The sequence below is a fragment of the Zosterops lateralis genome (assembly GCF_965231275.1).
Source record: "Zosterops lateralis genome assembly, chromosome: 21".
Taxonomy (NCBI): domain Eukaryota; kingdom Metazoa; phylum Chordata; class Aves; order Passeriformes; family Zosteropidae; genus Zosterops; species Zosterops lateralis.
The window spans coordinates 8,258,556-8,329,958 of record NC_139781.1 but is presented as its reverse complement, the minus strand read 5'-3'; the positions used below and the strand labels follow the sequence as shown (position 1 = coordinate 8,329,958).

General features: G+C 43.1%; 2 protein-coding genes across 3 annotated transcripts; one reads left to right on the top strand and one right to left on the bottom strand.

Annotated features, from left to right (window-relative positions):
* Positions 1 to 12,175: 12,175 nt before the first annotated feature.
* Positions 12,176 to 38,283, bottom strand: LOC310917815 (ubiquitin carboxyl-terminal hydrolase 12-like). 2 transcript variants are annotated; one of them, XM_083876369.1, is made up of 9 exons: positions 38,194 to 38,283; positions 29,928 to 30,008; positions 26,784 to 26,997; positions 25,763 to 25,989; positions 24,439 to 24,515; positions 22,963 to 23,046; positions 20,967 to 21,164; positions 17,748 to 17,826; positions 12,176 to 14,031 (listed from the first exon to the last, which is right to left on the bottom strand). In XM_083876369.1, exons 1-9 carry the CDS (start codon positions 38,239 to 38,241, stop codon positions 13,930 to 13,932), a joined length of 1,110 nt encoding a protein of 369 aa, XP_083732495.1. In that variant the 5' UTR covers positions 38,242 to 38,283; the 3' UTR covers positions 12,176 to 13,929. The 2 variants fall into 2 exon arrangements, with proteins under 2 accessions (XP_083732495.1, XP_083732496.1); XM_083876370.1 differs by having other exon boundaries at positions 26,784 to 26,961.
* A 5,906-nt stretch (positions 38,284 to 44,189) lies between these two features.
* LOC310917916 (ras-like protein family member 11A-like) lies at positions 44,190 to 55,730 on the top strand. Its single transcript, XM_083876534.1, has 4 exons — positions 44,190 to 44,637; positions 47,216 to 47,272; positions 49,428 to 49,510; positions 53,615 to 55,730. The coding sequence occupies exons 1-4, from the start codon at positions 44,262 to 44,264 to the stop codon at positions 54,080 to 54,082; spliced, it is 984 nt and encodes a 327-aa protein (XP_083732660.1). The 5' UTR covers positions 44,190 to 44,261; the 3' UTR covers positions 54,083 to 55,730.
* The last annotated feature ends 15,673 nt before the right edge of the window (positions 55,731 to 71,403 follow it).

The window sequence follows — 71,403 nt, the reverse complement described above, 5'->3', positions numbered from 1 at the left end:
ACCCAGTCTGGCCCTTGTCACCCAGTGACCCAGTCTGGCCCTGGTCACCCACAGTGACCCCGTCTGGTCCTTGTCACCCGCTGACCCAGTCTGGCCCTTGTCACCCAGTGACCCAGTCTGGTCCTTGTCACCCGCTGACCCAGTCTGGCCCTTGTCACCCAGTGACCCAGTCTGGTCCTTGTCACCCGCTGACCCAGTCTGGCCCTTGTCATCCCGCCTGACCCAGTCTGGCCCTTGTCACCCGGAGCTGCCCCTTGCAGGGACACACACAAACGCTCCCAGGTGATCCCAAAGCCCCTGGGAGTTGCTTGACTCTCCTGCTCCATCCAACATCTCCTCCCCTGCCCTGTCCCTGCAGAGACCCATCCCAGCACAATTCCCGGGATGTTTTTCCTGTGTCCTGCAGAAGCACCAGTCCCTGGTGGGTGTTATCCCACTGCTCCAGCAGTGCCCCATCTCCATCCATAAACACATTCCAGTGGATTTCAGCCACTGATGGGAGCTACTTGTCCTCCTGCCCAGGGAAAATCAGCCCCATGTCCCTAGTTTTTTGGGTTTTTTTTTTTAGTGTTTCACCTGTGCAAGGAGGTGCAGTGGGTTGGTAAAGCATCCAAGAATGCTGAGATTTTCTGGTCACAAAAAATGACCTTTTAAACCAGAGCTTGCTGCCCCCCTGTTGCACATGAGAGGTTGAGCCACTGGACACCCTGTTTTCAGTGCTTGAAAATTTACTTTTTGAAGTTGTATTCACTGTTCTGAGCTCCCTGAGCAGCTGCAAGGCCATTCTGGCGATATTCAGCTATTAGATATCTGTATTTAAATTTATTATCTACATTTAAATCACAGACCCAACAGAGAGGAGCAAAGATCGAAGCTGAGCAAAGGACAAGAGGCTGATTGTAATTACAGAGCAAGAGGCCACCAGCCTCACCTGGCAATGCTGCTCAGCATGGAAAAAAAATCTCCCAACCTTCATCCCTCATCATCCTCCTTGGATTTTGGCCCTTGGGGGAAAACTCAGTGGTGAACAAGGCAGGATTTTGCAGTGAACAAGGCAGGATTTTGCAGTGAACAAGGGCAGGATTTTGCAGTGAATAAAGCAGTGATTTTGCAGTGAATAAAGCAGTGATTTTGCAGGGAACAAGGCAGGATTTTGCAGTGAACAAGGGCAGGATTTTGCAGTGAATAAAGCAGTGATTTTGCAGTGAATAAAGCAGTGATTTTGCAGTGAATAAAGCAATGATTTTGCAGTGAACAAGGCAGGATTTTGGTGAACAAGGGCAGGATTTTGCAGTGAACAAGGCAGTGATTTTGCAGTGAACAAGGGCAGGATTTTGCAGTGAAAAAGGCAGTGATTTTGCAGTGAACAAGGCAGTGATTTTGCAGTGAACAAGGCAGTGATTTTGCAGTGAAAAAGGCAGTGATTTTGCAGTGAACAAGGCAGTGATTTTGCAGTGAAAAAGGCAGTGATTTTGCAGTGAACAAGGGCAGGATTTTGCAGTGAAAAAGGCAGTGATTTTGCAGTGAACAAGGCAGGATTTTGCAGTGAATAAAGCAGTGATTTTGCAGTGAACAAGGCAGGATTTTGCAGTGAATAAAGCAGTGATTTTGCAGTGAACAAGGCAGTGATTTTGCACTCCACTGCCCTGTGGTGATGCCAGGTGCTCCCAGCACCCAGCAGGGCTCGACCTGCCTTAAATTCTGTGCTTTTTTGTGTTGAAACGAGTGGGTGGCAAGTTAAAAGCAGGGTGGCAATCACTAATGACGTGGCTGTCCCAGGCCCAGCCCACTGGGAACCAAAGCTGCTGTTTGAGGGCACAGTTGGTGCTACAGAGGAATAACCACAATCCCAAATCCTTACCTCCAGAAGTATTAAAATCAGCTTTACATCTTTTCTTTGGAGGGAAACGTCATCACTTCAGCTTTCCCCGCCCCAGGAGTGGGAACATCCTGTGGCTGAGCTGACAAATCCATGAGCTCAGTGCCTTGTGACCCCTGAGTGAGGCTCCAGCTCTGCTGGAACGTTCCCCCACATTTCATTTATCCCACATTTTATTTATCCTACATTTCTTTTATTCCACATTTCATTTATCCCACATTTCATTTATCCTACATTTCTTTTATTCCACATTTCATTTATCCCACATTTCATTTATCCCACATTTCATTTATCCCACATTTCATTTATCCCACATTTCATTTATCCTACATTTCATTTATCCTACATTTCTTTTATTCCATATTTCATTTACCCCACATCTCATTTACCCCACATCTCATTTATCCAACATTTCATTTATCCCACATTTCATTTATCCCACATTTCTTTTATTCCATATTTCATTTACCCCACATTTTATTTATCCCAGCCTCATCCCAGCACCTCCTGTTGTTCCCTGCTACTCCACCAGTGCTTGAGGAGCTCTGAGGAGGAAAAGCACAGTTATAATTAGCAGTGCTGACTAATCAGGGTGGCAAACAAGAGCTCAGAGCCCTCCCAGCCTCCCCAAAAACGGGGCCGTGGGGGCTGAGCGAGTGGAGCCCTACATTTCAAAGGCTTTGCATAATTCCTGGTGGAAATGAGGCCATTTCCTCACTGCTGCCACTGGAAAAATGGGAATTCTCTGCCTGCAGCATCCCCAGCCTGGTGGGAAGTCTCGGGTTTAATTGGTTCTTTCTCACCCGAGATTCCAAGGCTGGTGGTTCGAGTGATTTTCCCTCTTGACCTCTGAAGGATTTGGGTCTGCTGTCTGACTCTGTGTCTCTGTGTCTGTGCTGAGCTCGGTGTGAGAAGGATGAGGAGTCTCAAGGTCTTGGTTTTCTTGGTTTCTCACGTTGTTTATTAATTCTGATCTTACAATTCTCTGTGTCCAGCCAAGGTGTTCACAGCAGCTCGGACACGATGGGACTGTCCTGTGATGGGAGGTCACTCTGCCTTTATACAGATAATTATGTGGTTATTATTGACCATTCCATACCAATGTCCATCACCTGCACTAACAGGGTCATCTCTACTCTGCCCCAACCCACTGAAACTCCCCTGTGCCCACGTCACTGCAGACAATGGAGGCCAAGGGAGAAGGAGAAGAACCCAGGGCACCACCCTGAAATCTCCACTTTGTCCCTTTGCATCTACATTCTAAAAACCCAAAACTACAAAATCTTCTGCACAGTGATAAACTACACCACTGTCTATTACACATTTATGACTTGCAATTCTTCTCTCTGATGGAAGTTTTTCTCATGGACCAAAATCAAAGCCTGTGTCCTCCTGGGCTCTGTGCCAGGCAAACCCCCCTGCACAGACCCCAGACCCTCTTTTTGGGTCCCAGGCCTCTCTACTGAGGTCTGTGACCTTCCAGGGTGCCCAGAGGGATGCCCTGGACTCCAACAGGAAGAGCTCCAGGGTGGGTTAGGGTGGTTGAGGTGCTGATGCCAAAGCTGGGCACTGGAGGAGCTGGAGTTTGGCTGATAAAATCATCCACCTCTGTGGAAAAAGATCTGATTGTCCTGAAAAGCCTCTCTCCAGGTGGCTGGAATGGGGCCCTTCCAGGTTGTGGCTCACAGGGGTGAGCCCTGCACTGCTGCAGCCCTGATTTGACCTCTTGGAGAGCCAGGGGCAGATCCTTGGCTCCTCCAGCACCAGGGAACTCCATCCTGCCCCCAGGTGAGCTCTGTCTGGGGTGTCCAGCCTGGGGACAGTGGGGACACTGTCTCTCAGTGCTCTGCTGCTGTTCCACACCCAGGGAACATTCCCCATGGACGGGGACAATGTGCCAGGAGGGAAAGAGCCATTCCAAGACTTCTCCTCCCCATTCCCACCAAACACTCAGGGCAAACCAGGGGAAGGATTTTTTTGCTCCTTCCATCAGTGATATCATCCCCACACTGATGGTTTTGCTCCAAGTCCTTTCCTGAGCCAGAGGGACACGTTTTGGAGCACCTTTGCTGGCACATGCAGTGTCACCATATGTCACTGAGCAGGGCTTCTGGGAAAAGGTTGGTTTTGTTTGTTTTTGTGTTTTGTGGGGTTTTTTTTTTTTTTTTTTTTTTTTTTTTTTTTTCCCCAAAATAAAGGATTTTGCACTGTTTTACTCCTTCTCCCAAGCTGTGTGTGCTGCTCTGGCTGGGTGCCTCACCAGGAGTGACTGTGCTTCCCTAAACTGCCATTCAGCCACAGGGAACATGCAGAATAGGAGGCAAAATACAAATATTTTGTATATGAGCGTGATAATTAATAATTAACAATACCCCCAATTTACCTGACGCGGCACTGAGGTAAGGAAGGTTTTCTAGGGGTTAAGATTGGAAAAAAATAGGAAAGAATCTTAAAAATAAATTAGAAAATCTGGAGTTTTTTGCACCCCAGTGCTGGGGCAGCTGTCCCTCCCTGCTGTGCCCCTGGAATGTGGCTTTTCCAAAACCAGGCTTGGAGTGAGCTGCTCCAGAGCCTGGAGCTGCAGGAGAGAAACAGCTCTGAGCACCAGGGTGGGGCTGGGGCTGGGTGGGAAAACCCTTGGCCAGGAAAAAGCAGCACCAACAGGAATCCACAAGTGCTGGGAGAAATGGATTTGTTGCTTTATTCAATCCCTGAACCCCCCAGTGATCCCTCCTGCCACAGCTGCTTGCTGGGAGTGAAATAATTTGTATAAAGCAAGTGTTTGGCTTGGAAAAAAAATCTGTTTACTCCAAGAGAGCCACGAGTGGGGCTTGCCAGCAACGTGGTCACATCCCCAACCCTCAGCCTGAGTTTGATTTTGGGGATGTGGAAGTATTTTTTCCCTCTCTGAGCATTGAAATTTCTCTTTCAGCATCACTGTCCAGAGCTGTGTGAGCACTCAGGGATAAAAGGAGCATTTCCAGGGGTGTGAACACCCAGCTGGAGTGGAGAGCTGCTGAATATCCTGGGAATTTGATTTCTCCATCCTCCTGGATGGGGGTTAAAGCAGGGAGGTTCTCTGGCCCCACAGGAATTGGGGATTTTTCTGGACCTCCCCCCCTGGTGATGCTTGGCTGACAAACATCCTCCCCCTGAGATCCCCAAGATGAATTCATGGCAAAAAGGCGCTTGGAGGAGGGAATGGGCAAAGCAGCAAACAGGGAAAACCCTCCAAATACTTTAAAACTGCCAAATTTGAAGGTTTTGGGGGGAGATTCAGGCAGCAGGATGGATGGGGAGAATGAGACCCAGAGCTGCACTTTCCCACCCAATTTTGAGCTCTTTCCCTGGGGGATTTTTTCTGAATTTTTTTTTTTTTTATCCTCCTGAAAGGTCATCTCTCTTGTCAGAGCTCGAAGTCACAAGCAGCATCCGTGATAAGAGTGTAATCGTGTTTGATGAGTCACTTGTTTAACAGGAAGAGGCTGCTGGTTGCTATAGGGATGGCAGCAGAGGGGAGAGGATCCCTCCCTTACTCTGCTCAAACAGAAAACGCAGCAATTCCAGGCCAAACCCTCCCTCTGCTGTGACTTTTTGACCCAGTTTGGTGTCCTGGCTGCAGGGATGGACAGGCAGGTCCTTGAGCCTGGGACATCCTGGGGTTTGGGGACATCACAGGGATGGGAAAGGACAGGGAGGGGTCTGGATGTGTTGGGGAAGATGAATCAGGGAAACCTCATAAATATGATTGCTTAGCAAAAGATTCTGAAAATGTGAAACCTGTAATGGAAATAGAAATGGAAGCTCAATTTGAGTTGTAGGATACCAAGTCTTAGTTACTCTATAACCTGAAAACAACACCCTGGGCAGCTGGAGGAGAATCCCTTTGGATTGAACAATTCCTGAGGGATCCAAAGGTCAATGGAGCAAAACAGAAAAGTCTAAAGAGGAGTTTTTAGAGTTTAAAATATAACACATGGTAATGTAGTAGTTCCTATAGGCTGTGTGGAGATTCTATAGGATTTTGTGTCTTGTGTTGGTTGGTCACTGTAAATTAGAATATTCATATATATATCTATATATCTATATAGATATAGATATATATTCAGATAGATATATAATATATCAGAAAAGGAGATATAATGGATTGTAACCAGGACCTCACTCTCTTTTCCCTGCACTCTGACCCTGTCCCTTGCTCTCTCTCTCCCTTCTCTCTCAGCTCTCACCCTCTTCCTCTTTCTCCCTCTCTCTTTGGGGTTCCCTCCAGCCCAGGCTGGTGGCTGAAGGCAAAGCCCTTTTACCCACAAGCCCTGCAATAAACCCACATATTCTAGAATATCTCAGCTCTGCAGAGTTCCTTGTCCCTGTAAGTCACACAACCACCCAACTAAATTATCACAACCCCGTGCTTAATTAAATCCTACCCCAAAATCAGCCACCTTGGGATCATCTGAGCCCAGCTGCCTCTTTCACTGAAGGGGCAAAAAATAAAATAAAATAATAATCTCGTTGTTTCCCGTCAGGTGTTTGTCACAGAGGTTCTGTAAATAGCTCAGCACAGGAGGCAGCTCCGGGCTGGGGCTGCTGGAGTAAAGGTCGGCCCCGCACTGGGATTCACACTGGGATGAGCCACAGAGAGAGAGAACGTGGCTATTTTTAGCCACGATGGCTTTTTAAGAAAACAAAACCCCATCCAGGAAAAAAAAACCAAAACAAACAAATATGGCAGGGTGTAGTATTTTCCGTGGATGGCAGGGACAAGGAACTCTGCAGAGCTGAGATGTTCTAGAAACACGTGGGTTTATTGCAGGGTTGTGGGTAAAAAGGGCTTTGCCTTCAGCCACCAGCCTGGGCTGGAGGGAACCCCAAAGAGAGAGGGAGAGAGAGATAGAAGAGAACTAAGGGGTAGAAATGGGGTAAGAGCAGGGGAAAAGCGTGGGGAGAAAACAGGAGCAGGAGAGAGAGAGGGGAAGAGAGGGGAGAAGCAAGAGAGTGATCACCTTGTTCCAATCCATTCCATCTCTTTTTGTGTTGAATATTCTAATTTACTGTGACCAACCCGTGCAAGATACAAAACCTACAGACTTTGCACGCAGCCTATAAGAACTACTACACTACCATGTCATTTTATATTCTAAACTCTATAGACTACTTTTCTTATCTGTTTTCTCCCTGATACCTTTGGCAGGGTGGAAAGGCAACATCCCTGAGTCTTTCGATTTCCTGTCTTTCAACCCATCTCCAGCTCATCCCCGTCTTCCTGCCTGCCATGATCACATCTCAAAACCGGCTTTCATTTCTATTTCACTCACAGCTTTTACATCTCCAGTATTTCTTACCAGACAATCATATCCATAAATCCTTCCTGTCCCATCTTTCCCCAACAGCAGGGATATCGGGAAAGATCAACCAAGCCTGAATTCCTGGAGCTGGTTGGAGCATCCCCGAGTTCTCCAGTGCTGGTGGTGGGGATCTGACCCTCGCTGCAGATTCAGGGAAATACGAGAGATTTTACTCCAAAGCTCGGGGTGCTGGCATTTCCTGACTCTGTTAAGCTGGAAACACAGAGATCAGAGCATCCTCTCAGCGCACAGCTGGGCGCTGCGGCGTTAATTAGTGTCTCAGCTCAATTAGCGGTGGGGAAGGGAGGCAGCGGGGTTGGTTTGGAGAGAACCTGGGGCAGGAGGGGTCAAGGCTGTCCCCAGGCCCAGGGCACGGCCAGAACCCCCCAGCACCCGGCCCGGCCCTTGGGGGCTGCTTTGGGTTTGGGGCATCCCCATGGACTGGGCTCTGGACCTCAGAGTTTGGGTTTGGAGCATCCCCACGGGCTAGGCTTCATCCCTTGGGGGAAGGTTTGGGTTTGGAGCATCCCCATGGTCTGGGCTTCATCCCTTGGGGGAAGGATTGGGTTTGGAGCATCCCCATGGTCTGGGCTTCATCCCTTGGGGGAAGGTTTGGGTTTGGAGCATCCCCATGGTCTGGGCTCCATCCCTTGGGGACCGTTTTGGGGTCGGGGAATCCCCATGGGCTGGGCTCCATCCCTCAAGAGCTGTTCTGGGTTTGGGGCATCCCCACAGGCTGGGCTCCATCCCTTGGGGACTATTTTGGGGTTGGGGCATCCCCATGGGCTGGGCTTCATCCCTCGGGGCTGTTTTGGGTTTGGAGCATCCCCATGGGCTGGGCTCCATCCCTTGGGCACTGGTTTGGGTTATTCCCATGGGCTGGGCTCCATCCCTTGGGGCCTGATTTGGGGTTGGGCTCCATCCCTCGCGGTTCTCAGCCCTCCCAGGAATCCTTCTGTCCCCAAGTCGTTTTGGCTCAAACTGGGTGGGAACAGCTCAGAGAAAATTGGTTTTACCAAAATCCAGCAAACTCCTCCCAGTGGGGGAGGAACAGGAGACTTTAATAAAACCCAAGATTGGCTTTTCTGTTGGGTCTGAGGTTCAAAAAATCTCATTTAAACCTGGGTTTAGGTTCAGTTTTACACCATCCATGAGAAACCAGGAAAAAAAAAAAAAAGTGTAAAATCCCCATTCATTTTTTTCACTTTACTACTCCCTAGGGGTGAGTTAATAAAAAATAATTCCATTTTGCTCTGTGTCTGCTGCCTTCAGACATCCCTTAATGGCCTTTCCTGATCCTCACCAACCCACACTTGTCCCCAATCCAGGGAGGAGAATTTGGGAGGAGATGAGCACCCTGAGCACCCTGGAGGTGTTGGGGTTGTCCCTCCATCCCCACCAGCAGCAGCTCCCAGCTCTGCTTTGGTGCTGAAATGATGGCAGAGGATTCTGAAAGAATAAACTGGATTTTTTCCAGACTCGTGGCCTTTTTGCTTGGAGAAATATTGTGACTCAAAATCTGAAAATGAACAGTTTAATGTTGAAAAAAACCACAAAAATTAAAAAAAAAAAAGAGGATTTGGGGAGGATGGCCAAGAATAACCCTTTTCCCTGATCACCCCCACATGCTGCCTTGGGAATTGGCTGAGGGTGGGAGCAAAGGGACATGGAGCAGTTTCCAAATGGAACAAAATATTGAAGTATTTCACTTCAGCTTGTGCAGGTGATGGGAAAGGGAGGATTTTTACAGGTGTGGGTTGGACCTACATGGATTTCACCATCCAGGGATTCTCTGGGATGGAACTTCCCCATGACCTGCCAGGACACTGCTGTGCAGCTGATGCCTCCAAACACCCAAAAAGAACCCCCAGACCCAAACTGGGGGGGATGCAAAGGGGTCTCACCAGCTCTGGAATCTGAGTTTTCATCAGGGTGAAATTCCTGGTTAAACACATTTTCCTGCTGGCTTTGAGTGGGGTTTATCACATAAAGATCTCCAAGGTACCAACTCTGTGGTCCTGAGTGGCTCTGGACACAGCTGGGGCTGTGATGGATGGGATTTCTCTTCCTTTGGGGCATCCCATCCCAATCCCAATCCCAATCCCATCCCATCCCAATCACATCCCAGCTCCTGCTCCATTCTATCTCATCCCCATCCCATCCCCATCCCTGTTTTCTGCCCAGCAATGATTTGCTGCAGTAGCTGCTGCTGTTCCTCAGGGAAGGAAATAAAAGCAGTTAATCAAGTGCTAATTAGGGCACTTAATTACTACCAAACTCAGCTCCTGCTGAACTCCACCTGCAATCCCAGGGACTCACAAACTCCAGCTGCATTTGCCCTCAGCAGCAGCAGCCCCAGGTTCAGTCCAGCTCTTGGCTTGTCCCTTCTAATTCCAGGCCTTAAATCCACATAAATGTCTCTTTTCTACATCAAAATTCCTCACACAACACGTCCTGCTAAAGCAGCTCTCTCCAGTTAAAAACCACCTGCGAAACAAAATTAACTGGGATATTCCTGACTCCAAACCCCATCCTGGCCCTTCTGCCCTTCCTTCACACTGCCTGGGACCTGGAAATCACCAGGGAACACCCAGCTGGGACCATCTGAATGTTTTAAATTGATTTTACACGAGCTGAAGTGTTGCAACCACCGCAGTGTTTTCTTTTTGTGTTTGTTATTTGTATTTAGGAGCTTTTAAAACAACTGACAACCACTAAATGCACTCATTATTAGCAACTCCAATATTTAACAGGCTGCTGCTGCTGTGTAATTAATTCATCCTTCCCTTCCCAGCTTTCTCTTCCTCCTGGGGGTGCAGGAACATCCCCCACACTCCAGCACATCCAAAAAAGCACCAGCAGGGAGGGGAGGGATTGGAAGGGACTTCAAGGATCATCCCAATCCATCCTTCCACTGTCCCAGGCTGCTCCAAGCCCCAATATCCAACCTGACCTTGGATATTCCAGGGATCCAGGGCCTGCCCACCCTCCCAGGGAGGAATTCCCACCCCAAATCCCATCTGAACTGCCCCAGAGTCACTTAGAGACCATTAATTCTGACACAAATGATGTGTAAAGATCAAAGCATTTCCCTTTGCAGGACAAAAGGACAGGATGACCCTGCACCACCCCACTGCCACAGATCCTTTTCTAACCTTCCCCACCCTGAGCTCTCCCATCCCACCTGGATCCTGCTCTGGGGACCACACAAACTCCTGGGTTTGCAGATCAGAAACAGCCCCGAGATTAATTAGTGCACTGAGAGCAAACCCCAGCAAGACTTTACATGTCGAGAGTTAATTAATCACCTTTCAGGGATTGTTTCCTCTTGCTTAATGCCCAGGCCCACAATGGGAAGGTCTGACTTGTCTCAGGGGGCTTTGTCAGTCCATTTCCTGTCTTGTACCAATGCAAATGGGATTTATTTTAAATATCTCCTAAACCAAACTGGCATGAGGTGTTTAAAACCTCCCTGCTGGTAACCAGAACATGCTGAGCACCACCAGCAGGTCAGAAAACACCTCTGTGCTGCAGAGCTGAGGGCACAGCCTCTCCACAAACACTGCAGGATGGGTGGAATTTGAAGCAAAATATTATTTCATAAAAATATTATTTCATAAAAATATTATTTCATAGAGAAATAACAACCATGGGATGGTCTCCACCCTGGCTCCAGCAGAGGTTCTGGAGAAGCCAATCCAGGTCCCAAATCCCAGCAGCAATCCTGCCCTCAAAGCTTTCAGCCCTTCTGGGTTTGGTTGTTTCCTCCCAATTTCCAGGCACCGCTCCTCCTCCAAGCCCAACTCACGTTCACCAGAGTTAAAATGAGCTCGATTTAATAATTTCCTGTTAAGGTGTGGCCCAGCAGGACAAGGAGCAGCCAGCATTTGGGATTTACAGAGCAGCTGCCATCTTCCAATCTCCCTCGCTCCTACTGCTTTGGATTCCCATAAATTCCTTCTCACAGGAGCACAACTGATCCCATTTTCCCAGTGCAAAGGTGAACTGCAGTGAACCACAAAGAAATGAAAAAACCTGTCCTGCAATGAACCTCAGCAGCTCCAAGCACGGCCTCTTTTTGTTTGCTTTTAAACGTCTCTGCTCCAGATCAGTCAGATGGTATTTGCAATAAAGGCTCAGGGAATCCACCACAGGGGAAAAGGGGGAGAAGAAATGCCAGGGAGAGGCAGAGCAGAGCTCCAGGGGTGAGGGAGGAGCAGAGCCCCTGGGTAACCTCTCCCTGCTGTACCAGCACTGCAGTTACAATCTCTGACACTGAATTATTGAGTTCTCCTGCTCTGATTTATTTCATCCCAGGTTATAGGGATGCACAGACAGCAGGATCAGGATTCTCAACCAGCCAGCAAAATTCAGGAGTGAAATTCAAGGAAAAGCTTCTGTGGGTTTGATCATAATGACCTTTATTGGAGACAGGTGGGGTCATTTATTATACAGAAGTAACATCTCGCCATTCTCTTCCCATTTAATTCCTTTTAGTCTCCTTATAAATCTGTAGCAAAAGTGCACTTTGAACAGTTTTTAATCTATAGTATATATCTTTCAATATTATCTCTCAGTCAGGTATTTCATTTGTAAAAAGGTATCACCAGATATACAAAATACATGTCTAGTGTACTACATTACTTTTTTTGTATTTACTGTTTAGATTATTTTTAACTCAGTGCTCTCTCTTTTTTTTTTTTTTTTTTTAAATTTCTTTTTTTTTTTTGCAAGACTCAGTGATGACAGTTTTCTGGTGGCATCACCAGGAGAGGACTCACAGCTTGTGTGTGGAGAAGGGGAGAAGACTCTTAGCCAGGAAACAATTGTCACACAACAGGAACAAGATGAAACAAGAACATTTTGCTGCTGTCGAATGTGTCTCGTAAAATGACAGTACTCTGTATAATAAAAAAAAAAGGAATTAAAAAACCCTAATGTCCATATTTGATCTTGTGGAAGAGATGTGCCAGGAGAATGGAAGCTGTAACCCAGCTGGAATACAAAGACAATGGTTCATTTGCATTTTTTTTTTGAAGGCAGGAGTTAATTGCTAAACATCACCTTTGTGGTCGTGAGAGGAAGGAACAGACACAAGGCAGCACGAGGAACTGGGGAATGCTGCTTTCCTGAGGACAGTGTTTTGGTAAAATATTGAATATCCTGCACAAGCCACAGAATTGCATAAGTTAAAGATCCTCAAGAAGGACAAGCACTGGGGGACAGAGGAGGAGGGGCTGTGCTGGGGACAGCCACACTGAGGACACACAGCTCAGGGACACTCAGCATTCCCACTGGGAGGTTGGAACCACAGAACTTCTCCAAAAGAAACTTGCACGAGATTTTTCTGAGATTTCTCACCCACTTCTTTAAGTCTTTTCTTCCTAGTCATCCTTGAGATTAGAATATATACACACACATAATAATTGCTTCATTTCAGTCTTCAACAGACCAATGATTTCCCTCCTGGGAAGCAAGGCCTAGAGAGGTGAAACAATCAGAATCATTTTAGGGGTGTTAAAATTCCCAGATGGAGACAAACATCACCAGCAATGACTGCAACACTGAGCAGGGAATGCCTGGTGGGTTGGATGGTTTTCCTTCTCACCTGGTCATTACCCTGAAGACTCAGAACTCCTGGATTAGTTCCCTAAAAACCCCTTTTCCCTTGGTTAACCCCAATTAGTGCTGTTCCTGTGGATTAGCATAGATTCAAAACACAAACTTGCATCAGTTTGCTGGGAACTGAGTGAAATGTGGAACAGATCCTGCTTCAGAATGAGGGCACTTTTGGTTTATGCAACAAGCTGGAATTCCCAACTTTTTTTTTTTTTCTACAGCAGAGATGGTCTTTTGACAGGTCAGGGCTGCTCTGCTCCCAGGGAACCTGCAGCAAAGGGGGCTGGAGGCAAAATTCCAAAACTCCAAAGGAAAATGCACAGCAGGACAGGCTGGATGTGGAGACAGTTCTCTGCCTGCTGCAGGAGAAAACAGAACAGCACAAAGAGAAGTACAAAAAAAAAAAAAAAAAAAAGCAGTGCTGTTAGTGTTCTCTAAACCCAAGAGGATGCAGAATGGGGAGGGTTTACAATGCTGCAGAGAGAGAGAGAGAGAGAGGGGTCTGTCTGCTTTTTTTTTTTTTTTTTCTTTATAAAAATTACAGACTTGACATTTCCAATATGTCTTAGCTTTTGTACTGCTTCTCAAGTCTGAGTCACCAAAAATATCCAGCAACCAGCTGCTGCTCATATCCTAAAATATGCCTTCAGCTGACACTGAATATCGAAATCGTTCTGCTAAAATACAGAAAAACCATGGCAGGAACACCAAGGTAGAGCCTCAGGCCAAGTTTCAATGGTAAAAATCCTACAAATGCTACTTTGAAATCTCTTCTCGAGTTCATGAACAAAGAAGCAGCCGGGTTTCAAGTAGAGGTAACACAGATTTTGGAAGATAGCACGTTAAAAAATTAAAAAAAAAAAACAAAAAAAACAAAAAAACAACAAAACCCAAAGCCCAGAAAGAAAACTGGAACAAAAAGCTCTTCTTGTTAGGGCAGTCGAGCACTAATCCTCCAAAAAGGGCAGGAGGGAGTTCTCTCCTCCCCCTGGGTCTGTCCTGGTCCTACAGCAACACCGAGGAGCTGCTCTGCTGGCACAAAGCTTGATCCCTTTTTCCTTGTGTCCATTGCTTGTGTCTCTTGTCTCAGTCCCTGGACTGGTAGAAGAGGATATATCCAGACTCAGAGTTTTTGGAAATGTCTGATGTTAACCCATAGAATTCTTCGATGGCCTGGGCGTCAATTTTCTGAAAAATTAATGGGAGTTTGAATTAGCTTTGATCACAACAACACCCCTAAAAGCCTTTTCCCACATAAACCATTATTCCCATTTATTGGGGGTGATCTGGAAAGCCAAGCAGTGACACTTTGAAATCATTCAATCTAACAAAACATTTTTTTCCCCACTTAATAACCTTACTGACTTTTGAAAAAAACAAACAGGAAATCAGGATGAAATAATAAAATTAAATTAGAAGGGGTGCAGTCCTAAGCTGGATCACAAGTGATCCATGGAAATGTGTCCTTAAAGGACTAAATGGCATTTTTATATTTGCTTTTCCCACTCTGGTGGTACCTTGTCTGAGTATCTAATAATTAAATTATTTTGTAATTAAAACCACCCACACACTAATTAAAAATTATTATTATATTATATTTTATTATATATTATTATTATTATTATTTTAAAAGCCATTAATCAGGCAAGAAGGGTTTTGTACAGCTGCAAATAGAGTGAAAATTCAGCTAAAATAACTCCAGATTTCAAAGACATTGTGAACCTTTTAAGGAGAAAATTCTTGCAAGTGCTTCATGAGTTCTGTGGGTCTCATCTAATTCTGATCTTTGGTCAGAAGATCTTTCCTACCAGGCAAAGCCTTCTGGAATATTAGCACAGCCTTTGTGTCTTGAGAAAAAATATGATTTGCTGAACTAATAGAATTAAAATCTGCTTATATTTCAAGTGGTGACCTATGTGCAGAAAAGCTGCTTTGCTCTCACACTCCAAAAGCAGCAACTGGAGGGAATTTTAAAGGGTTTTTTAAAGATGCAGATTCCACATGTCCTGATCCTGATCTGGCTCCCCATTAGTGAGTTGGATCCTGGAGCCCAGATTGGAATAAAACATTCCCAGGAATAAAACAATGCCAGACTGGAATAAAACAATGCCAGACTGGAATAATACATTCCCAGGAATAAAACAATACCAGACTGGAATAAAACATTCCCTGGAATAAAACAATGCCAGACTGGAATAAAACAATGCCAGACTGGAATAATACATTCCCAGGAATAAAACAATACCAGACTGGAATAAAACATTCCCAGGAATAAAACAATACCAGACTGGAATTAAACAATACCAGTGCTGCTCAACACTCCACTGGGATGGAGGTTTTTAATCCCTTTAAGGACTCTGCATCCACAGAATTGAGAGCCTGAGGAGGAGATGAGCCTCAAATTTCCTTTTATTCCCAAAGAATAAAGTTGAGGAAGTAAAGAAATGATTCAAAATGGGTTGAGCACTTGGCTCTGCTCAGGAGGAGCAAAGACCAACCTGGGATTGCACCTTAAAAGAAAGAAACCCTGCTCTGCCTGCAGCAGGAGTCTCTTCAGCTGAAAAATCCATTTGGAGAATGTGAAATCTCTGCTCCCTGAGCAGATTTTGGCATCACCACAAGCTCAGTGGCACTGCCAAACAGCAGTGGGTTGGGAGCATCATCAAGGGAAAAACCGGAGTTTTTAGAAGATGCAACAACTGCAGGAATTCTCTCTTGAAGAGCTTTTTGTTGAACACCTTCTCTTAAAAAAAAACAAAAAAAAAATTGAGAGAAAGGGGGGAAAAAAAATCCCCCAAATAGATGTTTTGTCTTTTCTCCATTCAAGGAGGGAGGGGAAGTTGAAATCCTCTGCTGAGGCTGGTGCATTTTCACACCATTTATTAACATAACGTTACTACAGACTGTCAGAGGCGCATTTGAACAGAAATATACTGCAAGAACACTCCTCAGCTCCTGCAGTATATTTAGCAGACAAGTCAAACATGTTTTATTTTAAGTGCCAACTGACTTGCCATGCAATCAAAGCCTATTTCCACTACTCATTCTGAATGCAACTCAAACATTTGAGCCATATTAATTCATGCCTCGGATATTTTTAGTTTCAGCGCAGCAGAACTGACTTCCTCCTTTAATTTCACAGAAAACAGAGTGGAACTGAAAGGGGATTATATAGATTTTATTCTTCCCATTCTCATTGATCAGATATAGATTAACCCAGTTGTAACTTTGGATTATATAGATTCTATTCTTCCCATTCTCATTGATCAGATATAGTTGAACCCAGTTGTAACTTTGGATTAACAACTAGGGGATGGTTGTTAATTTAAAGCTACAAAATTTAGGATTCTGCATTAAAAATGTTGTTTCTGCCATTCTGTGCCTTCCCTGAGTGTGGAGAACCCCAGGGATGGATGTTCCCAGGTGAACATTGGCACTGGGATTGCATCCCCTCCCTGCTCTGGTGACAAATGTCAAATTCAAATCAGCCACAGATTATTTGTTTCTCAGGTTTCATGTTTTTGCTTGGCTCAGGATCCCCTCCTTGGGCTGATTTGCCCCCTGGATTTGCAGTTTTCCCCCATTTGCTGGAGGATGTTTGGGGATCATTAATCTCTAATTTAATTGAGAGTTTGCCCTCCAATGAAATCCCAACAGAGAAATAAATCTGCCTCTCCCACTGCTGGCATTTAGTGGGTAATGAGGACAAACTCCTTCCTATTTTCAGTTTGGAGCTGTTCATTCCCATCACTTGCCAAAAATGCAAAAAAAAAAAAGCTTTTTGTGTTTTGGGGGAAAAGCCTTTTATTGGGTTTTCAGCTGAAATATCTGTGAACAAGAGCTTTGCACCCACATTTTCAAGCCTGTTTTGTTAGGTGGCCACATCTAGAATGTAAACCCTCTAAAGAGCTTGGTTTTAAATTAATTCTATAAATATAATTCTAGCATTTTTAATTAAATCTATAAAAGAAGATGATCTTAAAAAAAAAAAAAAAAAGGCAAGACACAATCAAAGAAAGAAAAGCAACATAAAGGAAAAAAAAAGAAGAATTATATGACAGCTCCTTGGATTTACTGCCCAATAACAGACAGCACACATTTAAAAGCCATTTTTGGCACATCTATAAAAGTGTCAACGGGGTTTGCGGATAAACAGAAATTTGGTTTTGCCCTAAAGGTGAAGATACAACATAGAAGTGACTGATGGAAAGCAAATACAGAATAAGAGGATGGTTATTTTATATCTTTTAAAATGTGAAGTTCATCTCCTGGATGGGAAAGGCAGAGAATATTTGTATTTTAAAATATTGAGGTGAACACTATTTCCAAATGAGGTGACACAATTCTGTGCTTGGCCCGTGACAGAAACAGAGGAAAATGACCCCAAAAATATAAAAATAGAAGAAAGGGAACTGTGTTGGCAGCCACACATATTGGGAAGCCACCCCTGATGCTCAAAGATTGAAAAAAAAATTAAAACCGGGGAATGTCCGACATTTTTATTTCAACACAAAAAGGGATTTTGCTATTTAGACACTTAATCAGGCCTTGACCATGAGATTTCTGAGAAAAACAAAACATTTTCACCTTTACCAAAAGCAGTTCTGCTGTGCCATTCGTTCTACTCTTTGATATTTGCTTAATAATTATGTGAAATCCACGACTGTATAAATATTGTGGATATCACCATTCACAGACGTGTTGGCAGAAAAATCACAAATTTGCTTGAGCTGTTTCAACATCATCACTAAAAAATAATTTTTTTTCAACAATTTGTTGGTGAAAATTGACCCCAAAATAAAAAATAAAAAAAAAAATAGTGAGAAGTGCAGGAATTAAATAAAAAGAGGCTGAAAATGGGTTGAAATCAGAATTATTTTGGTGTTTTATTGTTCTTTACCCACCTCTACAATGTCATCATCAAAGAGCAGCCAGAAGCCGTGGCTCTTCACGATGGTGATGTAATGCCCACGGTTTGGGCCACTGCAGGAAAAAGGATAGAAAATTTATTTACAATAAAATAAATAATAGTAATTTCCTCCCCAAAATCACCCCTGGCTGCCCCAGCTCCACTGGTGAGGATTTGTACATTTTTTGCCAAATTGCTGCAATTAAAATGTTGCTGTTGGCTCCTTGAAAATACAAAATATTCAGAAATATTTCATATCATCATTCAGAGATTTTAAAAACCAAAATTAAAAATACTTCAGTCTCTGTTTTGTTACATTCACCACTGCTGAGTATTTTGACCGTTGTGAAGTTTTGAATTAAATCTGGGATATTTCATTAATTAATTTAATGAATTAAACTCTGGAATATTTTATTTCACAGCAGGAATTTTCTTTATTTCTCAGTGAGGTTTAACCTGAGCACAGCCAGACTTTCTGTGAGAGCTTTTCCCACTTTTCTGGTGGAAATTTCCAATCCACAAATGGAATTCCTTTGGTTGGAGCAACTAAATAAATCTGAATTTAAACTGAAGTAAAACCCAACATGCAAAATATTTTAAACAAGTTCTGAGAAGTCAAAAATATTTAGGAAATCTCATTTATCTCAAGTGTTTGGTAAATTCCCAGTAAGAATTCAGAGCAGGTGAGTTATAGGAATTTTAAAAGCCCCCAAAAAAGGATAAAAGGTTTGAGGAAAAAAAGGAAAATAATTTAATAATCTGAATTATTAATCACCACTATCAAAATAAGTGTAGGCACAGATATGGCAAATAAAAAACACACAAAAAATGTATTTTATGAGATCCTAAAATGATAAAAACTGAATAAACACTACAACAAAAATCTTCTAGAATTACATGAAGTTTGTTTATACTAAATCTACGCGTTATTAGCATTTTCCTCCTCAGAAAAATATTTTAAAACATTTATGTGCTGTAATAACCTTTATTATTTTAAAATTCACTCTTCATGAAGGCAGTTAGAAATATTATATATAGTTAGAAATAAATATAGTTAGAAATATCTTTTCCCTTCCATGAAGGCTTTTTTTCTCTAAAATGTTTACAAGTTTTTTCTCTCTTTGCCTTTAAAACCAGAAATGAAGCTGCTGAAACAAAAATTTCATTAAGAAAATAAGAATATTGGAAAAATCCAGCAGTGCACAGTGGATTCCACACGATGGCACCAGCTCCTAAAGAAATTTCAAAGGTTTAGGCAGCAGCAAGATGAAAAATATAATTTAATTCTATTTTAGTAGGTGTTTTTCTAAGATTTCTTTTTCTTATATTTACATTTACTGGAAAGCAGGGTTAGGGGTGGGAGGGTTTTGTTGTTTTTGAGGTTTTTTTAATGAAAAACAGCTCAAAGAAAGAATTTGTCTGATTTGCCACTGTGGTAATGATACAAAATGATAAATCTCAGCCTGTAAAGTAAAATCGAAAACTGTAAAAAATTAAAGTAAAATTTTAAATGGTAAAGTACCTAGTAAAAAAAGGCATAAATTAAAATAAAAAAAAATCAGAATATTTCCAGCCAACCAGCTCTGGCAGTGCTCCTGCAATGGCAAGCAGTGCTATAAAACAAAATAAAGTTGACAGATTTGTTTAAAATCCCCAGGAAAGGCGGGGAATGTGCAGAGGAACTGCTGGAGCCCTGGGCAATGAGAATTTTAGATTTTCTGTGCTCAAATGCAAACACTGCATTGGACCTGAGGCTGGGGAAGAGGTTTCCAAAATTGAGTGACAGAACTGGGATTGTGGGTGTGGGGTTTGAATAGAAGTGTGGGATATCAGAGGGTGGAAAAGTTAAGAGTTTAAGGGTTTACAATATAGTAATATGTATAAATACATATGTATATATATGCATATATATACATGTATATTATATAAATATATCTCATTATATAAATATATCTACTTATATCTACTTTATATAAATATATCTACTATTATATAAATGTATCTACTTAATATATCTAGATCTATATCTACTTATATATACTTATCTACTTACATCTATTAATTATATATTATATATTAATCATATATAATTATGTAAATATATAAATATACAATAAAGATTATATAATAATTATAATATAGATACTATAATATGTAATATACATAATTATATAATATGTAATAATGTACTATATAATAATAATATATAACTATAAAATATATGACTATAACATATATATGTAAATATATATTATGTATTATATATAAATACATATACACAAATATGTGTATATATATATGTATGTGTGTATATATACATATATATGTGTAAATAATATATATAATATATATTTTATATATATATAATGTTTTATATAAAAATATATATTATATATTTGTATAATAAATACAAAATATTTAATATATTTATATTATTATATTTAGCAATATAATTATATATATAAAGCAATATGGAGGATTTAGGGCATAGGCTGAGTTCTTTTTCACCTTCTCCATGGGTCTGGGTGATGTTTTGTAATTTGATAGAAAAATCTGCATTGTGGGCCATGGGTGGTTTGTTATTGAGTTAAAAGTAAAAATAATTTAGGTGTCATCTCATTATTGGACAGTTTATCCTTAAAAGGCCTTATAGAGAAAGAAACAGAGGCCATTTCTCACTTTATTACCCGGAACTCACAACCTGTGAGCCTGCACTGTTATAACAATTAACACAAAGACCAAGGACCAAACCTACACAGAACACCTGTGGTGCCATCATTTCTCTGATGCCAAAGCACTGTGCACTTGTTGTTTAAAATTTGCCTTTTATAGTGAATTTAGTCATCTACTCTAACTTTGGATTAAACCTGTGCATGCTGCTGGAAAATAAGCAAATCTCTGAACTGGAGACAAACAATAAATCTTTCTCTCCATCTCATCCACTCTCCTACGAGAAGGTAGTGTCTTTTCTTTCAGTTCTTTCCTTGTTTTATTTGGGTGATTTAGGATGAGCACTCCACAAATGAAGACATTATTATATGTGGTTGAGATAAAGAAGCGATCAGGTGCAATTTAAATTTAAGGATGACCAGACAGATCTCATAAACTATAACTCAAGAGCGTGGAAGACTGCTGGTAAAAAATCCCTTAAATATCTCTCCAGCATTTAATCCTGGCTGTGACAGAAGAGAAAACCAAAACCCCCAGGGAATACCTGCCACAGTGAACCACCACGGCCACCAGGTCGTACATCCTGTCGGGGTTGGTGGCGTCCCCCGAGGTGTTGAAGAGCCGCAGCTCCAGGGGGAACACCACCCTGTAGGACAGTTTGGTGTAACGGTGCAGCTGGTCCATGTACTTGAACCTCTTCAAGTGCAGGGCCAGGATCATGGGCAGCTTCTTCACCCTCATTCTGCAGCATAAAAAAAAAAAGGGAGGTAAAGGATAATTATTAGTAAATCGCCCCAAATAAAGGTTCGTTCAAGAGCGGCTTTGTTAGGAGGAAGCGCCGTTAAAAGGCAACTAAAATATTGGGAGGATTTTTAAAATTTTTTTTAAATTGGGAGCATTTTTTTAAAATGTTTTTTCTCTCTTAGTGAGAATGGGTAATATTTATTCCAAATTATTATAAATATCCAATATTTATTATTATTTATTATATTCATTAGGAGGAAGCGTTGTTAAAAGGCATCCAAAATATTGGGAGGATTTTAAAAATTTTTTTTAATTGGGAGCATTTTAAATTTTTTTTTTAATTGGGAGCATTTTTTAAATGCTTTCTCTCTCTCAGTGAAAACAGGCAATATTTATTCCAAATTATTATAAATTATTATAAATATCCAATATTTATTATATTATTATTAACGGCTTCGTTAGGAGGAAACGTCATTAAAAGTCATCCAAAATATTGGGAGGATTTAAAATTTTTTTTTAAATTGGGAGCATTTTTAAAATGATTTTTCTCTCTCAGTGAGAACAGTCAATATTTATTGCAAATTATTATAATTCATTATAAATATCCAATATTTATTATATTAATGGCTTTGTTAAGAGGAAGTGTCGTTAAAAGGCATCCAGAATACTGGGAGGATTTTTAAAATTTTTTAAATTGGGAGCATTTTTTTAAAATGCTTTTTCTCTCTTAGTGAGAATGGGCAATATTTATTCCAAATTATTATAGAATATTATAAATATTGGATATTTATAATATTATTATTAACGGCTTTGTTAGGAGGAAACGTCGTTAAAAGGCAACTAAAATATTGGGAGGATTTTAAATTTTTTTTTAATTGGGAGCATTTTTTAAATGCTTTTTCTCTCTCAGTGAGAACAGCCAATATTTATTGCAAATTATTATAAATTATTATAAATATCCAATATTTCTATTATTATTATTATTATTATTAATGGCTTCATTAGGAGGAAGTGTCATTAAAAGGCATCCAAAATATTGGGAGGATTTTAAATTTTTTTTTTAAATTGGGAGCATTTTTAAAATTATTTTTCTCTCTCAGTGAGAACAGTCAATATTTATTGCAAATTATTATAATTCATTATAAATATCCAAATTTTATTATATTAATATTATATATGTAATGTATATTATATATAGTTTATATTTTATATTATGTATATTATATATCCACATTATTATAAATATCCAATATTTATTATATTATTATATTTTATATATAATATACATATTATATAATGTACATTATATATTACATTACATATATATCATACTACATATATATTATACTACATATATATTATATTATGTATATTTATTATATATATCCAAATTATCATAAATATCCAATATTTATTCCAAATCTGGATGCAGGACAACATCAATTTTTCCCCCATCAATGAGAAGAAAACTGAAATAAATCTGTGTTACTGCTCTGGCTGTGACCAAGTCTGAGGGGAAAAATAACATTTATATTTTTTTGTACCCAAGAGCTCCCAGACAAAGCAGATGGGACGTTTTCCAATGGCTTTAAACTGATTAATCCTAACTGGGGAAAATGTGAATATCTGCAAACACCAGATAGAAAGAATCTCTTCAAGATGAGCCTGCCATAAAGTTATTTACTCTCTCCATCAAACACAGACCCAGACCAGCTTAACTTTTTCTTTTTCCTGAGAAATATTTGCCCAGAAATTTGAAGGTAACATCTCCCTGAAGGTGAATATTTGGCCCTTACCTCTTCTGTGCCTCCTGTTTGCTGCGGCACTGCTCACAATAGTATTTGTATTCACTGCATAGAGTTTCAGTGTTACTAAATCCCCTGTGGAAATCAGAGAGTGGCATAAGCAGGGATATTCCAGAGCATTCAGGGAAAAGCTACTGCTGAAAATGCTGAAAAACCACCCCAAACAACACACAGAGGATGAAACTCTGTCCATTCATGGTGCTCCCAGATCCATTTCATGGGTATTTGTCTCAGCATCAATGATGAGCTAGAAAAATCTAGAATTTATCCTCTTAACTGCCTATTTACTGGCTAACAAAGGTAATAAACAGCAAAAAGGTGATTGAGTTTTTTTTCCATCAGTAGCCATTCCATGTTTCCTTTAGTGGCAGAAATTAAATGTTCACAACAACACACAGAGGGTGAAGTTCCCTCCATTCATGGTGCTCCCAGATCCATTTCATGGGTATTTGTCTCAGCATCAATGTTCAGCTAGAAAAATCTAGAATTTATCCTCTTAACTGCCTATTTACTGGCTAGGAAAGGAATAATAATAAGCAAAAAGGATATATATATATCTCATGTGTATTTGTCTCAGCATCAATGATGAGCTAGAAAAATCTAGAATTTATCCTCTTAACTGCCTATTTACTGGCTAAAAAAGGTAATAAACAGCAAGAAGGTGATTGAGTTCTGTTTCCATCAGTAGCCATTCCATGTTTTCTTTACTGGCAGAAATTAAATGTTCACAACAACACACAGAGGGTGAAGCTCTGTCCATTCATGGTGCTCCCAGATCCATTTTATGTGTATTTGTCTCAGCATCAATGATGAGCTAGAAAAATCTAGAATTTATCCTCTTAACTGCCTATTTTTTAGCTAGGAAAAGTAATAAACAGCAAGAAGGTGATTGAGTTTTGTTTCCATCAGTAGCCATTCTATGTTTCATTTAGTGGCAGAAATTAAATGTTCACATCTACAGCCATTAAATAGCAAAGTCTGGATGATCCTTCAGCTCTCAGCAATTCCAGATCCATTATCAGCTATTAAATAGCCAGATGCTGGATGGAAATTAAATATCCAAGCAGCTGATAAGCCTTGGATCCAGCAGACAAAACACATGGAGCAAATGTCTGTCAGGAAAAAAACCAAACTGACCCTAAACATCAGGGCCAGGCAATTGAAATTCAATAAGGATATGAAAATAATCAAGAATTTATTGAGAAACCAAACACTGTGTGTTGGTTTTTGATAAAGCCTGACTGTGTAACCAATTCAAATCCCCATAAAAAAACCAGGAAAATCAACCTTAGCCACTACTAGTATTTATTAACTACTAAAACCCCCTAAGAAACCTTCCAAAAATCACAATATTTTACATGTCAAAGCCTACAGCTGTTGCTCCAGAAAATAACTAATCCAGGCTCCTTCCTTCTGACCAGGGCAGGTTTTGTTTTTTTTTTTCTATTCCCAAAGAATTCTGTTTACCTTAGACAATGTGTAATTGATGTATTTTGTTCCACATCAACCGAGAGGTCCAGAAAGTCCTCATCTTTGCTACTAACCTTAAAAAAAACCAAAAACAAGCAAATAATAATAAGAGATATTTTTTAACAATTTAGAGCTGGCAGATTTGAACCATTTCTGGAATTTTAAGCATAATTTTAACCATTTCTGGAATGGTGCAATGTGATTAAAAATAAATGTACACACACACACACACACACAAAGAGGCCTTTCCTTGAAGTAAAATTGATTAAATAATCTGATGTGGTGTTAAAATCTGAAGAGAAGCATTAAAAAAAAAAAAAAAAAAAAAAAAAAAAAAGGCAACAACAATAACAAAACCAAACCAAAAACCCATGGAAAAAAAAAAGGCACAAAACCCCAAACCCTTTTTCCTGAAGCATCTCTTCCCCTTGAGACTTTGAGGCCCATTTGATTATTTCACTGGCAAAAACAGGTTTTAACCACTCAGAGCTCTCAGTGGAGAGGCTTTAACCACATCCCATTTTCTCTGCAGCCTGATGCAGCTTTTCTGCTGCATTTCAGGGTGGAAGAGCCCATACTCAGAGGCAAAGCAGGAAGAGGCAGATGGCTCCTCAATTAAATGGGTTAAGCAGGGAGGAAAACCATCTTTCCATTTGTGGAACAGTCACATTTCATTGCAAGAACCTTGAGACAGAATCCTATTAATGTCATTTTTAGAGCTTTTCCTCACCACACAGCCATAACTTTAGATTTTAAATGCCAAGAACAAGTCTTTTCTGTTGTAATCACTTTGTGGGGGTTTTTTATTTCTCTCCCCATTTGGGTTTTCATTTTTTTTTTTTTTTAGCATTATTAAATCAGAGTATATGACTTACTACAAATCCTTGGTCTGAAGGTGCTTCTAATTCCAGACTCCACAGTTTTTGCTCTCAAAGAGAGAGGCCAAGGACCAGCACCAAGCACAAAATTCCAGTTTGAACAACTCAGTTCATCCCAGAGTTAAATTAAGAGCAACATAAACTCTCAATCACTGACACAGGGAATAACATGGAGACAAAAAAAGGCAGCTTGGATCAGCCTCGATGGAAACAGGGAGGAGAAACAGGTAAAAACACTGTTGCTTTTTCTGGGCAACATACCTTAGTGAACACAGGTTTGAACATAGAATCCTAAAATAGGCTATGCTCCACATTTTAATAGAGACAATGCAATTTCATCTACCCTAATGAATGAGAAAAGCTGCTCAGTGTTAGGGAAAACCAATCCAGGAGCTGAGAGAAAAACTAAAAGAGGTGTGTGGGTTTTTTGGTGGTGCACGTACAGCCTCACAGTTAAGACATCTGGTTTCATTGGTTAGTGTTCCTTGGAAGATTTCATGGACCCACGTCAGATCGGGCTTGTCTCCTTCTTCGCTCTCAATGCTGCCGTTCTGGAGTTTCCCATTCTGCTTCTCCTGCTTCTTCTCCTCTTGCAGCAAGTCAGCAATAGTGTTCAGTAGGTAGTTTAGGAATTCGTGTGCGTCCTGCTGCATGTAATTATCAAATAATTCTGCAAAGGAAGAGAGGGAGGAGAATGAACAGCTACAGACATTTCCCAACACCAAGTCACTGTGTTTTTTTCCTTTCTCTTCCCCTCTCACAGCTCTGGTGAGTTTGGGAAGAACTGCACTTTGTTGTTCACTCAGTGATTATCCTTAAATTGCAAGAAACAAAGAGCTGAAAAATACCATTAAGGAAACTTAGTTTGGCCATTTCTCAGAACTGAAGAAAATTGGTTTGGGGTTTTTTGTAGTTTTTTTCATTTTTTTCTTTTTTTTCTTTGGAGAGGGAGAGAAATAAATTCAGATGTGTTGCCTTGGGCAACTGGCTCATTAAGTCCAGCAGCAAGGAGGAAAAATTCCCTACTGGAAGTTTCTTATCTTCTCAAATTCAAGCAGAGAGGATAAATCAACAGCCAGAACTTTTCCTCACCGAACAACCCTGGGAAATCACCACCAGTTCTGATCCTAAGGAATTTATTCTACTAAAAATGCAAGAGAACAGGCTAAGAGTGGCTGGATCTCCTGTGAGAGCTCATCAGAGCCTGGAGCAATGACCTGGAGGGTGTTTTATTCCTCCAGAGAACTCTGTGCCAGTGGGGAATATCTGGAAATGTGCAAGTCCAGAAATATAAACACTGAGGTAAAGACAAGCTCACAGGACAAGCATGGAGGTGGTAAACTTCACACCAAAATTTTCAAGAAATCTGTTAAAACTTGACAATTCAGACTCCAAAACTTTAACATTTTTACATCCTTCAAAACGCATTAAAAAAAAAAAAAAAAAAATCATTCATTCATTTACCATTTTCTTTCCTCAAACGGGAAATAAATTTCTTGGGTGGGATGACTCCCACCTTCTTCTTTTGGGTGGCAATACTGTTGAAGAGATCAGAGAGGCAGGTCAGGAGGCTTTCCTTCTTTCGAGGCTGCACCTTGTAGGCCAAAACTTTCTCCCGAAACGGCCGACAAAAATAAAGTGCCTGTAAGACCGAGTTGCAGTAGCAGGTATTGCCGAACTGGTTGAAAAAAAAAAACAAAAACAGAACAGAAGGAAAACAAAAGGGGGTTTGGATTAGGGCTGGTGAAAAAACAGGAAGAGAGTTTTGTTAAGAATGTCATATAGGGAAATTGGAGGAGTCACCTGGCGGAGATAATTTATTGGGAAATGCTGGTTGGAATGGGGGAAATATTGGTTGGAAAGGAAGGGAAATACTGGGGGGAAATGCTGGTGGGATGGGGGAGAAAAATCCTGGCTGGGAATGGGGGAGAAAAATCCTGGCTGGGAATGGGGGAGAAAAATCCTGGCTGGAATTGGGGGGGAACATCCTGGCTGGAATCGGGGGAAGGAAATGCTGGTTGGAATGGGGAGAAAATCCTGCCTGGAATTGGAGGGGAAATCCTGCATGGAATGGAGGGGGGGAATCCTGCCTGGAATGGGGGGGGGAAATCCTGGCTGGAATTGGGGGGGGGAAAGGCTGAGCCTTGTGACAGCAAGGGAAGGGAGAGGAGACAACACTCACAGGGTACTGGGAAAACACAGAAAAGTAATTAAAGGTTCAGAAAAGAACCAAAATTTTTGGAGACACAGCACTACCCATCATCCTCAGAGCTGAGAGCCTGCTGGGGAGAGGTACCAAGAACACTAAATAAATAAATTTCACAGAATATTTGAAATTGTAAGAGATCCCCAAGGATAATGGAGCTCAGCTCAGTGAACAACCCACACAGGGATCAAACCCACAGAGCCTTGAATTATCAACACCCTGCTCTGACCAACTGAGCAAAATGTATTATAAATTAACAATAAAATCAATATTTCCTGCTCATAAAGGAATGTTTTGAGGAGCAAATGATGCAGGGGCATGCACAGAACAGCTGGTTCACATCTGGACTGTGTGAGGGCACAGATAAAGCCTGGCAGAGGCTGCTCCCTGTGGCTGAGCAAGGAGAGACACCAGGATATCAGTTTATCACCCACAAAAACATCCCAGAGCTCCAGAGCTGCTGCTCTGCAATTTACTGGACTGCTGCTTTAAAAAATTCTGCATCTGCCAGTCCCCAGATATTCTGGTAACAAGGTTCTGCACACCCCAAGAGCAGAATTTTATTTTAAATAAATCAAAAAAAGCATAAAAATCTGAAAACAGAGCAGATTGGTTTGAGGGATACATTGAGACACAGCCACTGTTCACCCAAATTTGGTGTGGATTTTACTGCAGCAGAATAGTTTCAAGTTAATAATCACTTTGAAACAGAAAATGAACAACTTAATTCATACAGCTCAAAAGGTCACAGATTATAGTTACAGTAAAATTGATTTACACCATATGCAAACAGCAGGGAACAACAGTTAAAATTTATTTTATGAGGAAAATAAATATGGAAACTAAACACACGAACACAGGAATTAGGAGATGCCTGTTAATGACCTAGAAAAACAAAGAAGCATCGTGCTAAATAAATCTGCAAACAACACAAAGTTGCCACCCTGAGTCTGAAGGTTTATTTGAAGACAGGAGCTTCTTAAAATGAAAATTGAGATGAAATTCTGGAATGACAGCATTGCTCCATCCCTCTTGTGCTTTAGTAAATAGGAAACTATTTTATAGTTTAATTAATTATTTTATAGTTAAACTGTTAAACTATTTTAATAGTTTCCCACAGTTCTGCAGTGGCTTTAGACACAGTTTAACAGAGTCAGGTTGCTTTAGCTCACTGATACAAAAATTAAATTAAATTAAATTAATTATTCAACCCAAAGTTTTGGCTTCCTTTGCCCACGAGTTCAACCCCTGATTGTGTCTGCAGTGCACTGATGCTGAAGCCAGGAAACTGCACTCTTTAAAATGCTCCAATTAATTCCAAATCATGAAAGAACCAAAAAAAGCTCAGCCTGAAAACACCACCCTTGAGGAACCAGTTGCAAGAAATTAAGCACAACAGTGTTAAGTCATGTTTTGCCCTTCAAAACAAGAGAATGGATGGGGTTCTAATAATTCTGGTTATTTTTAGGATGCTGTTTTTCTTCTCCACTTTATTCAGTGCTTTGCTATTTCTGTTACAATTCCATTTTTTTGCCATTTTGGTGCAAACCTCAGCAGCTTTGGAATGGCCACCAACACCCAGCTTAGGGAATAGAATTCTGTGTGTTTGGATAAATGGGTGTCTGAAATATAAACTGCTAAAAAGCCACACAAAAGTCAATTAACTGGGTCTTTAATGAGCTGGATAAATATCACTTAGTTGTCCTTACTTGGTCTGTGAAGAGATGAAGCATCTCTCAATATAAACTTGGTGACCAGCACACAGAAATAATTCTGTTTCTGGTGAGTTCTGCCAAAAATTGCATTTTTCCCATCATAAATGGGATGCCACAGAACCACTGCTGCTCTGAACTCACCAGGACCAACCTCCTCTGCAGAGTTTATACAGGCAAACAATTCCACAGCTCCACAAAATGCAAAAAAATCAGCTTTTTTGGAGGGTTCATGGCTGCCAAAATTCTAGAAAAGTATTACTACACCTAGTCCATGTCATTTATCTTCTGCACAAAATTCCACTCCTCCCACCAGAGGGGTGTTTTTAGAAAAGTAACACATTTTTATTTTAAAACCTCCCCTGCACTGCAGCATCAGTGGAAAATCTTCTCTGGAACAGCACATGAACAATGGAAATATTTGATTATTTCCAAATTTCCAGCTAAATATTAAAATATTAGAATTAGGAATGCACTGGAGGAGGAAGGGTTCTGTCAGAGGTTTTAACAAGAAATATATTTATTTTTCTGTGTTTCAGATGAAATGATTTCTTGGTCAATAATCACACTGCAGGATGTGGCGGCTGTTTTCACTCCCCTCTGGGTGAGAAGTTCTCAGAGAATCCTGTTGAGCTCCAAATTAGGATGTGAATTAAACCCCAGCATTTTAAGCACAGAAAATTGACTTACATTGACCAAGCCAAAATAATGTTCATTCACAGGGAACTGCTCAGGACCAATCTCTTTCTCCAAAGCAGAGGCATTGGCGCCCTAAAAAATACAATTTTTATGTTAAAGAAAATACAAATTTCCTAAAAAAACCCCCAAAACTTAAGAAATAATTTACCTCCATTGAAAAATCAATATTTTGTGTTTGCTGTGTTCTTCAGAATTAAATGAATGTGATGTTTGGTTCTCATAAATGTACCAAGGTTTCATTTAAAATCTCAACTCCCATCAGCCAAAATTAGTTATCTGATCTAACAAGGAGGGTTTTCTACATTTCAGTTTATTTGGAAATTGCCACAATCAACTGTTCTCACTTAAAATACCAAGTTGGCCACAGTGACCTAGAAACAGCAACTTTATTTAGTCAAGAATGCACTGTAAAAATAAAGAGATTTATCTTGTATTTTTCTAGCTTAATTTTACAAATTACTATGGACAAATGAAATTTTTTATTTCAAATCCCCAGAAAAATGGAAATAAAGAGTTTTATCACATCTCAGATCACCTGAAAAGGCTTTGGGGCTTTGCTATATTTTATTTCAGGGTGATGTATGAAGCTCACGGTGCATTTTGACACGTCCTTGAGTTTCCAGCAGCACAATGAGGAAGGAATTTGCTGAAAAACATCACTGCTCTCATTTGGCACATAAAGCAACAACTAAAACATTCCAGTGTTTTATTTTGAATTTTAACTTGGTCCGCTTTATATTCATTCAAAGTGGTTTCTTCATCTCTTTCCATTTTCAATCCAACATTTTGGGATTTGGAACCTTCCTTCATTTCTCTCCACCTTGTTCTTTAATGTTTCTTGCTGATGTTCCTCCTCTGATGCAGAATCCAAACACTTTGAGTTCCTAAATCTGTTTTAAATGCCCAGGTCACTGCAACTCTAACCTTGTCCAAACAGAAATCCTTCTGACACCTCAGAATCCTTCTGAGCCACCTTCAGACACCTCAGAAATGCATTAAACCAAACATTACAGCCCAGCAAAACTCAATTAATTTATTTCCCTGAAGCTACCAATGCCATTAATCAAAATAAGGAAACATTTCCATCATCTCCCTATTAATATAAACCACAAATTGTAAGGACAGCTCCATCCAGATAGTCTTTAATAGAGAAATAATTTTTAAAAATTCCTAAAAAAACAAGAAATAACCTGTTTTCACAGCTGTAGTTGGATGTTCCCCATCAGATTCACAGTGAGTTACGTTTTTCAGAGCAGACAGAATGAGGCAGGCTCAGAGCTGGGCACTCCAAACCCCACAAAACACTGACAGATTTACAAGCAGCAATTACACACAACATTTTTGAGCCATCAGTGCCAGTTCCTTTCATTTCTCTCCTTGCAGCCATTCCCTGTCTCCAAGGAGCTCCTTTTCCTCCAATATCTCCCCCCAAAAATACACAAACCAAACCTAAAAAGAAAAAGGAGGATTTGCTGTCAGGGTCTCTCCAATTCCTGAGACCTGCAGTGCTTTTGGGAAATGGTGTAATTGGAGAGGATCATCCAAAATTCCATGGAAAGAGGTGAAAATTCAGGAATTTTCAACCTGGAGATCAGACCTGGCTTCTGCTGAGGTTGTTCTGCATGTTTGGAGATGAGGAAAGGAGGATTTGTGAATCCTGTGAGTTTGTGGAGTTCAGTTTCAATTTCTCTGGAGTTTCCTCATGATCTCCAGTATTTTATTAGGGAAATGCCCCCCATCAGATTTCCAGTGAGTTACATTTCTCAGAACACACAAAATTAGGCAGGCTCAGAGCTGGGCACTCCAAACCCCACAAAACACTGACAGATTTACAAGCAGCAATTACACACAACATTTTTGAGCCATCAGTGCCAGTTCTTTTCATTTCTCTCCTTGCAGCCATTCCCTGTCTCCAAGGAGCTCCTTTTCCTCCAGTATCTCCCCCCAAAAATACACAAACCAAACCTAAAAAGAAAAAGGAGGATTTGCTGACAGGGTCTCTCCAATTCCTGAGACCTGCAGTGCTTTTGGGAAATGGTGTAATTGGAGAGGATCATCCAAAATTCCATGGAAAGAGGTGAAAATTCAGGAATTTTCAGCCTGGAGATCAGACCTGGCTCCTGCTGAGGTTGTTCTGCATGTTTGGAGATGAGGAGAGGAGGATTTGTAAATCCTGTGAGTTTGTGGAGTTCAGTTGCAATTTCTCTGGAGTTTCCTCGTCCTCACCACGATCTCAAATATTTTATTAAGGAAACACTGGAGAAAAGCCCATTAAAGGAGGTTCCAAACCTCAGGGAACCAGTGAAACCTGAAGCCCAAATGCTCCAGTTGAAAAGCAATACATAGGATAAATATCTGAACAAATAAATAAAACCGTAAGAATTGTAATTTTTAATAAAACTATTATATAAAGAATTTAATAACCTACCATAAACCAGGATTGTCAACCAAGCAACTTGTATCCATTTAACCTGACAGGTTACAGATGAATTTTTTTTCCAAGTGTTTCCTTTTATTTTTTTGCCCAAACTTTATAAATATGGATAAATTAACTGCACAGGCAGATTAAAAAAAAAATAAAGTTTCCTTAATAAATTAGATTATATTGAATGTATTATTTACAATTAAAGTTGTAAATGTCTCATCCCTGGAAGTTTTCAAGGCCAGGCTGGAACAACCTGGGATAGTGGAATGGGATGAGCTTTAAGGATCCTTCCAAACCAAATCATTCTGGGATTCTGTGATGATTCTAAACCAGCAGGATTTCAGTGTCCAGAACATGCCTGGAGCACAAGTCTTGTTCTCTGATTACTCATTTGGCTGTTTCCTTCTAAAAATTGAGAGTAGGAGAAGATTTAGCATTTAAAACAAGTTGTGAAGCAGCTTTTAGGTTGTGTGGAAAGGCTCCAACGTGCAGCACTCCAGATTAGAGGAGCTGCTCAAACTCACTGCTGAGGAGTTGTTTTAAGAGTGAATAAACAAATCAAAACAAAAAAAAAAGGGGGGGGAAAGAAGAACAAGTAGGCCAAGCCAGAGCTACTTAAAACCTTTCAGGAAAGAAATCTGCATGAAAGTCTGCCTGCACTTGCTGTAATTGCTGAGATAATACTTCCAGCTCCAGGACTATTCAAATCACCCCAGGGGGAAGTGGAAATGGAGCAGATTTGGGCTTGTGTTGCTGCAAATTTATAGAACACACTGACATGGTTTTCTAAACACAGATTAGATGTTGCTTTCCCCATCCTTTAAAACTCTTTGGCTGAGTCAGATAAAAAGAGTTGTCAGCTGGGGGTTTGAAAGGATCCCTTTTCATGGAAGGCTGACTGTGTTCCAGGCATAACAAATCACTGTAAACTGAAGCCTGGATTGCAGCACTTTGCCTGCACAAACACTGCAAACAAACTGATAATCCTGACAGGAGCAGTGTCACAGACCAGCCAAGGCTCCACACTTCCATGGAATCTTCCTCCTGGAAGGATTTCCAGTGGGGAGGAGAGCTCACAGAGCACCCTGACTCTGCTGTCCTGTCACCCAGAGAAACTCCAAAGTGTTCTATTTCCAAAGGAAATATTCTATTTCCAAAGGAAAGCCTTCACTCCTCTGAAGGCTTCACTGGAGTGGTTTGAAATCATGAATGCAGGGTGCTCTGTAAACTCCTCCAAGGACATGTTTATTCCATGAGGAGCTGGTCCTGCAAGGAGCACAGGATCCACACCTCCCACAGGCACAGAGGGCTCACACTCCTGGGAAACCCTCTCATTTAATGATCTTTAAGTGAGGGAGCAAGGCTGGGCTCCAGTGAAAACAGCATGTGGAAAGGAGGCTGGGGAAAGGGCAGGAAAAACAGAACCACTGCCTAGTGCTGACCTTTGTCAGCAGCTCATTCCCCTCCTCAGCCACTGCCTTCCACATCACCAGTGCTCCCAGTCCATCCCAGTTTATCCCAGTTCATCCCAGCCTCCTCAGCTACTGCCTCCCACATCACCAGTGCTCCCAGTCCATCCCATATTATCCCAGTCCATTCCAGTCTCCTCAGCCACTGCATTCCACATCACCACTGCTCCCAGTTCATCCCAGTCCATCCCAGCCTCCTCAGCTACTGCCTCCCACATCACCAGTGCTCCCAGTCCATCCCAGATTATCCCAGTCCATTCCAGTCTCCTCAGCCACTGCCTCCTACATCATCACTACTCCCAGCTCATCCCAGCCTCCCACATCATCAGTTCTCAGTGAACTGTTCCCAGTTCATCCCAGTCCAGCCCAGCTTCCTCAGCCACTGCCTCCAATATCACCAGTGCTCCCAGTTCATCCCAGATTATCCCAGTCCCCTCAGCCACTGCCTCCCACATCACCAGTGCTCCCAGTCCATCCCAGTCCATCCCAGCCTCCCACATCACCAGTGCTCCCAGTTCATCCCAGCCTCCTCAGTTACTGCCTCCCACATCACCAGCGCCCCCAGTTCATCCCAGTTCATCCCAGCCTCCTCAGCCACTGCCTCCAATATCACTACTGCTTCCCAGTTTATCCCAGCCTCCCACATCACTGCTCCCAGTCCATCCCAGTCTCTTCAGCTACTGCCTCCCACATCACCAGTGCTCCCAGTTCATCCCAGTCCATCCCAGCCTCCCACACCACCATTTCTCCCAGTCCATCCCCCTGATTTCCCCACCCACAAGATCCCTCGCAGTGACCCAGTAACACACTCATGGAGTGGAGGCTTTGCCAGCTCAGCTCTCAGGGGCTCCGAGAGAACAAACAAACACAAACAGCTCCCAGCTGTGCAAGGCCCAGTGATCACCAGCATTGTTCTCCTGTGAGCTGGCACAGAGATTTTATCAGGAGCCTCACACATCAAACAGGGCAGGGACAATGCTGTGGAGGGCGAGGAAGTGGATGCTGAGGGAAGGAGAGGATTTATAAATAGGTTGTAATTTCAGACATTACACAGGCACAGAGCAGTAAAATTCAGCTGTGGGGCCAAGCAACGTGTCTGAATGGGGAAATATATTCACAGCTCAGTGTTTGAGAGGTCAAGGGGATAAATCATGGAATAATTTAGGTTGGGAGGGACCTCAGAGCTCATCCACTGCCATGGGCAGGGACATCTCTCCCTATCCCAGCCTGGCCTTGGACACTTCCAGAGATCCAGGGGCAGCCCAGCTTCCCTGGGCACCCTGTGCCAGGGCTTTACCACCCTTAATGGAAAAAACTCCTTCCTTTCTAGTCAAAATCAACCCATTTTTAGTTTAAAACCATTCCCACTTTTAATTTAAAACCATTCCCTCCCGTCCTTTCATAACAAAGTCCATCCCCATCTGTTTTACGAGCCCGTTTTAAGTATCCACCATAAAAGGAGCTGAAAATACAAAACACAAGACAGAAACAAACCATAATGATGTGGAGTGCTGCCCTTTATTTTGGCAGCAAGTGCAGGAATCCCCCAGACTGACATCTGCTGGGGCAGGCACTGAGAACCATTTCCTTTTTAATGACAACAGGACAGTGAGTGATGTGCATGAAAACAGATGAATCCAAGGCAATAAAAGCATTTGCTCTAAATCCTGATTAAAGAACCAAACAGCAGAGATTCAGTAATACAGAGAACACCTTGAAAAATAACTGTTATTTTAGCATCTTTCCCCAGGTGTTCTCACTTCATTTTTAAATGGCAGCAGCTCTGAAGTAGAAATTCTCTCATATAATCAGTGCCTGCTTTGAACAAGTGAACCATGGAGTGCCCAGTTTCCTCAACTCTGGCACAACACACCTGGGATCTCTCATTTCCCTGAGGACAATTAAATCACGGAATTTTAGAACTTTACAGACAGTCAAAGCAGACACCAGGACAGCACAAAAACTCATTTATGTGTTCAAAACTCCTGTAAAATCCTAAAACTCCACGAGAACCTGTGTGGTCCATCTGAACTGCAGCCTGGCTTTGCCTCCAGCTCCAAACCTGCAGCAATAAACACCCAGCACACACAGCATTAAACCAGAATACAAACAACACGTGGGAAAACCTTCAAGTGACCTCCTCCCTGCTTTCCAAAGGGTTGTGGATTTCTTTCCCCCCCTCAAACAATTATTCTCAGGCTGGGTTTGAAGTGCAAACATGAATATTTTATTTCTTTCAGCTTAACAAGTCTGTCAATGCTGGAGACAGAAATCTGCTTAGCCAGCTCTGCTTTCACCCTCCCTTTCTTCCAGTGATAAAAATAAATGCTGTAAATGTTAATTCCCTGATAAAAACCAAGCCAAAGTCCTGCAGCTACAGGTGACATTACACACCAGGGACACCCCAGCCCTGCCTGAGCTGCTCAGGGTAAATTAAATTATTCAGGTGGGAAATGGAAATGTGTGAGTGACAAATGCTGCAGCCACCTCCCCTCCAGCACTGAGTCAATAATTAAGTCCTGATTCAGAGTAGGTACAGCTACCCCCAATTTGTAGCCTGGATTGGAGTTCTTCAGGCATGTCCTACTGGTTTAACAAACAATTAGCCATGAATGTGGAGGAAGTGGCCCTAATTGCCCACAAATAACAATATTCTGCTCACAGCTTGTTACAGACTCCTCAGGAGCTGCCAGAGAGAGGAAAAGCTTCACTCTGGGCTTTGCACTTTGCTCCGTTCTCGAGTTCTGGTCTTCCTTTTCCCAAAGTTCTGTCAATTCAACAAAATCCTCAAGTTCTGACTCAGTTGTACAATTGTCTCAGAGCACAGCAAACACATCCTGGGGCAGAGGGTGCAGCCAGACCCAGGGAATTGTGCCCTCCTCTGCCAAGAGAGGATTCCCTGCTCACCCCAGACACCCCTTGAAACACTTTGGAAACAACGACTGTAGATTTTTTTTAATCCAAATTTAATTAGATTATTAATCCAGATTTTTTAAATCTAAATTTACTCAGCTCTCTGCTGCCATTTCCCTCACAGGGAAAAATGTTCTGCCTTCCATCTGCCCTCTCAATCCAGGAATGAATCCAAAATATTCCCTGGATTGAGTCAATCCCTGTTCCCTGGGGGTGCAGAACTCCACAGCAAAGTCCTGACTCAGCTCTCATGGCTTTCATTTTACCTGTGATGGGCAATTAAAAAACACAAATCAAGTAGGAAAAACCGAATTCTCGTGGGATTAGGGAAGGATAAAGTGCTGGGAAGTTTTCTCCCAAAGACTCCCAGTGAATGGGGAGGGATTTGAAAATAAGATTAATGTCTCTTGTGAGGGGTGTGGAACTGCAAATATCCAGTTTGGAGCTGGGCTTGGAGTTAAACTGGGAGTCAGTTTAGGAATTCCAGCCCCAGCCTGGGCTAGGTTTGGGAATTCCTGGGCTGGGATTGGGAATTCCAGCCTGATCCTCTGCTGGGATTGGGAATTCCTGGGCTGGGATTGGAAATTCCAGTCCGATCCTGGGCTGGGATTGGGAATTCCAGCCTGATCCTCTGCTGGGATTGGGAATTCCTGGGCTGGGATTGGGAATTCCAGCCTGACCCTCTCCTGGGACTGGAAATTCCTGAGCTGGGATTGGGAATTCCAGCCCCATCCTGGACTGAAATTGGGACTTGCAGCCCCTGCCGGACCCAGAGCGAGGGAAGGCTCCCGGCAGTTCCTCTGGCCGGATTTTGGGGTTTCCGTGCCGGGCCGTGTGCGGATCTCACGGTGACTCAGCCGCGCCCAACCCCTGGCCGGGCTCTGTTTACACAGCGCCGTAAGTTCATTAACAATTCTGCCTAATCACGGAATTACCGCCCGCCCCCTCCCCGGCCCGGGGACAGCGGGGACACACACGGAGCTTCGATAAACGAGCAGAAAAGTCCAAAACCAACCCGGTTATCACATCAGCCGACCGCCACCTGGGCGCGATGCCACTTAACGCTCGATAATCCCTTTTCTCTGCGAAAAAAAGGCTCAAAAAAGCCTTTCGGGGCACAGACAAGCAGCGGACACACCCACCGGGAGCGCCGGCGGTGCCGAACCTTCTCCAGCCGGGATTTCAGCTCCATTATCCCAAATCCCTGCGAGCCTCAGCCAGGCTGGCACCCGAGCTTAGCCCGGCTGCACCTCCCCGCGCTGCCCTCGCCCTTTTTCCCGTCCCGGCCCCCTCAGAGCCCCGGTACCGGCGGCGGGGCCTCCCGCACCGATGGCTCCGAACCGCTCGCAGGGCGCCGGGGCGCGGCGGGCGGCTCCTCCCCGCGGGGAAACAAAGCCGGGAGGCTCTGAGGAGCTGCCGTGAGGGGCTGTGGGGCCGTCAGAGCTCTCACCATGGTACAGACGGCAGCGAGTCTCCGCACCGTCACCAGCGCCTCCATCCGCCCCCGGCCGCCGCCATCTTGGGCCGCGACTGACAGCGCCAGCTGCGCACCCGATAACCGGCCCGGCCTGTGCGCCGCCGAAACAGCGCCGCCTGGGCCCGGAAATACCGTTCCTAGGCGTTATCGGTCCGGGGAATGGGATGGGGATGGGATGGGGATGGGATGGGATGGGGATGGGGATGGGGATGGGATGGGGATGGGGATGGGATGGGATGGGGATGGGATGGGATGGGGATGGGGATGGGATGGGATGGGGATGGGATGGGATGGGGATGGGAATGCGATGGGATGGGGATGGGGATGGGGATGGGGATGGGGATGGGGATGGGGATGGGGATGGGGATGGGAATGGGATGGGGATGGGAATGGGATGGGATGGGGATGGGACTGGGATGGGATTGGGATGGGAACGGGAATGGGATCGGAATGGGAATGGGGATGGGGATGGGATGGGAACAGGATGGGAATGGGATCGGGATGGGAACAGGCTCAGGATAGAAATGGGATGGGATCAGGATGGGATCAGGACCGGGATGTGATTGGGATGGGATGGGATGGGCACCCTCAGCCAAAAAAAATGTTGCTTGTTCTGTTTCCTTATTGTCTATTTTTTAATTTTTTATTAAACTTATAATTTTTTAAAAAATATTAGAACTCATTTTTCACAATTACTATATTCTAAACCTTTAAACTCTAAGTTTTTTTTCCTGAGGCTGAGATGTTTCCATTCTGTTTTGAGCTGCTCACCTGCAGAGATGTTCTCTGACACTTGTTGGACTTCCCACATCATCCACTTCAGCCTCTTCAGGGACACAAAAACCAAACCCCAAATCTTCACAAAATATCCCAAAAATGGAAAGGGCCAAAAGTAAAAATGCTCCTTACAGGGTGACCATGAATTGCAGTGCTTTAAAATCAGGGACAGGAAATGCAGAAATTGTGGAATCTGTGAAGGATGTATTTAAATGTTCATCCCTCTTACATCCCAAAATAGAATCAAAGATGATTCGTCCCAGCTGTCCCAGCAGCATCTAAGGACATTTCCTTGCCCCTTTGGCCTCAGGATCAGAACAATTTGGTGCTGAGTGCAATCACAGCCCTAAAATTGTCCCCAAATGTCTTCAGAGGTCACTGCAGGATCACAGAGATTCACTTTTAATCCATTTAAACTCAGCAAGGTGGAGTTGTGAGTGCACAGAGCAGGGCTGGCTCCTTTCTCACCTCCTCCTCCTCCTCTGCCTTTCCCAGCTTTGAGTTATTCAATTCCTGGGAGCAGAAAGGTGGTTCCAGGACAATTTTTGTTGAGTCCACTGTGAGAAGTGACCTTTGGGCCCCAAGTTTGCAACAAGGAGGGGCAGAAAGACCTGCAGGGATCGATTTCTATTGGTTGGACTCAATTCAGGGTGTGAGTTTTGCCATGAGTTTTGTCTCAGCATTTCCCATTCCTGCTCTGAACAAAACCCTGTTTCTCCTTCCAAGCCCCCCTAACATTCAACACATTGAATGTTCATTCAATACTACAATATTACAATTCAATATTTTAAAATTCAGCATTACAATATTACAATTCAATCTTGTGACATTCAATATTCCTCCCCCTAAGAATTCAATATATTCTATGAAAGATGTACCAAATGTAAAGGTTACAAATGGACTTCTGCAGGAAAAAAAAATAATTTCTGTCCCAGCTAGGCAGAAGGAGAAACATTTTTTCCCAAGCTGCAAGGACTCCCTGGCTCTGCTCATCTCTTACTCCTTTTGTTCAATGCGTGAGGAATAATTAAAACCAATTTTAAGGCTCTCTGAGATCCTCCTGTGACAGGCACTGTGGTCATAGCAAATATTTTTATTTTTAGCAATAAGATTCGTCTCTGAAGATGTGTAGGAGGGCCAACAACAATATAAATAGAAGAATCTCCTAATAAACAGAGCCAAGAGCAACACAGAGCAGTAAATAAATCTGTAAAAAATTTGGTGTGGAAATAACAATCTGTGTGTATCAAGAAAAGGCACAAATCTTTGCATGAGCAGCTTGAGGGGTGGTGAAGTGAAACCTCCAGAACCATCCAAATGTTCCCAAAGTCACTCTCAGTTTTGTAAATATTCCCCCTCTAATTTTAACTATTGTTTTTCCAAGAGAATTTGAATTTAAAACATGGGTTTCTTAGCTAAATATAAGCCCATTGTGCACAAGCAATGAATATCTCCCTTAAAAACAATTGTTATTCCACATGCCAAGGGTTGTACAATCTCAGGGAGTGTGAATCCTTCTCCTGCCTTCACTCTGTGAAAAAACTGCTCTGGCAATCTAAAAAATCACACCAGGACTGTGTTTGAAAACCTTTAGGTTTGATTCTGTATTTTATTTGAATCCTTTCAGAATTAAAGCCTCGAGATGAGGAGCTTGAGAGTAGATTGAAAGCTTGGAGAGAATGCAAAGCTTTTTTTATTTGTACCATGAGCACAGAGATTCCTGCATGTGGTGGAACAAGAGAAGGAGAGAAGGTTCTTCTTTGGGGAGAGAAACACCAGAGAAACCTGGGCTGGTGCAGAGAAAATTCACATTGAAACCACATTAGCAAAAGGAGCTGGAACTGCACTGGGCTCCTTCCAGCACACAACCCAAAAACTGCTTCCACATTTGTTTTAAGGCACCAGAAGCTCCCAGAGCTGCCAAAAGCAGCAGTTCAACATTTCCTCCAGCGCTGCTGCCTCATTCCTGCCCCCACACAAACATCCCCTGTCCTGTGTCAGCACCAGATCCAGCCCTGGGAGTTCAGGGAAATGCTCCCTGTCCTTGATTTTCGAGTGTCACATCCAAGCTCAGCATCATTGGAGCAAAGTTTGCATTTCTTTTTGTCTGCCTCACGTTCATCCAGAGCAGAGCTCTCCCTTCCATGTGCCTCTGACTCCCTGTTGTGCTCCTCAGCACCACATTTGGCTACCTAAAACTTTGTTAACTTTGGGGTTTTATTCAGTTTTCTTTAGGGTTTTTTTTTTTTCCCTCCCCAGGATTTTTCAGAGGGTTTTTTTTCAATTTTTTTCATTTTTTCCTCTTTTTTTTTTTTTCATTTTTTTTTCCTCTCTTGGAGCAAGCCAGCAGAGCTGTTTTCTTCCAGGAATGTCTTTGCTTGTCTAGAATATGTTTCATGGTCTTTCTGAACTTATCTGGCTTTTTTTTTTTCCTGAACTGGAGCTCTTCTGGCCACCTAGAAGCTGACAGATCTATGACTGTTTGCTTTTAGAGGAGGACTATCGTGATGAATGTTTTTATATTACTCACTAACAGATGCTTTTAATAGCAAACAAAAAGGTTCCAGCACTCAGAGAGGCAGACAGTGACTGACTGCTGCTAACTAATCCCAAATTTATCACTGTCCAGCTCAATAACACACTTCAAAGTGCTGCCCTATTCATTGACAACAAGATTTGGACTTTTTTCCCCTATTCCTCCTCTTATTTTGCCTCTAATTACAAAACTCATGTGAGATTAAAGCACCTCAGTAATGAAATTTCCTGGAAAAGATTAATTTTTTTTATTCAGTGTTTGGGATTTTGCAAAAAATCTGGAAGCAAATTGACACTGGAAGATTTGCAAACCATTCCCAGGGGAGCCATGTCCCAAAAGATACAAGATCCAGTGGCTCTGTCCCAGCTCCATGAGCTGCATCAACCTCCAGACATTTTTTTCCTCCTCTTCATCAGCTGCCAGGGATGGTTAAAGGAACAAGGCTGGGAGCTTGGAGAGCATCACTGCACAAATTTTGCTGGTTTTAGAGGGGAAAAAGGACCTTGGAAAAGTGACACGTCCATAAATCTTGCCCTGCTGTGCCCCACAGCTGGATTTTCCTCAGGGCAGTGAGAAATGCTGGGTGAGGCTGGTGTGGGAATTGGGCTGGGGGCTTTGGGAAGGGGCAGAGATCTGGAGTTCTGCCCTCATTTCACATCCCTGGGAACCCACCCTGGCTCAGGACCCTGCAGGGGAGGGCTCAGGACCCTGCTGAGGTCCCTCAGGTGTGTGCTGAGGGTCAGAGCAGAGGTGAGTGAGCCAAACCCATCTCCTGCCTGCAGAAAAACTGCATCCCCAGGTCTCCAGGAGGTATGGAGTGATAATCCTGCTCTCCATTCCCATCCTGTGCCAAACCCATCTCCTGCCTGCAGGAAAACTGCATCTCCAGCTCTGCAGGAGCTGTGGGTGATAATCCTGCTCCCCATTCTCATCCCGAGCCAAGCCCATCTCCTTCCTGCCTGCAGGAAAACCATCCCCAGGTCTCCAGGAGCTGCGGGGGATTATCCTGCTCTCCATTCCCATCCCTGTCTCTCACTCAGCCTGACACAGTCCATGTCCCAGCCTTGCCTCTGCTCCCTTCCCAGAAGTTTTCCAAAGATAAATGCTCCAACTACATTTTTTAAAAAAAGTTTAATTTACATCTGTTTCATATTATTTGCAGTTCTGCTTTATCTGGGTCACTCCCTCCCTCCCTGTTATCCCAGAGAGCTGAGAGCTGATTGTGAGCAGTGCTCAGTCCCGGGCTGTCATCCCACACACCCTCCCAGCTGTCCTAAAACCCCACTGCCTTTTCCCAGAGAATCCATTCTCTCCTGAAAGGACACCCTCATCTTCCCAAGCCTGTCACCAGCCCTAAATTCACTTTATCCGTTTTTTGGGGGAGCCTGCAGTGTCCCAGTGGGCCTTTAGGGACTCCCAGCACACACAAAGGAACAGATCAAATGTTCCCTGGAGGATTCCCGTGTCAGATGGGATTTGGGAATATCCCACAGCTGCCCCAAAACTCTGAGGAGGGGATGGAAATGTGTGTTTTGTTATCCTGACCAGCACAGGGTCCCCTCAGCACACAATGGGACAGGACAGAGAGAACAATGGGGCTGGTGGGGCTGTGGGTTTGGAAAGGGAAAGGGATGGACAGGCAGAATGGGAAAGGGAAAGGGAAAGGAAAAAAGAGAAAGGGAAAGAGGGAAAGGGAAAAAGGGAAAGGGAAAGGGAAAAAGGGAAAAAGGGAAAGGGAAAAAGGGAAAAAGGGAAAGGGAAAAAGGGAAAAAGGGAAAGGGAAAAAGGGAAAGGGAAAAAGGGAAAGGGATGGGCAGGCAGAACGGGAAAGGAAAAGGAAAAGGAAAAGGAACGGACAGGCAGAACGGGATCATTCAGAACAGAATCAGAGCAGAGCAGGGAGTGACTGCACACCCTGAAAACACTCCCGTGCCGGCTGTAACCCCCTAAAAGTGGGACTTTAGCCGGTCCCAGCACACAGAGAGGCCGTGGGCAGGGATGAACCCCTCAGAGGAGGGACTTTAGCCCACAGACAGGCCGTGGGCAGGGATGAGAATCCGGACACCACTGTAACCCCCTCAGAGGAGGGACTTTAACCCAGAGACAGGCCGTGGGCAGGGATGAACCCCTCAGAGATGGGACTTTAGCCCAGAGAGGCCGTGGGCAGAGATGAACCCCTCAGAGGAGGGACTTTAGCCCTCAGACAGGCCGTGGGCAGGGACGAGGAGCCGGTACCGGCTCTAACCCCTCAGAGATGGGACTTTAGCCCAGAGAGAGGCCGTGGGCAGGGACGAGGAGCCGGACACCGGTGTAAACCCCTCAGAGGAGGGACTTTAGCCCAGAGACAGGCCGCGGGCAGGGCCGAGGAGCCGGTACCGGCTCTAACCCCTCAGAGCAGGGACTTTAGCCCAGAGACAGGCCGTGGGCAGGGATGAACCCCTCAGAGGAGGGACTTTAGCCCCCAGAGAGGCCGTGGGCAGGGATGAACCCCTCAGAGGAGGGACTTTAGCCCAGAGACAGGCCGTGGGCAGAGATGAACCCCTCAGAGGAGGGACTTTAGCCCACAGACAGGCCGTGGGCAGGGATGAACCCCTCAGAGACGGGACTTTAACCCACAGACAGGCCGTGGGCAGGGCCGAGGAGCCGGTACCGGCTCTAACCCCTCAGAGGAGGGACTTTAGCCCAGAGACAGGCCGTGGGCAGGGCCGAGCAGCCGGGCCCCGCAGGAATGTCCCGCTCCCGCCGTGATTGGCCGCGGGACGCCGGATCAGCTTTCACAGGGGGGGGCCCATCAAAACCTTCCCCTCGGCCTCTCCCGCGGCTCTGTCTGAGCTCAAACACCACCAGAGCACTCCCACAGCTCCACTGGGATGAGAAAATTATTCCCTACGAGGAAAAACAGCCGAGAAGAGTCACCGAAGAGCCGCATTTCTGTTTTTTTCTCCCATCCCTCCTGGGCATGGTCCTCACCCCTGAGGATAGGATGTCTCAGTTCTCCCCCAATTTCCTGCTGTTGCCCATCCCGGAGTACCCGGCCCTGGATTGTGCTCCCAATAAAATCATCAAGCTGGTGGTGCTGGGAGGGAGCGGCGTGGGGAAAACAGGTAAGGGACAGGTGGGTGTGTGTGGGGATTTTTTTTTTCTGTTTTTGGAGGTTTTGAGATGTCTCAAGTGCAGCTAAACATGTGAGATATATCCCTGTTAACTGTTTCAATTTATTATTTATTTTTAAAGGCAAAAAAAATTAATTTTTTTATCATTTTTTAAAGGCAAAATTTTATTTAATTATTTTATTTTTAAAGGGGAAAAAAAAAATCTTTCAATTTTTTCACTTTTAAAGGCAAAGAATGCTCCCAATTTTTTTATTTTAAAAGAAAAATATTATTTAAGTATTTTTATTTTTAAAGGTAAAAAATTCTTTATTTTTCATTTTTAAAGGCAAAAAATTCTTTCAATTATTTTATTTTTAAAGGCAAAAAGTTCTTTAATTTTTTTTTCATTTTTAAAGGGGAAAAAAGTCCTTAAATTATTTCATTTTAAAGGCAAAAAATTCCTAACTTTTTCATTTTTTTAAAGGCAAAAAATCCTTTCAATTTTTTTTTCACTTTTAAAGGCAAAAAAATTATTTAAATTATTTCCATTTTTTCATTTTTAAAGGCCATTTTTTTTTCAAATTTTTCCTTTTTAAAGGCAAAAAATCTTTAATTTTTTTTCATTTTTAAAGACAAAAAAAAAATTAAATTTTTTCCTTTTTAAAGGCAAAAAAATTCTTTAAATTTTAAAGATTTGTGAGGCAGATTTACTGAGCAACCAGCAGCAAGTTTTGTACTCACAAAAGCTGCTCTTGTGCAAAATTATTTAACTGTGGCTCAATTTCCACCCCCCAAAAAGCAACTTTTATCCTCTTGCTGTGAACGTTTTATGCTCTGCAGGCAAATCCCAGCACACAAAATGTGCCTTTATTATTCTCCAAAAGAGAAAAAGAGGATAAAAAGTGCATTTAAATATCTTCTCCACCATTTCAGGAATTATTAAAAGCAGATTTCTTTATTACATCTGTGGGGTTCAGCAAAAATCTTTGATTGTTTTTTGCTTTGAAGCAGCCACATCTTCATATTATTTTTAAATAGTTTGTTCAAGAACAGCTACACAGGGAACTTCATCTAAAAGATGTACTAAAGGCTGAACCAGTGAAAAAAAATTATGAAATCTATTATAAAATAATGTTGTTTGCAGAGTAAGACATTTTATTTTAACTCTTAATTAAGTATGTTACTTATTTGCAAGTTACTGAGGTCAAAGCAGCACAGGAATATATTATTGTTGCCATAATGGAATTTAAATACTTTATGTAGAAAAAAAGGGAAATGTTCTTAATAAAGATTTTAAAAAGCAGCTCAGGTTAAGGTGGATAGGGAGGCCAAGGGTGCAGAGCACAGAGTTTATTTGCTGGCTGTGATTAGATACCATTAATGAGTTTTGTGAGGGGTTTTAAGGCTGGAAAGAACCATTTCATCCATCAGCCTCACTCCTTGCATGACATAAAATGCTTCAATTCGGATTAGCTGCACTCTACTGGCTTGTTACTCTCTTCCTAAATTATTTCAGAACAAAAGAAAGATTGTTTTACCTGTGATCACTGGGAAACAACCTCCCTATCCCACCCTGGATCTGAGGGCTCATTTCCAACACAAGCTGTGAAAAACTCTGCATTAGACAGCCCAGCTTGGCCCCAGCCCTTTGTCTGGGAGTGTTGAGAGCAGAATATCATGGGAACAACACAGAGATTAACTGGGTTTCATGTGAGGTTCCTTCCTGCAGGAAGATGTTACAGGATTTATATCCAGGGTGGATCTGGACTCTCATTAAAGACCCATCTTTGTGTCCAGGGTGGATGTAGGTTCTCATTGAGGACCCATCTTTGTGTCCAGGGTGTTCTGGGCTCTCATTAAGGACCCTTTTTCTGTCCAGGGTGTTCTGGACTCTCATTAAGGACCCATCTTTCTGCCCAGGATGGATCTGGTCTCTCATTAAGGACCCATTTTTCTATCCAGAGGGTTCTAGGTTTTCATTAAAGACCCATCTCTCTGTCCAAGGTGGATTTGGGCTCTCATTAAGGACCATCTTTCTGTCCAAGATGGTTCTGGGCTCTCATTAAGGATCCATTTTCTGTCCAGGGTGTTCTGGGCTCTCATGAAGGACCCATTTTTCTGTCCAAGGTGGATCTGGGCTCTCATTAAGGACCCTTTTTCTGTCCAAGGTGGTTCTGGGTTCTCATTAAGGACCCATCTTTCTGCCCAGGATGGATCTGGTCTCTCATTAAGGACCCATTTTTCTATCCAGAGGGTTCTGGGTTTTCATTAAAGACCCATCTCTCTGTCCAAGGTGGATTTGGGCTCTCATTAAAGATCCATCTTTCTGTCCAGGGGGTTCTGGGCTCTCATTAAGGACCCATTTTTCTGTCCAGGGTGGTTTTGGGCTCTCATTAATGACCCATTTTCTGTCCAAGGTGGTTCTGGGCTCTCATTAAGGATCCATTTTCTGTCCAGGGTGGATTTGGCCTCTCATTAAAGACCCATCTTTCTGCCCAGGATGGATCTGAGTTCTCATTAAGGATCCATTTTCTGTCCAAGGTGTTCTGGGCTCTCATTAAGGACCCATCTCTGTGTCATTGTTTTGCAGCCCTGGTCGTGCGCTTCCTCACCAAGAGATTTATTGGGGACTACGAAGCCAACACCGGTGAGTTCTGCTCTCCTCAGAGACTTGAGAAAAGAAATCCTCTCTGTTTTGTGTCTGGTGCACGTTACAGGGAAGCCAAGTGGAGTTAGATGTCCATAAGGTGCATATTTTCAGTTAATAGCCTCGAGCTATGAGAGCAATAAATCAAAGGCTCATTATTTATGATCCTTTCAGCTGGTTTTTTGGCTTTTTTTTTCCCCCAAGTTGATAGAAAAGGATCAGAATAAAAGGTTTGCTTGGGGATATACCAAGGAACAACCATGGAAACCCAATGCTGCTCCCCCTGCAGCCCCAGGGAAAGCAGAGGAATTCTGAGGGGTGTAAAAGTCAGTCCTGAATTTTTCTGTGCATTCCCTTTATTTCAGGGGCTGTTATAACCAGAGAGACTTTGAAATCGAAACCTTCTCTCCATAAGACAAGCAAAGCAACCATTCATTTCTTGTTTAATCCAGAGTGTGTGTTCTTTGAACTGTTCCAGGAAAATACTGACTGATTTGGCCAGGATGGATCCATGTACCCCATGCTCACCCCTACTGCACATCCCACATTGGCCACCTCACAGTTTTGGGGTGAAAGTGGGAGAAATTCAGAAAATGCTTCACTTTGGGTGTGTTTGCTGAGCTCAGGATGAGGAGGGAGCAGCCCAAGAACACCTTTGATCAGAAGAAATCCAATGTGAAAGCTCCTCCTCCCAGCTCCCCCTCACTGACCCCGGCTAACCCTGATGGTTGGCTGCACTTTTGCTCCTTTTCTTCTGTCACCTCCTCTCCTGGAGGTTGTACATCACCCTGGGGGCTGTGCAGTGATTGCTGCCAGTGATGGCAGCCCTGTGCTTTCCCCATCCAGGGCTGTGCTGCAGGAGAAATGGATATTCCAGCAGTAAGAAATAAGTGGCAGTGCCCTTGGGATCCCCCAGCTGTGCCTCTCCTTGTGCCAGGCATCACTGAGCAGAGTTTTGTCCTGCAGGGCAGCATGGAATGGGAGCAAAGGGGTTTGTCTGCTGCAGGGTCTTCTCATGAAACCACCTTTACAGCTTTAAATCAGGTCTGGGTTAAAATAGAAACTGAACCCCACCAGGGCTGGATCCCCTCACAGTGTTAAATATGATAATGTGGGATTCAGTGCTAAGTTTCCTTGTGTTGAAAACACTCCGTGAGCTCAGACTCTTTTCCACTGGAATAAAATCTCTTGTTTCCTTGGAACAAAGCTGATTTTCAGAAGTGGGGCCATCACTGTCACTAGCTGGGCTCCCTGTTACTCTGAATCCCTTGCTGTGCAGTGGGTGGATTTCCCCACATTTGTCATTGTTCTGGGGGCAGCAGTGACACAATTCTCACAGCAGCTGTGGGTTAGCATTTCCTCACACCCCCGTGGGATTTGTGTTAAGCTCTAAAGAAAAAATGATGATGGCATCAGCCTCTGAAACTGTCCTGGTCACAACCACAGGGAGTGGACTTAAGTTTTCATTGTCACTCAGCTCAGCTGCAGTGATAGTGTAAAGTTCAAGCCCAGGATAGCAGTGGTTAGATCAGAGCTGGATCAGGCCTGGGTGGGTAGAACCAGCACTTGGATGTGAATATGTGTCCTCCAGATTAACCAAAGTTAGCTTTAAAGTGTCCAGGCTTTGGGGATTTCAACCAAATTCTGTTAAAACCACTCAAACCTCAAAGAGCACTTGGGGGATTTGTAAATAGTCATTCACTCTCTGTGTCCAAAACTGCAGCACTTCACTTTTTAAAAGAGATTCAGAAAAATGCAGCAGGAAACACTCAGTCCTTTCACCAACCACACCTGGATGTCCTCACTTGTGATTATAAAAAGTGAACTGCACTTGTATTTAAAGTTAACAATATGGACTGGAAACCTGAATGGGATTTGTGTGTCCACTTTGGGTGTGTGAGTCAGTCCCCAGTGGCCCTTTCCCAGCCCCAGGCTGGCTGTACCCTCAGCCCACATCCCCACACAGCAAACACAGCCCCACTCCCCTGAGCAAACACCCACACAAACACTCCAGGGCCATTCACTTTTCTAACAGCCAGCTCCACATCCTAAACCCCCCCAAACTCTGAATTTTAACGGTCCTGTTTAACCTTTCCTTCCTAATTTTGGTTCCCTGGTGCAGACCCTGACTAAAACCATCTTCCTTCTCCTCCAGGTGCTTTGTATTCCAGGAAGTTCACCATAGATGGGGAGCAGATCTCTCTGCAGGTGCAGGACACTCCCTTTGTCTCACTGGAGGTAAAACCACTGCTCTGTGCTTTTCTCCACACTCCTGTCTTATGCTTGTTGCCAGCATTTCCATCTGTGATTAGCTCTGCTTAGCAGCAAGAAAATACCTGGGCTCAAACCCAAGGTACCTTAAACTCCACCAAAATGAGCTCTTGGAGGTGTTAAATCAGGCTCAAAATTAAAACAGCTTTATTTCCAATTATTGAACAGCAGTAAAATCACAATCTGGTTCCCTCCTGCCAACAGCCTGGTTGTTTTATTTTCTGTCAAGTGGTTTCTGTTCCTTCATGGCAGAAAATTCACCTGCCCAGAGGCCCAGCTGGCTCAGCTTGGACCTTTCTGCACACCCAAATTCTCTCAGATTTAGAGGAGTGTTTCTTTCCAAGGGCTCCACAGCAGTTGTCATTTCCTGCTTTCCTTACTCTGGTTTTAAATGTAATTAATTATTTTTAATTTTTTTTAAGGTGTTAGCATTTATCACATTCCTTTTTCTATCACTGTTCTAGACAGTTGGACTCAATGATATTAAAGATGTTTTCCACTCTTAATGATTCTATAATTCTATTATGATATTAAAAACCTGTTCCAATCTTAATGATTTGATGATTCTATTATATTCTAGATTTAATATTCTGTCAGGAACCTCTTTCTATATTTGGAAATATTTGTCCAAGCAGGGTTTATTCTGGAAGATCTCCTTGAAGATCTGTTCCACATGCAGAACAAGAGGATGAAAACAGTGAAAATATTAGAGGAAAATAGATGGAAATAGATGAAAATATTCTGATTCATTTCTCTATGAAAATAATGTCAAAGCAACAGGAAATGTAGTGAGATTTGGATTTACGTGAATGGTGGAAATCTCAGTAATAATGAGTAATAAATCTGAGTAATAAGTCCTCCAGAACAGCAGAAATTTCATGATAAAATCATGAAAAAACTTAGATTTGGCCAATCTATGTTGGGATGGGAGCACCACCTTCTCTCCTGGTACCTCTTATTTCCCCTGCACAGAGCCATATGAGCCTCAGGACTTTTCCATCCTGAATTTACAGAGCAGGACAAGCCAAGCTCCTGCAGTTCCCATTCCCAGCTGCTCTGATGGGAGTGGGTTTTAGGGGAAAGCTCTGCTGCAATCCCACCCTCTGCACACTCAGAAGGAAACAAAAGCTGCAGTGGGAGCTCTCCAAAGATTCAAGTGGGATTTAGCAGCACAAAAGCCTTTGCCAGCTTGGCCCTGCACTGAGGAGCTGTGGGGCACCTCTGAGAAACACTTCACAAAGGGAAATCCGCTCTCTCTGCTGTCCCAGGGAGAAAGGAGGGGTTGGAATAATTAAATTCCCCTTTTCAGTCCACATTGATACTTATTTTCCTGTTTCAATTAATGCTGTGCCCTTAATTAAGTCCAGTGACACCGAATTTAGTCAAGCCAACAGCTGAGGTTTCTTAGTCAGAAATTATTTTAGTCAGAAATGATTTTAAATTAGTTAGGAAAGAGTTTAATTTTCTTTGTCCCAATCTGGGCTGTTCCAAGATCTCCCACAGACACCTTTATCTCCCCCTGCATCTGTTGCTTCAAATGATGTGTCTGCAATAATTGAAGGGACTGCATTGAAACACAGTTTAAGACTGAGAAAATGCTGGATTTTTAAATTAAAATCCTTAAGGAAAAGGGTTTTCTGCAGGCTGAATACGGTGTTTCAGGAGGAAATAAGGTGAAAACATGATTTCAAGCCCCCAGAAATGTGAAAAGTGTTAAGAGAGAAACAGAAGCAGAGGAGTGGTTTTGTTGGGGTGATTCATTGCTGCCTGGTCTATAGTCTGTTTCAAAACTCATTCTGGAGCAGAGATTTCCATTTAAAAAGTAGCCCCATTAGCCTTTGATTTGCTGAATAAAGCATTCCACTCGGGATTATCCATCCATCTGTCTCACTGCTGGGTGGGCAGAGCTGGAGCGAGGGGGAAATTCTGCTCTTGGGGCTCTCTGAATGTGCATCTTCTCCAAATCCGTTTTCAAAGCTTGTCAGTGCAACCAGGTTTTGTTGGTTTTGTTGAGTGTTATGCTTTTTTGGGGGTTTTTTTTTGGTTTTTTTTGGGGGGGAGGGTTTTGGTGGTTTTTTTTTGGTTTTTTTTTTTTTTGGGGGGGGGGTTTGGGGTTTTATTTTTGGGGGTTTTGGTTTTTTTGGGGGGTGTATTTGAGGCTTTGTTTTTGGTTTGTTTTTTTTTTGTTTGTTTTTTGTTTTTTTGTTTTTTTTTTTTATTATTATTTTTTGGGGGGTTTTTTGGGGGGAGTTTTGGGTTTTTTTGGGTTTGCTTTTTGTTGTTTTTGGTTTGGGTTGGGTTTTGTTTTTTTTTTTTCCATGAAAGGATTTTCCTTCTTAAAAGAGTCATCCAGGACATGGAGAGTGGCTAATTATCCCCAGCCTGGCTCCAACCCAGACCCCACCAGTGCAAATTGTCCTTCTTCCCCCAGCCTGCCCCAGCCCTGCTGGAGTTCACCCTCATTGACCTTCCCACCAAGGCTGATGGGGAGAGTTCCCTCTCCTCATTCTGGTTTGGGGAGGAGTGATAAGAGCATCTGGTAACCAATTTCACTGCTCAGAGGATTTACCTCCTCAAGGTGTGAGGAGCCAGTGCCTCTGTGGGCAATAATGAAATATTTGGCAGAACTCCTGATTGAAGTTTTAAGCCCAATTTGCACTCTGAGCCTTCAGGAATTCTGTTTCCTCCTCGCAGAAGAGCTTGGCCATAGTTCTTTTACTGTCTGATCTACCAGGAGAAAACGGAGCTGTTTTATTCATTGTTTTTCCACCTCTGCTCTCTGAAGTCACTCTGAATTATATATTTGTAATTCATATTTATTTCATAAATAAAAGTGATCTGTTTGGGGAGAGTGCTGAGCGCTAAATTCTGTATCCATATCTGCCAGATATGGATTATGTAGATTAATAGATAATGGAATGTGTTTTCTATTAGTCCTACAGAAGTTGATGAAAATTTCTTGGGTAGAATTTAGCAGCAATAATAAAAATTTGAGTTCTGTAACTGTGATGTTGAACCCCCCCCTTTAAAATACACAATTTCTACCAGCTTCATGAAGAGTTGTACACAGAATATGCTTGTTGGATATATTAAAAAAATGTAATATTGACAGGAATAAAGAATTGGGAAAAGCCCTAAAAGTCACCTTGGGGGACAACTTTTCACTTGTGTGACAAACCTGATGGATTTTTAATGTTCTTACTGTGCCCATCACCATTTTACCCACAATAACAGTGTGAGTTTCTGACTGGTTGGGTACAAGAGAATGCAGAACTCACTTTTCAAAGCAGTATTTTGTCTTTTCTCTCCAACCAATTTGCTCTGCCCCCTCTCCACTCCACATTCCTGCTTTCCTGAGAGAATCATGGAATCAGGGAGGTTGGGAATGACCTTTAGGACTGAGAGTGCCACATCCAGTCATTTCTTGAACTTCTCCAGGGATGGGGACTCTGAACCTCCCTGGGCAGCTCCTTTCTGCAGGGGGAAAATGGGCCACCGAAATAATGAATCAATATGATTCCAACAGAAGACTTTTATTGTTTACATGACATGGCAGATATAGATTTTAGGTCTCCTGTCCATGTGGGCATTTTTGGGTTGGCCAAGCTGCTTCTTCCTGAGGCAGGCAGCCTTTAGAGTTTAGAACACAGAGTGATATGGTGATACAGCAATTCTCACAGGCTGTGTGCAAATTCTGTAGGTTTTGTATCTCGCGCTGGGTTGGTCACTGTAAATTAGAATATTCAACACAAAAGGAGATAGAATGGATTGGAACAAGGACCTCGCTTTTTCTTGCTCTTACCTCTTACCCTCTTGCTCCTACTCTTTGTCCTCTCTTGTCTTGCCCTTGCTCTCCCTCTCTCTTTGGGGTTCTCTCCAGCCCAGGCTGGTGGCTGAAGGCAAAACCTTTTTACCCCCAACCCTTGCAATAAACCAATGTATTCCTAGAATATCTCATCTCTACAGAGTTCCCTCTCCCTCCCATGCACAGATTTTCCTACACAGCCCCACATTCAAACCAAGCTCTGTTTTGGGGCTGTTTCCTGACACTCAAACCCCATTATTTTCCAGGAGGACACAGACAACATCTGCTGCCAGGAGCAAATAAACCGCTCCATCTACTGGGCCGACGGCTTCGTCTTGGTTTACTCCATCACGGACTACGAGAGCTTCCGCCTGCTGCGCCCTCTGCACCAGCACCTGCGCAGGATCCACCCCAACGCCAACATCCCCCTGCTGCTGGTGGCCAACAAGGGCGACCTGCTGAGGGCCAGGCAGGTCTCCTCCAAGGAAGGGCTGCAGCTGGCAGGAGAGCTGGGAGGGACCTACAGCGAGGTGTCGGCGCGGGAGAGCTGCGAGGGCGTGCACGAGGCTTTCCAGCAGCTCTGCCAGGAGCTGAGCAGGAGCTGTGGGAGCTGCAATGGGGAGAAGAGGAGGGGGCTGCACCTGGTGCGCCCCAAATCGCCCAACATGCAGGACTTGAAGAGGCGCCTGAAGCAGGCGCTGAGTTCCAAAGGGAAATCCGCCACCGCGCTTTGATGCAGGAACGGTGTTCCAGACCCTTGGATGAAAAGGGAACGATTTGGGGAAAAAAGGAGCGTCAATTCAGCCAGAAGGATGTGTGAGAGACTCTTCACATCTTTCTCAAAAAGCCACTGCTGGTTCAGCAAAGGATTTGCAGGGTTTGCTCTCTGGGGCGACGATTTCGGAACTGTGGTTTAAAAACGGAGATCGTCTGTCACCAGATGGACACGAAGAGATCACACTCACAACGTGAGGTTGTGAGATGAGAAAGAAGGGAGTTTATTTTGAGATTAGGGTTTAAATAGGTTTTGGAGTTTGATCAGGGATTGGAGGATGAGGTTGACACCTCTCTGAGCCCACTGGTCAAACCAGAAGTCCATCAATTTGTCCTTCCCCCCAGAAGGGAATGCACAGTTTACCAAATGTCACTTTGAGAAAACTCCAGTGCAAAATGAAACATCAGAAGGCTGAAAAAAAATCAGGGTGACGCTCACCCCAAATTCTTTCATTTTTGTTTTTGGAAAGGGGTGCAGGCAAATATCTTGGTGTTAAAAAAGTGGGGTTTGTTAAGGAGAATAATGAAATCCTGCTTTTAAGAGATGTGGATTCCCTTGGGAATGGTTGTGTTCCCAAACACAGGCAGTGAACTACAGCAGGACAAGAGGAGAGTGACTGGAGCTGTACTGAGTGAGAAAAATGGGCCAGATCTGCTTCATTGCAAGACTGGAAAATAAATGAATTAATTCTTTTAAATGAAGAGCACGAATAGCAAAAAGTATTAACTGAAAGAAAGAATTCTCAGCAATGGGGAGAGATTTAATATGCAAACATATGCCTTACAGTGTCCCTTTAAAGGGAATTTTTTAAAAAAAATCACTATTTTTTCAGATTATTTTTGTTTAAAAGCACAGTGACTGCTTTGAAAGTGATTATCTGGGCAAAATACAAACTTGTGGCAGCGTTTTCTAATCAGTTTCTCCACAGCATTTCTCATTTTTCCAAAGGTTTCTTACGTGGCAAAAGGAAAAAATAGATCAGAGTGGTTTAAAACCTGCCAAAAAAATGGACTGCACTGATCAAGAGCAAGGAGGTCACCTAAAACTCTTCATTTTTTATTTTTCCCAAACTTGTTAGACTTCAAGTTCAAAATGCTTTTAAAGAAAAAAAGCCTTCACAAGAAATATATTTACATCACTTGGTTTTCTGTTTTTTTTTTTTTTTAGGAAGAAAAGATTTTATGATGCCTGAAATTTTTATCTTTGGAAATTCTTTATTTTGTTGTTTGAGTTAAACCCAGGCAGAGCATCCCAGCCTGTCAGGACAGATCCCAGTGGCAGAGTCTGGTTGTGCCTCAACACATCCAATAATTCAGGACTGTGTCCCATAAACTGATTTATGGATCCATAACAACACCAGGGAGCTCCCAGCACTCTGTTCCCAGTGGGAAAGGGCAGGATAATGCAAAATTCATGATGCACCAACCTCTTCTTCAGAAAGAGCACCCCAAGGACCATGAAATGAAGTCAAGCTCAGTGATTTATACTCAGGGACACTGGAGGGAAACCAGAGTTTGATGGATATGGAAAAAAAACACTCCCAGCTGCAGTTTCATCAGCAAGACTGAGCTCAATCAACCTTTTCCAGCAAAAAAAAAAAAAAGAAATGGAGTCTGATGAGTATTTGTATAGCTCAGGGCTTTAAAATATATTTTGTATTTTTTATTTCCCTATTTTAGATTATTTTATCACCTGGATTTGCCTTATCTCCAGCTCACTTTCTGGTTTATTTATTGTTTCCCACAGCTGCTCATCTGAGGATGTTTTGTGCTCTGATTCATTTAAGAGCCTTCTATTCCCACAAACAACCTGCACCTGGTTTTAAATTCAGTTTTAAGTGGTGGTTGGAGGGGAAAAGTTGGATCATCCAAAAAGGGACTCAATTTATATCAGGGAATTTTTACTTTGGCTTATTCTTAATTAACAATTTGGTGTTTGAGCAGTGTCAATAATTATCCCAGGCACTTTGGTATTTATGGCACAGGATTTCAGTGTTTTAAATTAATAATAGCACAGCTCAAATATTGAATGTGAAGATTCAATGGCTCAAATATTGAATCCAGAGATTCAATGGCTCAAATATTGAGTCTGAAGATTAAATAACATGAAATGGAGCAGTTTGCAGGACACACACAGAAACGGAATTATTTTTGTATTGGAAAATCTGTCACCAATTTTGAACAACAATTAACATTTTTTCCACTCCAGTACTGTATAACAAGGGCTAAATTTGCTGCAGACAATTTGCTGACTTTGGTTTCCATGAAAACCTAACAGAATTTGTGCTCCAGCTCAGTGGATTTGTTTGCAATTTCCTTCAGCTCAAACCCTTTCTGAGTTGAGAAGAAATGTCACCAAAATTCAATCCTGTCAATGTTTTAGTTTTGTTAATGATTAATAAAAACACACAAGGTCTTCCCTGTGCAGTGAATAAAATGGTGTCACATATTTAAATATTCCTTATTTACACTAAAATCTGGTTGTTTTTTTTTTTCTCTTCTTACAAACTGCTTTGGAAATATTCCTTATTCCCACATTCCTGTGGAGAGGGAAAAAAAAAAAAAATCTACATTTTAGCTAAAGCCAAAAAAAGATTGAAACATTTAATTCTTCTCTTAGGTACTAACATGTGGCAAACATTTTTTCTGCTTCAGAAACTTCAGTATTTCCTTTGTTCAGTGACCAGGAGTACAAATAGTGGTTTTTAAACCAGGACTAACCATCTACAGAAGGCAATAAAAGCTCAGGATTTTTATTTGGGGTGCAGCAGCCCCAGGACCACCTCCCTGTGTTTCAGAGGCAAAGCTGAATGACAGCACAAAAAAAAAAAAAGCAGGGAGGAAAAAAAAATAAAAATAAAAAGCTATAGAATTAAGTGCCTAAAAATAATCCTGTACGAGATCAAAGTTTAGTCATGTAGAACCTGATCCTGAATTAGAAACTTCAGGCTGCCAGGGGAAAATATGTATTCTAGTGAAGGTTTAAAATTAACCCTTTAGAGAGGATAAGTCAAGAGGGAAGAGGGAGAATAAAGCTTGGAGAGTGTGGGGTGATTTTTTGGATCTCAAAGAAAAATTCTCCTCTCAGTTCTATTGATTGAGTCCAGATTAACTCTGCTGGAATCAATACTGACTGCAGTCAACTGTGGAAAGCCTTCTTTTTAAATTTTTTTTTTTTTTCTCATCCCTCATCATTCTCCTGAGCATTTTAAATCTTTGTGCACCATCTGGTTTTCAAGATGCTTTTCCAGCTGGGTTTACTTGGGCACAAAGCAGTTGAAGTGATTTGCCCCAAGGTGACACAGCTGAGCAAGTACTCGATGGCAACTCCAACCCTGTGTCCTTTGGAATTCATTCCCAACTCTCTACAACAACTCACAGACACACACACCTCCCTCAAGGTGTGGACAAAGTTGTATTGCACAGGAATTGTAATTCAAATTGGGGAAATTCTCTTTAATTTCAGGGACTGAGCAGAGCCTCAGTGACAGGCTGGCACTGTCACAATTACAGCAGCACCAAGACAGGTTTGGGAACCACTGAAAATATTTTTTAATGGTTATTTTTGTGTCCCTGCCAGCTGCATTTCTCACACAGGTCCAGTGGTTCCCCATGAAAATGCAGTGTGATCTGGGAGAAGGGAAAATCAGGTTCTATTTTTAACTTTTTCTGAGACTTGCTTGATGATCTTGCCCAGATCTCTTAATCTGAATTACTCTGTACATAGGTCACAGATAATACCTGTCACACACTTCACCATCCATAGGGGAGAATCACCCAGGAGAAATAAAGGAATTGGCCCCATTTGCATAGGGATGGCTGAAATATTTATATCTGAACTCACATCTTGCTTCTGTGTTTTGTGTTGTTGTTTGGATCCCACATTTACACACCTGGAGCAGAGGATAAAAGCAGAAAATGCAGATCCTGATTTCAGGGAACAGCTCAGACAGAAATATTTCTATCCAGGGGACCTGGCTGCTCCTGGGATTTGTGTCAGGTGTACAAATGAAGAAGGAATTTGAGATTCCTTAACTTTTTGAGACTTCAAAAGAAAGTTTCTCTGTACCAGAACAGAGTTGTCTAATTGTTTTCCAAGGCAAGCTGGGTGGCTGCCAGCTGATTGTTACTGCTGGAATTCCCTCTGCCCACTGGCAGAGTAGATTTGGGGTCAAAATCCCAATGCTGTGCCCTGAGGCAGCAGAGCACAATGGAATCCTTGCTAATATTTCATGTTCGTGGATTCTTGGAGCTCCTCTGAGCTGTGCCTGTCTCCTCTGGGGCTCACACAGGAAAACCACAGAATTAAAGTCAGAAAAGATCTCCAGCTTCACTTTAAAAGCTCAAAAGCAGGGACAAAGGGGCAGAGAAGATGATCCAATCTATCACTAATGGAGACAAAGCAAGACTCTTCCTTTGATAATTTCTCCTTGCCCCTTTCCATTCATGCCTTTGTTCTCATTTAACTTACCAAGCAAAAAAAAAGACTTCTGCAATTCTTCTTCCTTTGGCTTACAAACATACTTTTTTTTTTTTTTTTTTTTTTTTTTTTTTTTTTTTTTTTTTTTTTTTTCCTTGCTAGCTTAAAATTTATTCCCAAATATTTGAGCTCCAAGCACAGTTTATAACAAAAGAAGAGTGTCTACTTAGTCTTTTGACCTTATTTACCTAAAGCATTTTAAAGCACAGCTCCAATGCATTTCCTCCCCTTGTTTTGTACTTAAAAAGTTGAGCTTATTAATGTTGCAGAGTCATTTGCTTACTTAAACCTGTTTAGCTCTTGGATTTTGCTGCTCTCCTCTGCAATCCCTTTGGTTTAATCAGACAGATTCTCTTCTCTAAGCAGCTGTGCAAGTGGAAAAAAGGAGCTCAGAACAGCTGGTGATTTTCTGCTTTGTCAGATTTTTAGCCCATTATTGAAGATTTTTTGGGATAAACAGGAGGATGGAAAATGATGCAGCAAAGCCACTTCTCGTCTCCCTTCATCTGTAGCCGGTGCAATAATTTTATCTGTCATGAAGTGGCCAAAGTTCATCCTAAATGATAATGCTTTTTCCTGCAGATGGAAAAAACACCAAATATGAAGCAGAGAGCTGAGCTGCTGGACTGTAAACCCCGGGACCCAATCCATTCAGGAGCTGTCACACCAATCTTCTCTTCTTCAGAAGACGCATTTTTTACATTTTCCCTCTTATCCAAAAAGGGTTTCCAAGACCTGCATCTCATCACACAGACACTTCTCCAGCAGGTCAGGGGAAGCTGCACATTTTCCAGGGATGAAAACTCTCTGCATGTCTGTGCTGTTATGAGGGATGATTGTGGAGACTGTTCCTAAGGACGTTTTTCTTCTCTCTGGGCACTGATGCAGAACACTCACAATCAGAGACCAGTCATTTGGAAAAGATATTAGAGGGGTTTTTGCTGAATCTGGAGACACTCTGTACCTTCTCTGGTGGTTAGAAAGCTCACCAGATAAGCAAGGCTTGTGTTTTTTTTCTGAGGTTGCCTTTGAACTCTCACAGAGAGAGCTGAATTATTTCACTTTTGATTGTGATCCAGGTTTCCAGATGCTCTTCACTGCTCTGCATTGCATTTCACTTCAAACCCCAATATTTTCCTATGCCACGATGAAAAAGCTAATTTGGAACATCACATTAATAATTTAACAGCCTATTCTCTCGACTCCCTGTTTCGATGAAGGTCATGGCTTTGAATTTGTTGGGGACTGAATTCAAACTCATCTCTGTCAGCAAAGGTGTTTGACCAGGGTGCCCAGAGCAGCCCTGGATGGATCCCTGGAATGTCCAAGGCCAGGCTGGACAGGGCTTGGAGCAGCCTGGGACAGTGGGAGCAGTCCCTGCCCAGGGCAGGGGGTGGCACTGGATGGGATTGAAGGTCCCTTTCAACACAAACCATTCCATGACTCTGTGGTTATGGATGAACAGGACTCTTCATTCTTTACCCAGCAGGACAAGGCACACCCCAGCAGTTCTGTGACTGTCAGTAAAGGGCAGTGGGATCAGGGAATAAAAGAGGAATCCAATCTTTAAATGACTCTCCTGTCTGCCTTTGATTTTCCATAAGAGAGACTGACCCTCCCTTGAGCTCTGGGAAGGGTGAGAGGCTGGTGGTGCTGCTGGGTACAGAGGAAGTGATGGTGGCAATTCTTCCTCAACAGTCTGTGCTCCAGTCCCTCCACCTGGGAATGGTGGCAGAGGGCAACACCTGTAGGAACCTCCCAAATGCCCCAAAAAAGGTCACTGGGAGCTCTCAGCTCCCTGAGGCTGAACCAAAATGTTGTTTCTGTGAACTGCACATCTGGAGATGCTTTGCTGAAGAGGAAACCCAGAATCCAGGCTGGGAAAGCCATTGGTGTTTCCCATCCACATCTGTTTGGAGCAGTGCTGAAAACTCCACGTCCTCATCACCCTCCAGCCCTCGTGGTTCCATCAGACCAAAGTCAAAGTCACTTCTGCTCCTGCAGGAACTGCCATGTGCTGCTGCTCCCAGGGCAAACACTGCCAGTGGAGGGGGTTGTGGTTTGAGAGTAAAACGAGTGAGAGGCTCCAAGTCAGAAATATAATTTGATAAGAAGAAAGGTAAAATAAAATAAAATCAATGCAATAACACAAAGGAGCACTGCCAGAGTCAGAACACACCCTGAGCAGGGTGGTGGGAGCAGTCCAGGTGAGGGGCTCTTCCTGAAGCAGTGATCCCACAGAAAGGTCTGGGAGCTCTGCTCCTCTGGGAATCCAGTGGCTCAGGGCTGCTTGTCCTGTCCCAAATCCCAGATTCTCTCCAGGTGGGAATGCTTGGCTCCTCCCCCTGGGCATTGGGAGCATCTCCCAATGGGATGAGGAGTCGTGCAGTGGCTCCTTGATGGCCCATTAAACAGAGAGAGCTCCTGGAGGGAGTTCCCTGTGAGTCCTGGGCAAGGCATTGATGGGCCATGAGCAGAAGAGCCCAAAGGAGGGGCCTGGGAAAACACTGCCCCACCTGGTTCCAACAGCTCATGGGGATGGGGATGGAATAAATACTGTGTGCACATCCTACACCACAACCCAGGACAGAGGGTTGGAGTTGCCATTCTCCTCCACCCTTTTATCTGCCAAGACCACCTATGGAGTGCAGAACCCCAGAGTTACCAAATATATCTGACAAGTGTTCATCAGTCTGTGCTGGAGAGCAGGAGCTGGCTCTCAGGAGAGCCCTGATCTGCCAAAAGAACAGCTCCTAAAGGCCAGAATGCATATTTGTGTCAGGCCTGTGAGATGATACATGGTATATGTAAATGCTGTTCTGTGGGGGTTATTTATTAGGCAGCTTTAAAGAAAGCAAGAAGTTTTGTTTCTAAATCCTGAGTGCTGATCATTGAAACTCCTCATTTTATCTATTTTTGTGGCTTTAAATTTAGCCATTTGCACTTCTGAACCTCAAATTGTGGGATGAAGTGAAACACATGGAGCCAGAGGTTCATCTCTTCGTACATTTTGAATAAGATTTTCCTCACACAGCAAATACAGCCCAGCACTGGAAGAACCAAAAATCTTGAATAGGGCTGAGAGATTGCAAAGTCCAGACACTCCTGAATCCCAGTGCTGTGGCCTCTGGGAAGAACCAGTGGTAAGACAAGATCTAAAAAGCATCAGTGCCCATCACTCACTCACTCACACAGGGTTTGCAAGGAATTTGAAAGCCAAGGAGTCTCAGGAATGAGGGGGAAAAGGCTCTCAAAGGGTTAAACGCTTCCTGCTTTTTTATCTGGAATCACGTAATGTGGAATGAATGTTTCAGCTCAAACTGTTTCCTCGCTCTGACAGTTTCATGGTGTGAGGTCAAAGTGTGGGAGAGATGGGGAGAGGAGAGGAGGAGCACGGAGCTGCTAAACCCAGAGAGACTCATCCCAGGAAATAAAAAAAGATGGAAACTCCAGCAGGCTCAGAGCAGCAGGGATAGCTGTGGTGGAGCCGTGGGCAAATGTGTGGGACTTTAGGGATTTCCTGCTCTGGGTTCCCTGTGTTTCTCCCCTGAGCTCCTGCTTGGCTCCAGGCGCGGTTCCCACGCTGCAAAACGAGCCTCGAGTTTCTCACAGTGTCTCTGTGAGACACCAAGTGCAGCTCCAGCCCCTCCTGCACATGCAAGAGATGGGATTCCTTTGGGGGTACTGCTGGCTGTATTTATTTTCCCTTTCCCGTGTGGATCTTTTCCTACGTTCTGTGCACCAAACCTTCTCCACCCAGTGCAGAAAACTTCAGTTTAAAGCAGATTTTAAATTAATTTGATTATTTTGGACCAACCATTGCTTTTTCCATCAAGAGTGGCCTGGTTTGATTCCATTTGCAGCCACTTCTACGAGTACAAAACACTCAGTCATGGCTGTCCCCATGTCAAAATACATTTCTGCAGATCAATGCACCACGTTTGTCTTTTTCCTTGTAGTTTTCACCAACTCTGCCAGGAGCAAAATGAATTTGGGGAATCACTGAAATTTTTTCCCACCAACAGAAACTTCTAATCCCTGATACAAGAACTGAGAGAAAAAGCAAACACAAACAATCACACAAACACTTAATTAAATGCATTACGTGCCTTCTCTCTTAAGCCAAGCACAACAGCCTCAACCTCCCTGTTTCCACTCTGGGTCACTCAGCCCACCCCAAATCCTTATTTTTCTTCCTTAAAAATATCTGAGCAAGGGGACCTTAGTGGGGCTGATGTTTTGGCAAGTGATGGGAGGTGACAGGAACATCAGGGGTCACCTCTGCACTGACTGGCTGCTGATATCAGTGCAGTGACCCCACAATTGATGCCCAAAACTCTCCTCCCAAAGAGGAAAAATAAGGACATTCTCCCTCCCCAGCCCGTGGCAGGAACACAGAGACGTTTGGTAAGATCAACCCACGGCTGAGAATAGTAAATTCTGCATCTTCCCACCAAATGATAACAAATGTCTGAAGGGAATCAGCTGGCAAATCCTCTTGCTCAACACTACTGTGTCCCTAAGCTGCAGGAAAAAAAACAAACTCCTTTCATGGCAGGAAATCCTCACCAGGATTCAGAGAGATTTAAATAACAGAGCTGCTAACAGTGGATTTTGAGTGGTGAATGATACGGCCAGAAAAGCTGGGCAAGGAGCATTTCTGTGGCCTGAGAGGTACAAATGCTATTTTTAAGACAGAGTTCTAATGCTTTGAGGATAAAGATGTGGGCTAAAGATGCAGCAGGATTCTAAAACTCTTTTTAGGAGTGATTTAGGAAAAGGTCAAGCTCCTGCCCACAGCTCCAAACATTCTATTTCTAAAATGGGCCACATAAAAATTCCCTGGGCCAGACCCACCAGATTTCAGCCTTCGAACAGAACAGCAAGATCCTAATTTAAATCTCTTTTTTAGTGCTTCTCTGTGTATTTTGGAATGTCCTTTATGGGACACCAGCAGTTTCTCTGATCCCATATCTTCACATCCCCTGTTTATTCCATGTTTTCCTGCTGGTGCAGGGTAATCCAAGGGTTTTGTCCCACTCCCTGTGCCTCAGTCCCAGTGAAATTAAAATGATTTTCCCTTCCTTTGCAAAGTGTTTTGAGATCTACTGAACAAAACAAGCCAGGTGTCAGAGTGTTTTCAATATTCAATTGCTGCTCCCTCGTGCAGGAGAGGAGCTGATGGTTTGTTATTAATAGAGCAGGAAGTGGGGATTAAACTTTGCTCTCTAATTACAAACAAAAGCTACAAGAGCTCTGCAGCTTCTGGATAAACCTAGGAACGAGCAACTGTTTCTGAGGCAAGCGACTCCCAGGAGTAGAAACCCAGATTGATGTCTCACAGGGAGCTGAATTAAAACAAGGTCAGGCTGGCAGGCTGCCTCCTCTTCACCTTGTGAGTGTTCTCCAAGGGAGGGATCTGGATTATAACTGCTCTGACACACGGTTTCCTGTTGCAAAAGCTCTCTGCAGTCTGGGTTTTTTTATTTTATTTTTTTTAATATCTACCTAAGCCACATTTTTGAGTGGTGTAAATTGCCAGAGCACCACAAGCGTTTTGGGGATTAAAAAAAAAAAAATAAAAATAATCCAGCTGTTGGCTTTTGTTAGCTGAGGGTCCAACCAAATTAATAAAAATAATCCAGCTGTTGGCTTTTGTTAGCTGAGGGTCCAACCTTGCCATTGTCAACCTGTTTTTCTATTAGTACTTTTGTGTGCATGAGATTTTTCACTTGATTTCACTGGATCAGGAATAAATTTTTTGCCTTGAAATTCCACTCTCTTCTAAGAAAGATCATTTAATGTGAATTCTAAGGAGAGGAAAAAGGAGCTTGAACATTGTCTGTGGTTCTCACATCACTGATGGTTTCCAAGGCCACGAGAAAAGACCTGCAGCTGCCCAAGGCAGACTGAAAATCATCCCAAAATCCATCTCTGAGGCTGGGGAGGCAGTTCCACACCTGCAGGTGAATCAGGACACCCCTTTCCCACATCCCAGGGCCCATCTGCAGTTGCAGGGCACCCTTGGAATCCTCTGGGTGCCTCCATGAAAACACATGGAAAAAAGTTTCAGAGCTCTGTAAACAAAACTCTGCCTGTTCAGTGGCCTCTCTGCTTTGCTTTCAGCTCCTGGTGCATATTTTGCATTCATTTTCCAGGAATAGCCCAGTGAGGTTCACCCTGGCCCGAGAATTCCTGGTGTCTTTGGGATATCTAATTCCCCTTTTGTGCACTGCCCAGGGGGCTGCAAGGGCTGTGGGAGCCCTGATCCCCCTGGGGGGTATCACATAACAAATCTGATACTGCAGCAACAGCCAGAGGGATTATTTAGAGGTGCATATATATTCTATATGGTACAGAAGAGAGTCCTGCTGGTCCATCCTGGGAGCCACCAGAGCTCCTTAAGCAGAAATCTGTATTTCAATTAACAATCCTGGCTGGAAAATGCTACCACAGCCCTGCTGCTCCCAGTTTGGGAGCTGGTTTGGTCAGGATTCACTGGGGACTGGCTGCCCCAAGCTCCATTGTGCACCCTTGGAGCTGGGAATCAGTCCTGGAGGGGCTGCACACTCACCCACCCACCCACTGCAGCGACAATGCAAAGGGATTTTTATTTTTTTTTTCTCTCTAAGTGCTCATAATTAATAAAGCACAACCCATGTAATAATAGTCCAGCCCTGCTCGACATCAATGGAAAAATACACAGACAAAGAATTGCCTCCCTGCTGCTTTTGAATGGCACAGTGAAGTCAATAATGTGACCACAAGAATTCAGGGAGAGAAACAAAGCCTGAATCCAGCAGGAGCAGCAGCAGCATCTCCCTGCCTTTAAAGCTCAAGCAGTGTTTAAAAGATGCTCTCTGCTATCAGCAGCTTTTCCAAGTGCTGCACTCTTGCTGTGATGTGAATTGGAGATGTGGCAGTGCCCAGCTCATCAAACATCTTCATTTATCACAACATCAGAGCTGTGCCTGCCCAGAAACCCAGGCCTCAGAAAGAGCTCTCACATAAAAATAAACAAAACTCTCTTGGGCTGTTACTCAGCAGGGCATAAAAGCAACTGAGGAGATACTGATGGAACTGGTAATGGAAAAATTTGGGTTATACTGTTCAAATTCAGTTTTCTGGTGTGTCTTCCCTCCCTCTGCTGTTCCTGATGCTGAAAGCAGCTACAGAAAAACCAAAATCTGTGAATGATCTTCTGACTCTTCACACCAAATTCACCTCTCAGTGTTGCAGTGAGTCCACACGCTCCAAAAAGGGATCATCACTACCTGTGAGGAAAAAAAAAGCAGGAAATAAAATGAACTATAAATAAAATAAAGCAGGAAATAAAATGAACTATAAACCACTTGAGCCAGTCCAGTGTGTGAGTTTCTTGACATCCAAAAAAATTTGAAAACATAAATTTAGTACCATCATATTCCAAGCAGTCACAGAGAGGAAAAAATAATAAATAAATAAACCTTGCCATTGTCAACCTGCTTTTCTATTAGTACTTCTGTGTGCATGAGATTTTTCACTTGATTTCACTGGATCAGGAATAAATTTTTGCCTTGAAATTCCACTCTCTTCTAAGAAAGATAATTTAATGTGAATTTTAAGGAGAAAAAAAGGGGGTTGAATGTTGTCTGGTGCTCCAGCTGTGGTTCTCAGATCACTGATGAGAAAAGACCTGCAGAACCACGTTGTGGTTTTTAATTTTCCAGTTGAAAACGTTGGCCAGGTGCAATGCAAACCCTCCTTTCTGACTAACAGCTCTCTATAGACCCACAAATCCTAGAACTGGGAATCCAGGCTGGATTAGCCTTTAAAGGAAAGATATCAGCAAGTTAGTTTTGCATTATAATAAGTTAAAATTGCAAGTCAATTATATAATATATTATTATTATTATTGGTTTTTCATTTGTCCCTTATTTCTGTAACAATCCTCCCTGCATTTTCCATGGAGGTTTTTCTGTGTCACTGAACACTCAGGTTTATGTGGTTCTTTATACCAGACTTTAGGGACAACATTTTTCCACTACCAAAGTCCCAAACTATGTGCTCTGACTGCTCCCACCGAGGCATCCAAACAGGCATGTGGGGATGGAATGGCAGCTCACCAGATGTCCACGGGTGTGTAATGGATCCATGTGGACATCAGGGCAGAATTTGGCAAAATATCAGCAGGGACATCAGAGTTAAAGCACAGAAAACAAGGGATTGCTGTAAGGATTTTGCTGTAGAGAGAAAAACTATTTTAAAAAATAAATGATGACAGGATGGGCCAAACAGGACTGGACTGGTATTGGCCAGTTCCTCAAATTGCTGAAGGATCAGACTTGCAGCCAGTGTTGTAAAATATTTTTCTGCAGGACCCTGGCACAGACTGTCAGAAGTGTGAGTGAGATTTGCTGGTGCAGTGGGAGGCACCACTGATACATTGTGACCTCCAGGAAAAATGGCATTCCTCTGCAGAATTGGATCAGGGTAATGGGATGCAAGAACAAATACCTTGGGACTGAGAACAAGAATTTTTCCTCTGATCAGCCAGGAGCAACACAGGGAGAGAAAGGCCAGGGTATATCACAGCACATGTATGGATGGCATTGTGCTGCAGAGAGAGAGAGGAAATGGGATCTGAGGCAGGATAATCACAGCAGGGCTGGAGGGGGGAGTGGCACTTATGGGGCTGCCTGAGACCTTCCCTGGGCACCCATATCAGTGTAGGACAGGAGTAACAGGGGCAGGAAACCTGTGAAACCAAAGGAGGGTGAAGCTGTGGTTGAATTTTTTATCTGTCTTGTGGTTTGAAAGCAAAACAAGTGAGAGGCTCCAAGTCAGAAATACAATTTAATAAGAAGAAAGGAAAAAAGGTAAAAAGGTAAAATAAAATAAAATAAAATAAAATAAAATCAATGCAATAACACAAAGGAGCACTGCCAGAGTCAGAACACAGCCTGAGCAGGGTGGGGGGAGCAGTCCAGGTGAGGGGCTCTTCCTGAAGCAGTGATCCCACAGAAAGGTCTGGGAGCTCTGCTCCTCTGGGAATCCAGTGGCTCAGGGCTGCTTGTCCTGTCCCAAATCCCAGATTCTCTCCAGGTGGGAATGCTTGGCTCCTCCCCCTGGGCATTGGGAGCATCTCCCAATGGGATGAGGAGTCGTGCAGTGGCTCCTTGATGGCCCATTAAACAGAGAGAGCTCCTGGAGGGAGTTCCCTGTGAGTCCTGGGCAAGGCATTGATGGGCCATGAGCAGAAGAGCCCAAAGGAGGGGCCTGGGAAAACACTGCCCCACCTGGTTCCAGCAGCTCATGGGGATGGGGATGGAATAAATACTGTGTGCACATCCTACACCAAACCCAGGATAATCTGTGACATCCAAAGAGCCTGGAGTGGGTACAAATATGGGTTCAGGTCCATGTGAGACAGCACATGGAAACAGGAGCTCAGGTGGGATGGGATGGGATGTTTGGGGGCAAAGCCCCACTGCCACCTGCACCTCCTTGTTCTGCCCCACAGGCTGCTCACGTCCCTCCTGCTGACACAAACCCTGCAGGCACCTGCAGAAAACAGCTCCACCCAAAGAACAATACAGCAACACAAAGGTCATTTTTCTAGCTCCAATCTCCAGACAGTCAAACAGCCCGGGATTCTTTGAAATCTGAGCCTGGCTGGGTCGGTGGTGATTTGGGAACTTTGGCCAAGTCACATTTCCATTGTAGAGAGAGGCTTTCCCTCTTTGGGTGTGTGGAATGTGTGCCCAGGAGAAACAAAGCTGCTTGCTGCACACCCCTTGGGGTGCTGTGAAGTGAAGACAAATTTGTCAGCTAATGAAAAACACTGAGCAGGAATTACTGAGGAAAGCGGCCGTGGATTCCCAGTGGTGTGGGGATCAGACTCTGGCTCCATCCAGGGCAGCAGGTGAAGTTTCAAGCAGCAGGGCCATGGTTTGGGTGTTTGTCACAACTGCTGGGGCCCAGGGACTGCAAACCTGCGATGACACCTACTGGTAACCAAAGATGTTCCTGCATCCCAACTGAGCCTTGAACCGAAGAGATTTTATTTCATAGCACCAAAGCTCCCCACAGTGCTGTTGCACATCCTGGTGCAGGGAGCTGGGAGCTCTGCTCAGCCACATTTTCAAACCAGAAATTTCATTTCATTTCAATTCAGAAATTTAAATTGCAATTTCTGTCTGCTGGTCTGAGCTGAAAAAAATCCATGTTGGAGTTGTCATTGTGGGCACTTGGGAGCTCAGTTCTCCTCTCCATCGGCCCAGCCAGGTGTGGATGGCAATGGAAACCTCCTGGCCCACTCCTCTGTCTCCACACTAATGTTTTTGTTATCCTACAGGACAAGAGTTGCCCATAAACTTCCCCCTTTACACACCTCCTCCCTGAAAGGTTTTGAAGGTGAGCTTTTATCTGATCTGTCACAGACAACACCCAGATCACCCCTGAACTGGGGACATGAACTAAACAGCAGCTCCAATAAAATACTCCCAATGCAGACAGCAGTGGAAAACAAGGTGCTGGATCTGCCACTGGAAAGTCTCAGAGCCACTGACAATATTCCCCTCAAAACTCTCCTTTTTCCCCACATTAAGATGAAGATTTTGATCAAATCTGTGGAGGACTGAGCACTTCACCAGGCAGGAGACGTGGCAAAGTCTCAGTCCTCAGCTCAGATCCAGCGCTGGGCTGGCTCATTTTGAAATATAATGTGGAAAGAAAGGGAGGAACCATCTCTGGATGGGTTTTAACCTGTGTCCTGTCAGTCTGCTGGAACACTGCCAGAATGATTTCTGCTTGGACAAGCTGCCATAAATTACAGGAGAAATCCAAGCAAAGTAATTCGACTCAGGAATCCCAGAGTTCCTTATTGAATCCCTCAGATTTGTCCCAAATTTTAAAATATCTCCTTTGTCTTTTTCTAACAAATTTCTGGGTGACATTACAACCATGCATTGGAAAAACCCTAAATTATTTCTAGGGCTGTAACACTTGAAATCAATCATTTGCATTAAAGAAAATCCAGGGTGAGAACGTTCTGTATTTGTTGATAGGTGAAGAATTGGACAGAGGGATTATCTGCTGGCACCCCTGAAGAGCACAGAGCCCAGATTAATGTCAGGACCTCTGGATCTCTCTCCAGAACACACATAAATATATCTGAGAGTCAGTTTTCCAATTTCTCTCCACAACTGGGAGAAGTGAGAACTTGAAGGACACACTTTGTCTTATCCTGGACATGTGGAAATGTCTCTGCCAGGGTGAGATGAGTTGTGTCTCAGAGAGGAACCTATTTTTCCCTTATTTGGACACACCATATATATATATATATATATATATCTCAACCTTCCACAATAGATATAAAACCCTGTCTAAAAGATCCTGTAAGGAGAATCTGGACAACTCTCTGGTGTGGCAAATATTTTGTGTGGAGAGATTTTTTTTTTTTTGTTACAAGAGAGATTTTCTTGCCTCAGCCTTTGCTGTACATTACATGAGTTTCTACTGCAAAAAAAACTAAAGAGGGACCCTGCTAGTTCCTTTCATGAAGAGATTACACTTTTTAAAATTAAATTTTCAGCTGAAATAGGTTGGATATGATTTGATTAGCCCACATATTTTAATGCTTAACCATTACCTCTTTGAAAAATTCAAGTGGGACAAAAGACACCCACAAGAACTGGGCACCCAAAGCTCCAGTGGCACAAAAACCTCTGAGCCAAGGAGCTGTCACAGATCAGGGGTACAACTGCACCACATTTGTCTTGTTTTTCTATCAAATCTCCCCACAGTTTAGGGTTTCTCTTGTTTGAGACACCAGAAGCAAAATGAGCTGGAGGTGAAATTTCCTACAGGAGTTTTTCTTTGCATTAAACATTTCTGGGAGCTGTGTAACCACAGCCACTGATGGGGCAATTCCTGCCCAGCACAGAAAAACCATCACAGGCTGCAGAGCAGCTTTTGGGCTCTTAATTTGGGCATAAAGGAGCGTTTTGCTCATCCCAAACTTTCTGTGCTAAAATAACACGTAGAACACACTCTCTTCTTATGTCCTTCCAGGAAACAATTCAGCTTGGTTTGCCATGGCTCCAACAGACAGAGCTAATACAGTATTTACTTAATCTGGCAATTTTTTTTAAAATCTTCCTTTCATTAGAGCTAGATACAGCCTGTTCCTGAAATTCATTTATTTATATTCCTCGGCGTCCCCCACTGATAGAATCAAACGAAAACTCTGCCTGCAAATATGTTTTCCCTCCTGCATTTAGAGCTCGTGGCATTCCACAACACTTTGAGGCCAAAGTCTGCGACTTAAGAGAACCGATTCTTTTGGCAAGGAGTCACTTCTTGTGAAACTATTTTTGGCCCAGAACAACGTGGCTCATGTAGCTCTCCCTATCACTAAAATACCACAGGCTGTTGTGGAATGGAAAGGAGTCATGGGGCTGAGCCAATGTCCTCTGGATCACTGGAAATCTGATCCAATTTAAGATTCTGTCGGATGAAAAGATGGGTTTCCTTTTTTTCCCCTCAAATCACATCATTATTAATATTTATCCAGCCAGGTGGTAAAGGCTGAGTGGAGGTGCCCAACTCCCATTTCTGTGAATATCTGGAATAACCAGGAGATGAGAATCTCCTGAATTTATCTCATGAGCCTCACACACAAAATCTGCAGGGAAAATCAAGGTGGGTTTTATTGCATAATTCCCTGGAATGTGGCAGACAATCCAAAGGAACCCTGTGAAAATTCTGCTCAGGGGCAGCACTCAGAGCATCCTGAGCCACACGGTGACAGCAGAGCAG

Coding starts and splice junctions, on each gene's coding strand:
- LOC310917815 (XM_083876369.1), bottom strand. CDS start 38,241: ATGGAGGCGCTGGTGACGGTGCGGAGACTCGCTGCCGTCTGTACCATG. Junction 30,009..38,193: donor TCGCTGCCGTCTGTACCATG/GTGAGAGCTCTG, acceptor TGTATTTTTTAG/GGCGCCAATGCCTCTGCTTT. Junction 14,032..17,747: donor TTGATGATGACATTGTAGAG/GTGGGTAAAGAA, acceptor TTAATTTTTCAG/AAAATTGACGCCCAGGCCAT.
- LOC310917916 (XM_083876534.1), top strand. CDS start 44,262: ATGTCCCGCTCCCGCCGTGATTGGCCGCGGGACGCCGGATCAGCTTTC. Junction 44,638..47,215: donor GAGCGGCGTGGGGAAAACAG/GTAAGGGACAGG, acceptor ATTGTTTTGCAG/CCCTGGTCGTGCGCTTCCTC. Junction 49,511..53,614: donor CTCCCTTTGTCTCACTGGAG/GTAAAACCACTG, acceptor ATTATTTTCCAG/GAGGACACAGACAACATCTG.